We start from the raw sequence: 59642 nt of genomic DNA on the forward strand, positions 1-59642 counted from the left end.
GAGTAACTCCTGAACGTCAAACGGGTGTGGCCCAAAAATCAAAAAAAAGAAAAAGAGAGCGAATTTGCCTTTGGCGCCTCCCAAGAGAATCATGTCCTTTTTTTTTTTTTTTCCTTCGGGCCACACCCGTTTGATGCTCAGGGGTTACTCCTGTCTAAGCGCTCAGAAATCGCCCCTGGCTTGGGGGGACCATATGGGACGCCGGGGGATTGAACCGCTGTCCATCCTACGCTAGCGCTTGCAAGGCAGACACCTTACCTCTAGCACCACCTCACCGGCCCCTATGTCCTTTTAGCTACTTTGAATATAGCATATACTTTACTTTATTGGGAGTGACCAGTGAAAGATCTGGGCAAAAAGAAAGGAAGGAAGGAAGGAAGGAAGGAAGGAAGGAAGGAAGGAAGGAAGGAAGGAAGGAAGGAAGTAAGGAAGGAAGGAAGGAAGGAAGGAAGAGGAAAGGAAGGAAAGGAAAGAAAGGAAAAGGAAAGGAAGGAAAGGAAAGAAAGAAAGAAAAGGAAAGGAAGGAAGGAAGGAAGGAAGGAAGGAAGGAAGGAAGGAAGGAAGGAAAAGGAAAGGAAGGAAAGGAAAGAAAGGAAAAGGAAAGGAAGGAAAGGAAAGAAAGAAAGAAAAGGAAAGGAAGGAAGGAAGGAAGGAAGGAAGGAAGGAAGGAAGGAAGGAAGGAAGGAAGGAAGGAAGGAAGGAAGGTCTGGGCCAGCTCAGCCCCATTTCTGAGATTTTCTGTGATTGGAGTGTTAAGGGAATTCAAGAAAGAAAGAAAGAAAGAAAGAAAGAAAGAAAGAAAGAAAGAAAGAAAGAAAGAAAGAAAGAAAGAAAGAAAGAAAGAAAGAGAAGGGAGGGAGGGAGGGAGGAGGGAGGGAGGGAGGGAGGGAGGGAGGGAGGGAGGGAGGGAGGAAGGAAGGAAGGAAGGAAGGGAAGGCAAGGGAAGGAAGGAAGGAAGGAGGAAAGGAGGAGGAAGGAAGGAAGGAAGGAAGGAAGGAAGGAAGGAAGGAAGGTAGGTCTGGGCCAGCTCAGCCCCATTTCTGAGATTTTCTGTGATTGGAGTGTTAAGGGAATTCACTCCACCCTGGAACTCCTACAAGTTCTACACTGGAACAGTAGAAACTGAGATCCTTCCCGGGGTTGTGAGGAACTGGTGCAGGAAGGAGGGAGTAGTGGGATGATAAAACTGTCTCAGAAGGGATTATAGATCTGTAGTAGCTGCAGGTTTGGAGTGCCTGTGATTCATGTTGCACTGGGATGCTTGGTGCTGCCACACCTGTTCCAGTACCTCCTACACAAAACCCACGAGTCAATGTTTCTTGTCCTGTTCCTTCACACTCTCATCAAACTGGAAGACAAACAAGCGTTGCCTTTTTATCTTTAAAAAATAAAGTAAAATAAAAGGCCTCAATCTCTGCAAAGGAGAAGCCTAGTTCCAGTTTCTTCCCTAGAATGGGACAGGCAGTAGAAGGACAGGCAGAAGAGAGAATTTCAAGGCTATGTTTCAGGCAGAGAACTAGGGTCAGAAGGCTGGAGTGTTTGTTTTTGCATGCAGGAAACCCAGGTTTAATCTCTAGCACCACAAGTTATCCTGAGCACCTCCCTGCATGGTTCCTGGCAATTGATCCAGGAGTAACCTGCCAGTAATAGTTGGTGTAGCCCTGCCACAACCTCTGCAAGAAAAAGCAGGAACCCAACAGCTATGTCCTACCTATTCTGGCACTTAGATGGAAGAAGATTCCATTCTTCTCTCTACACCCACTGATTTGGGCAAGATATTTTAACAGTACTAAGCCACACTTCCAATATGCATTAAGAATTAATGAATTGGGGGGCTGAAGAGATAGCATGGAGGTAAGGCGTTTGTCTTTCATACAAAAGGTCATTGGTTCGAATCCTGGCGTCTCATATGGTCCCCTGAGCATGCCAGGAGCGATTTCTGAGCATGGAGCCTGAGCACTGCCAGGTGTGACCCAAAAACAAACAAAAAAAGAATTAATGATTTGGGTTTTGCCTCTTTGGCCAGCATCTTCCTGTGATGCACACTTTCTTCCTTCAGGGAGTACATATTCTGCATTCAAGAGTCTCAGGTTCGATCACTAGCACTTCATGATTCCCTGAGCACTGTTGAGAGCAAACTGAACAAATACCTAGTCCCTAAACATTGCTGGGTGTTGTCCAAATAAAATATAAAATACAATAGAGGAGTCAGACAGATAGTACAATGAGCAGGATGCTTGCTTTGCATGGGGTCAACCTGGGTTTGGTCCCTGGCACCACATATGGTTCCCCAAAGCCTTGGGTGTGATTTGGGGAAGTGATTCCAGAAGTGATTCCCTGAGCACAGAATTAAGAGTAATCCCTGAGCACAGCTGAGTGTGAATCAAAAAACAAACAAAACAAGAATAGAGGTTCCTGATAGTCTCTTTGATGTTGCTTAGTTCTATGTCTTTAAAACAAGTAAGAAGGTATTGGAATATGTAATGTGAAGAATGTGTAAGTCTCTGAGTTTGATCCCCAGCACCAGATGGCCCCTTATGTACCACTGAAGAGACCCTACTGGCCTCTAACCACAATCAAGTTGGCAAAGGTGGGGCTGGAAAGATAGCCTAGAGGTAAGGCGTCTGCCTTCCAAGCAGAAGGATGGTGGTGGTTCAAATCCCGAATCCCGAATCCCAGCATCCCATGTGGTCCCCCATGCCTGCCAGAAGATGACAAAGGTGACCAGTGAGCATGTCTCAAGGGGGACTTGAGTCAAAATCTAGAACTTGCGTGCTACTGTTAAAGCAGGTATGTCCTCTTAGAACCCACCTACTCTCCCTTAGCTGTGAAGACTGCAGACAAATCCATATAATAGTTTAGGACTACCAAATGGGAATTTCCATCCACATGAATTCATATAAAATACATATGTGTAACTTATATATAGGGGATGGCAACCTATCAATTCTTGGGAGCTATTTCTGGCTCTGTGCTCAGAGATAACTTACTCCTGAGGCCGGAGAGATAGCATGGAGGCAGGGCATTCGCCTTGCATGCAGAAGGTCGGTGGTTCGAATCTCGGCATCCCATAGGGTCTCCTGAGCCTGCCAGAAGCGATTTCTGAGCATAGAGCCAGGAGGAACCCCTGAGCGCTGCTGGGTGTGACCCCCCCCAAAAAAAAAAGAAAGAAAGAAAAGAGATTTCTTACTCCTGGCCTAAACTGAGAACCATAGGTAGCACTCAGGATAGAACCTGGGCCTGTATGTCAGGTATTTGCTCAGCACAGGATCTCTTGAGTACCCCAGGGATGGTTTATTTATAGAGGCCTCAAGAATGGAATATATTTAGTCTCCTGCCTGGACCAATAACTATATAGACAGCAATATTCATCCACAGATAAGTGTTTTTTTCCTCCTAGGCTTCCCCCACTCCAAATAAGTTCACATTAAAATCCTCAATAAGTGGGGCTGGAGAGATAGCACAGTGGTGTTTGCCTTGCAAGCAGCTGATCCAGGACCTAAGGTGGTTGGTTTGAATCCTGGCATCCCACATGGTCCCCTTGTGCCTGCCAGGAGCTATTTCTGAGCAGACAGCCAGGAGAAACCCCTGAACACCGCCGAGTGTGGCCCAAAAAACAAAAAACAAAAAATCCTCAATAAGCACTGGAAAACTTTTTGTAATACTGGGGATTGAACCCAGGTCCTCACACATGTAAGGCATGTGCTCAAGAATCACATCCCTGGAACCCAAGTAACAAAAGTACTACTTTTTTGTTGTTTCTTTTGTTTGTTTGTTTGTTTTTGGCCCATACCCAGTGATGCTCAGGGCTTACTCCTGGCTATGTGCTTGGAAATTGCTCCTGGCTTGGGGAACCATATGGGATGCCAGGGGATCGAATCGCAGTCCATCCTAGGTTAGCGCGTGCAAGGCAGACGCCCTACTGCTTGTGCCACCACTCCGGCCCCAAAAGTACAACTCTTGTAAGATAGCTAGAGCCAACATGTTTTGTCATTAATCCCCTACTTCTTGTTCATTTCTGTCTTTCTGTACAGGCAGCAACCACTCCTGGAAATGCTCAAGGGACCATGCAATGCTGGGAATTAACCAGGATTTATATATATGCCATTGCATGCACTTCAGCTCTTTTTTTTTGGTTTTTGGGCCACACCCGGCGTTGCTCAGAGGTTACTCCTGGCTGTCTGCTCAGAAATAGCTCCTGGCAGGCACAGGGGACCATATGGGACACCGGGATTCGAACCAACCACCTTTGGTCCTGGATCGGCTGCTTGCAAGGCAAACGCTGCTGTGCTATCTCTCTGGGCCTGCACTTCAGCTCTTTGAGTCATTTAGTCAGTCTCTTCCTGCTCACTCTCTCTTCCACTCCTCTGAAATTTCCCTGCAAAGATCACTCACAGGTTGGTGCTGGAAACATAGTACAGCAGGTAGGGTACTTGCCTTGTATATGGCTTTTTATGTGGCTGATCTGGCTTCAATCTCAGCATCCCCTGAGCACCATCAGGAGTAATTTTTTTTTTGGGGGGGGGGGGGGCCATACCTGGCTATCTGCTTAGGAATAGCTCCCGGCAGGCACGGAACTACGGGATTTGAACCAACCACCTTTGGTCCTGGGACAGCTGCCTGCAAGGCAAACGTCACTGTGCTATCTCTCTGGCCCCTAGGAGTAATTCTTGATTGCAGAGCTGAAAACCCCTGAGCATCACCGGGTGTGACCCAAAAACAAATAAAAAGATCACTTACAAGCTTTTGACTGCAGAATCAAACAGATGCTGTTTGATCTGAATCTTTTCCTGGAGTTTGGCACTATTGGCCAATCCTCTTCTATATTCTTGGCTACCATCGTATTATTTTTCTTCCTACAATCCTGACAGCTTCTAAAAGTCATTTTCCCATTCCATCCTTTCTTCTCCATTGCTTTTTTGGGCAAGAAACACATGTTTATGCTTCCCTCCTTTTCCATTTACTTCATATGGTCAATCTACAGCTTGATTTTTTTTTTTTTTTTTTTTTTGGTTTTTGGTTTTTGGGCCACACCCGGTGGTGCTCAGGGGTTACTCCTGGCTGTCTGCTCAGAAATAGCTCCTGGCAGGCACGGGGGACCATATGGGACACCGGGATTCGAACCAACCACCTTTGGTCCTGGATCAGCTGCTTGCAAGGCAAACACCGCTGTGCTATCTCTCCGGGCCCAACTTTATTTTTTTCAAGTTGAAAAAGTCTTATAGTCAAAAACAATTTGAGTTTTCTCTCCTTCCCTCCCTCCCTTTCTTGGGATTTACTAACGAAACATATAAGCAAAATACAGTACAAGTAAACAGTAAAAGTGGGTACAATCACTCAGGAACCAATCACTAGTTTTGGGATCCAGGATTTGTTTTCTTTGGATGGTGGTGGTATTTTGGGTCACATCTCCTAGGATTCAGGGGATACTCCTTTCTCTGTGCTCAGAGAGCACTTCTAATGGTCCTTATAGGACCATAGTGGTGCCAGGCATTAAACATGAATGGACATGTGCAAGGCAAGGGCCTTAACCCCTGTACTATCTCTGATCCTAGAGGAATCAGTATGGGGAAATGAGAAATTAAATCAAGACACCTCTGGGGGTCACAAAGAGGCCAGAGCCAGCCCCCACCTTGCAGAGCCAGGTAGGGAAGGGGGAGAAGATGGAAGCTGGAGGAGGCTGGAATTGGCATCTTAGTGTTTTCCTTTGTTTTGTTTTGGGTATTTGGGAAACACTCAGCAGCACTCAGGGATTATTCCTGGCTCTGTGCTAAGAAATCATTCCTGGCAGGTGAGGGGGACCATATGGGGTGCCGGCATCGAACCTGGGTCAGTCCTGGGTCAGCTGCGTGCAAGGCAAAAGCCCTACTGCTGTGCTATCACTGGCTGGTGTCCTAGTTTTTATTTTATTTTATTTTATTTATTTTTGGTTTTTGGGCCACACCCAATGACGCTCAGGGGTTACTCCTGGCTATGCACTCAGAAATCGCTCCTGGCTGGGGGGACCATATGGGATGTCTGGGGATAGAACCATGGTCTGTCCTAGGCTAGCGCACACAAGGCAAACGCCTTACGCTACCGCTCCGGCTCCATGTCCTAGTTTTTTAAAGAATAAGGGGGAGGAGAATGCATTAGGGATTGGATATGAGTAGCATCATTATTTTTTGAGGGAGGGGGCTTTGGGGTTATACCCGGCAGTGCTCAGGGGTTACTCCTGGCTCTGTACTCAGGGGGTCATTCCTGGCGGTGGTCAAAGGACCACATGGAATGCCTGGGATCAAACCAGGATTGGCCAGGTGCAAGACAAACGTGATAAACCCTGTAACTATTGCTCCGGCCCCCTGAGTGGCATGATTTTGGGGGAGGTGAGGCAGGCCACCCTTCTGAGATGAAGTGCTCAGGGTGTGACTCCTGCAGTATTTGGAGGAATATATGTGATGCCAGGGATTTGGATGGTTCTAAACCAGGCTAAGACTGAATAATAGGGGCCGGGCGGTGGCGCTGGAGGTAAGGTGCCTGCCTTGCCTGCGCTAACCTAGGATGGACCACGGTTCGATCCCCCGGCGTCCCATATGGTCCCCCAAGAAGCCAGGAGCAACTTCTGAGCGCATAGCCAGGAGTAACCCCTGAGCGTCACAGGGTGTGGCTCAAAAACCAAAAAAAAAAAAAAAAAAAAAGACTGAATAATAAGCAGTGGCTTAGAATACTAGATACGGTCATGAGTTCAAGTCCTCAGTCTCATCACATGCACCAAGCATGATTGTGGTGCTCTGTGATTTGCACATGCCAGTTCTGCCGTCCCTAGTGTGCAGCCACAGGTGCATAGAGCATCACCACTAAAAAGATGTGCCTTCTGCCAAGGCCAGGAAGTAGACTCTCTAAGGAGCACTGGTGAACGAGAACCTACTAATGGTGGAGCTCCTTTCTTTTTTTTTTTTTTTTTTTTTGGTTTTTGGGCCACACCTGGTGACGCTCAGGGGTTACTCCTGGCTATGCGCTCAGAAGTCGCTCCTGGCTTGGGGGACCATATGGGACGGCGGGGGATCGAACCGCGGTCCGTCCTAGGCTAGCGCAGGCAAGGCAGGCACCTTACCTCTAGCGCCACCGCCCGGCCCGTGGAGCTCCTTTCTAAAGCAAGTTCCTTCAGACACCTGTAGGCCCATGGTAGTTTATTAGTGTCTGGTAATCATCAGTTAACACCTACCTGTGAACTTCACCAGTCTTGATTCGTTCCTCGAGGGCAGGAACTGATCTTATCCACTGGGACACCGGCTCATGCAGGGAGAGGAGTCAGGGATGGATGTATTTTCGGGGGACTCTCACAGGTTCTTCCACCCAAAGTGTTTTCCAAAGTGCTAGAATCTAGTTGGCTCTCCAAGTCCAGGACGTGGTAGATAGGGGGAACCTGAGGCCTTCCTTTTCAAAGTTGCACATGGGGGGGCTGGAGAAATAGCATGGAGATGGGGCATTTGCCTTGCATGCAGAAGGGCGGTGGTTCGAATCCCATACGACATCCCATAGGGTCCCCTGAGCCTGCCAGAAGCAACCCCTGAGTGCTGCTGGGTGTGACCCCCCCAAAAAAAAAAACAAAACAGAACAAAATCAAAGTTGCACAAACGCAAATGCAGATGCTCATCGCCTCTCCCAGATTCCACCCTGCGCAGCTTTCCATTCTGCAAGGCTGGACTGTCCAGGAAAAATGTTGGATGCTCTCGAGGACTCCTGGGGCCTGCTGGGAGGATGCCCTGAGTGCTTAGATTACTCCCAGAAGAAAAGACACCCTGCCCTCAGGCCTTCTCTGATTTAGGCAAGAGGGGAGAGAGAAGAGAGTGAAGCGAGCCCAGCCCCAAGCAAGGGTTGCTGGAGAAAGCCCAGCCCAGCCACATAGGTCTGGGTTCAGCCCAGACCCCGGAGCAGAGTGCGGCCCTGGAAGCTCAACTCAGGCTCCCCTTAGCCCCGCCCCCTCTTAAGTGAAGCTAAGCCCCACCCACCGAGGGGGCGGGACCTCTCGCTCCGGCCAATCGCGGCTGCCGAGCCCTGGCGGTTTATACTCTTCCTAGCCAATGAGAAAAAAGAGGAAGCCGCTGGGCTGCCAGGAGCCAATGGAAGGAGGCGGCGCCCGGTTGCCGGGCAGATCGGGAAGCGCGCGAGCCAATCAGGAGGGCGCAGACGCCGCTGGCCCCTCGGCGGGCCGCTGTGCTGCGCGCAGGCGGTGGCGAAGCGGAGACGCCGCCGAGCGGGGCCCGAGTGCGGCCGAGCCCGAGCCGGAGCCCGAGCCGGAGCCCGAGCCGGAGCCCGAGCCGGAGCCGGAGCCGGAGGGAGCCGGAGCGGGGACCCGCCGGAGCCGAGCTGGGCCGGGCCGGGGCCGGCCGGACGGGGCCGAGATGCCCTACAAGCTGAAGAAAGAGAAGGTGAGCCTGGCCCCGGGCCCCCCGCGCCTGCACCCGCCTTGAGGCCTGCAGGGAGGCCGGGGAGGGGCCGAGCAGGCCCGGGACAGCCCTGGACTCCCCGCCCCGGGCTGACCCTCCCGCAGGACTCGCCCCAGTTGGCAGCCTGCACCCCGAACCCTGCGCCGCAGCCGGGAGCTCCGAGCCTCCTCCCTTTCTGCCCCCCTCTCGCTTCACCTGCCCCAGGCCCTCCCGGGGTCACCCCTGCCCACTCTGCTGGCCCCCCGCTGCCCCCTGGGGCTCCCCATCGCCCCCAAATCCGTTCGGGATTGCACCTCCCTCCCCAACTGTTCCTCCTCACCGTCTCCCCTTCCCCCTGCACCCCTTGATCGCCCCTTTTCTCTCCCTCCTAGCCCGCCCAGGCCTGGCCCCCCAAAATCCTACCTACCTAGACTGGGGTCTCCCTTCCACAGACCCTTCTGCTGCCCCCCAAGAATTCATTCTCCCTGCTGCTTTCTCCTTCCCTCCTCCAAATCTAGCCTAGGCCCCTCCATCTAGTGCTCCCTTCCACACCAACTTGTGAGCCCTTCCGTGCACGGAACCCCACAGCCCCCGCGGTGCTGGAAGGCACTGGGCTTTTGCACGATCGAGGCTCCCCACCCCGCCAGGGCAAGGGACTTGGCCAAGGTCACACCGTCTGTTGGAGGCCCCGTTGCAAGCTTAGGTGTCCTGACTTGAATCATTCCTCTGGGGCTTCTAGGCTTGGTCCCCTCCCAGCTTTACCCTAAAGCCTCCTGCCTGACTTCATCAGCCAGAGCAGGTGCCTCCCCTTATTCCTAATCCTAGGGTAACCTTTGCAAGTGGTGCCTGGCTCCTGCCTGGCTCCTTCCTCAGGTATGGGAATCTGCCCTCCCTGTCACAGTCCTTTTCCTTCTTAGCCACAGGCCGTCCCTTCCCTGAACACCCTTGCCGGTCTTTGTCCTGGGGAGCTGATAACAGGCTGGGGGGGGGGTGTTCCTTCTGTTCTGTTCACCTGCCTCTTCTCCCTCCACACCGCCTTCCCCTGCTCCCCATTCGTGCCTAGTTCTCTCCTCTGTTTCCTGCTGTTGCTGAGGTCTGAGTCAGAGGTATGGTGCCTTTGAGGTAGATTCACATGGAGGATGCTAGGATGGATGCTAGGATACCGATTCCAGCCTCTCTCTCTCCCATGCCTGGCCTGGGAAGGGGGTGGGTGGGCTGCTCACCCTCTTTGCAGACCTCCCCAGGTATCTTGATCTCATTGCCCGATCCCCCATCCCCCTCCATGGGTTGGGTTTTTTGGGTTGCCCTTTCTGACCTTATCTCTGAAACTCTTTATCCTGGGATTGCTGGAGAGGTGTCTGTCAGCTCTGACAGTGGGATGGGAGTGGGGCAGAGTCACCTCTCAGGACCTGTGTATAAGGTTGGTGACAGGGCACCGGGCACCCAGCAGCTAAGGGGCTGGGCAGGGCAGGGTTGAGGCCTTGAGGTGGGCGAGTGGACATGTCCAGGTAGTTTGGGCAGTTCAGCTATCGATCACACAAACACAGCCAACCTATTCCAGGGGTTCGAAGCGCCTGGAAGCCTGCAGAGGAACCCCATCACCTGTCCCTTGTCATTAACCTGGTAGAACAGCTACAATTCATCCACAGAAAGCCTTTCTCTTATAGATGACTTAGAAGAAAAGAATTAATTCTTTAACTTACATTGATATTCTTTTTGTAAATTTTCTCGGTGCTGGGATTTAAACTAGGATTGCATGCCTAGTTTCAGGCATGGAAGGCAAGAACTTTTACCATTAAATTACATCCCTAGTCAAAGGATGTGTGTGTGTGTAATTTTTTAGGTCACACTGGGCAGTGCTCGGTTCAGTGCTATCAATAGGGTTGTTCTCATAGGTGGTCCAGGGGGCCTTATGGTGGCAGCTATGGAACCCAGGCCTCCTCCATGCAAAGCCTGAGCTCTTTGAGCCACGTCTCTGTTCCAAGAAAAGAAAGTTTCTGATCAGGCTTGCTGAGACCAAAGATGTAAGAGCTGGGCTGGAAGAGAGCATTGGGAGGATCCCGGTACGTGGGTCCGAGCAGCTCTGATTCCTTTGCTGCCTTGGATTTGCAGCTGCATTTGGCCGCCTTCATTGCTTCGCAGATCCTGTGGGGAGGGAAGTGACGATGTGACCTAGGCTGGCCCAGATGGGATTGGGGGCAGAAGGGGGGTGGACGGAGGCTCTTCATTGCTCACGCATCACTTCTCCCCTTTCCCCTGCTGGTCTCAAGCTTGGCCATCCTTCCCAGCCTCCACCCCACAGCCTGCCCCAGCCCTCAGTCAGGAGTTCCCCCCGCCCTGGCATTTGCGGAACACTTGGCAGGCCACTTCTAGCCCTTTTGTGTTCCCTTGGGCTGGAACTAATTGTGGACAAGTCTTTTCTTCCCCCTGGAGAGAGCCACTGAGTTGGATTTGGATTTGGCATCTCCTCTGCACACAGTAGGCACTCAATAGAGGGGTACTGAGTCCATTCCTTAGAAGTGGGGCTTGGGTTTACATCCCTCCCTGTCTCTCACTTCTTATCTGGGACATGCTTCCTTCATGTTCCTGCCCTCCTCCTTCCCTCAGACTCCTGTGGTTCCTAATCATAATAATGTTGGCTGACATTAGAGTTGGCATGCGCCAGCTGCTGAGTCAAGGAGAATTTGGTTCCATGGTAGATGCCACGTAAATGGGGAAACTGAGGCTCAGAGATGCCATCCTGACATAATCCTGCTAGTGAGAGTGGAACATGGAGCTCTGAGTGGGCCCAAGACTGCAATGACACACTCTTCGGTACAGGCCTGCTGGGCCCGAAGCGTGTGCGCTTTACCTGTGCCACAGGCCCTGGAGAGCCTGGGCGGCAGCCTGGTTCCCCCCTACCCCACCTCCCTGCACGCACAGCTACACCCACACCCACATCCACGTACACTCAGGCAGCTGGGATCTGTCTTAGGTGCATTCCCTAGGCGACGTGCCTCTGTGCTGTGGGGCAGGTGGGAGTGTTGCAGAATAGAGGAGCTGGTTTTAGAGCAGGTAGAAAGAGGAGACAGGAGAGGAGAGGTGTCCAAAGAGGGGGTGTCCACTTTGCCCCAGGAGGAGCCCACATCTGGACAGCGGGGGTGTAGGCGAGACAGTCACCTCCACATGCCATCCTGCCTGCTAATCCCTTTCCTCTCCACACCCTGCACTGAGTCTACCCAGGCACCTCCGTGGAGGGACAGTGTGGCCAGCCGGGTCCCCTGGCCACTGGAGCTGGATGAGCCAAAGTAGCCTCTTGTGCTCCGTCCTTGCTGCTTCTCTCTGCTCCACGGAGGGGAGCTGAGCTCCTGCACACCTGGAAAGGCTTCCTCCCCGCCCCCCCTGAGCTCCCCTACTCCAGCCCACACAGAGCTCTCAGGCTCCCTGAAATCCTCTTGCCCTGTAGTCACGATCACTTGTTTTAACACTTGTCACTTGAAGGGGCTCTGTGCTGTGGCGCTGCAGGGCTCACCGCTGGCAAGAGTTTCCAGCACCCCACCCCGCCTGCACACCAATGTGGTCACTTAAGACTTGAGTCCTTTTGGCCACACGCCTGAGGGGAAGTGCCGGGCTGGGGTGCTCCTGCGGTTGGGGAACTTACACCTCAGTTTCTCTGTGGCCACTCTGGAGAACATTCTCCCCTGTTCTGAGCCTTGGCCTGACTGACTGACACGTAAGCCCAATGCAGGACTCTTGGGCTCTGGATTCACCACGAACAAGTTGCATCTTTAGTCCACATGGCAGCACCCCCCCACCCCTTAATTTGTAAAGATCCCTGTTCTCCCCCACCCGTCATGGTTCCTCCCTTCCATTGTGAACTCACCCTGCTTCCTGCAGCTGTCGCCCTCCAGACCTTTAGCATGGCTCATAGTCTGGGTTAGATTTTCCCCAAAAGAAAAACTAGGATCGGTGCTGGGGAAATGGCTCAGAGGGCTGGAGCCCAGGCATTGTGCACCTAGGAACCCGAGTTGCATTTCCTGTCACTGCAGGGTCCTCCAAGCATTGCCAGAGTAGTCCCTGAGCACTGCTGGGTGTGTCCCCAAAACCAAAATGATGAAAAGAAAAATGGGTTGTCATTGACTCCCTCCTTATGAATTCTGATGCTCAGAGATAGAACCAGATCCTTCTAAGTAATGTCCTCAGCTCCAAGAACCAGGGCCAAAGGCTCTGCACAGGTTTATTTATTTATTTTTTTGGTGGAGGGTGGGACACTCAGCGGTACTCAGGGATTGATCCTGACTCAGTGCTCTAGAATTGCTCTTCTTGGTAGTGAGTTGCCAGGGATCCAGCCCAGGGCTCCCACACAAATCATATGCTCAATCCTCTGAACCCCAGGCTCTGTCTACTCTGCCCATGCCCCCTCAGATTTCTTCTTTACTTTTTGGCTTTGGGGCCACACCCATCACACCTGGGCACTATATGTGGGCCGAGGCTTGAACCAGGATTGTTGACACGCAAGGCTGGTGCTTCACCCCTGTGCTTTCTTGCTGCACCATCCCTGAGTTTCCTATCCTGCGCTGCTGCTGCCTCTGCAACTGAGGCTCTCGTCTGATTTGTGTTGAACTTGCAGTCAGTCAGCCAAGGCTTTTTCATGTTTCCCCCAACCTGTCTCTGTGCAGTTGCTTTTTTTGGCCCGGAGCATAGGAAGAGCTGCTGGGCAGGCGAGGGCCTGGAGCCAGACAGCAGGTCCCAGAGGGAGACCACAGACCAGCCCTGCCCATGGGCTTGTCCAATTCTGTGATCCTGAGACAAGCCTGGGGCTCCCTGATCATGCCAGGAGCACCCCTTTAGTTGAGGGTGCCATCACCCCACCCCCAGTGCCTGCAGATCTTTCCAGATGGCCCTTTGGTGGTGGTGGTGGTGGTGGTGGTGGGGCGACACTTCCTTCTCCACCAGTATTGAAAGCCTCAGGCCACCCTCTGTCCTTTTTAGCTCCAGGCCCCAGCCGAGCAGCCTGTTCCTCTGCTTTTCCCTGAAGACGGCCTCACCTTGATTCTTAGATTGAGGCATCCCTGACCCCAGGTCCTCTGCCAGAGGAAAGAACATTGTTTTGCTTCGTGATTATGTGTTAGGGATGACTTGCTAGCCAAATGACAAACTCCTCAAAGAGACAAAAATCCTCCCTTTGTGTATAGTAGCTTCTCCCCAGGCCTAATCCCTCTAGTTCAGGGGTCTCAAACTCTAGGCCAGCCTGCGGGCTGCTTGCGGTGTACAACGTTTTGTGGCCTGCGGCCGGCCATCAAATATCGCAGTATTCGCGATTATTCCCTTACTGAATAATCGCAATAAAAATTGCATTAGTAAGAAAAAATCGCATTAAACATTCGCATACCCCGAGCAGTTCCATTCGGGGTATGCAGATGTTTAATGCGATTTTTTATTGCGAATATTCGGTAAGCGAAATCCGTTATGCGGCCCTGCCTCACCCCGACTTTGCCTCCTGTGTCCCCCAGGTAAATTGAGTTTGAGACCCCTGCTCTAGCCCGAACCCCACACACCTAACCCTAACCCCTCAACCAGGCACAAAGTTGGTGCTCATTGGTTCTCTGTGGTCGAGTCGCTCCTTTGGAGAGAGGATGATCAGCGAGGCGTAGGCAGAGGATGTCTCTCTTCCCCCTGTGCGTCTGCTAACTCCACCTCCTGTCCCCCACAGGAGCCCCCCAAGCTTCCCAAAGGCACAGCCAAACCCAGCAGTTCTGGCAAGGATGGTGGAAGCGAGAGCACCGAGGAGGTAAGGAACGTGGACACAGCCCTGGCTCTGGGGCCAGCTGTTGGATGGTCAGGAGGGCAAGGGAACCCAGGGGCCAGAAGTAATTTGGGCAAAAGGGAAGGAGGCGTTGTCCACTGCCTGGGACAGGCTGGCCAGCCTATTCAGATCCGAGAATCCTCAGGCCAGAAATGAAGCACTCCAGCCCTCAGGCCCTGGCAGTTCCAACTTTAAGTATTGATTGCCCTTTTTCCCCCTTAGGGCAAAAGCCAGGGGTCCCACCTCCTAGAAAGAGGGCAAACAGTACCCAGATGCCTAAAGAGGTGACTAGTGACTCTAGCACGTGTCAGAGTGGGGCATGATTGGAAAGTGGCTCGGGTCCTGGTTCCTATTCAGTTGGTGCTGCTGGGGGCCCAGGCGGCACAGATTCTCCCTGTGCGGATTCCCAAGTCCCATCCCTGGCACCACTCAGCCTCCTGAGTGCTGCTGGGTGTGGCCCCTATAAAATAAACAAGTCTGAGCGAATGGACACGGTGGACAGAGGTCAACGCAGCTGTCTAGGGCTGTAAAACAATAAAGGGCAAGAGGAACTTTCATGGAAGGTGGAAGGGCTGAAGGAAGTGCAGAGTATGCCTGTTAGAGTTTGGGGTGCTCTGAGGGGTGCCTGGCATGGAGGGAGCTAGAGAACCTGCTGGGCAAGTGTGTGTGCTCCCTGGAGGCCAATAGCCTTGGGCTTCTACCTCCCTCTCTTCTTTCCTCAGCTGCTGGGAGAACACTCGTGGCACCTCACTCATGCACATGCACACAAACACACTTTTTTGTTTATTTGTTTTGTTTTTGGGTCACACAGCTAAGCTCCTGGCTTAGCACTCAAGAATCACTTCTGGGCTGGAGACATAGCATGGAGGCAGGGCATTTGCCTTGCATGCAGAAGGACGGTGGTTCGAATCCCGGCATACCATATGGTCCCCCGAGCCTGCCAGGAGCGACTTCTGAGTGTAAAGCCAGGAGTAACCCCTGAGCGCTGCCGGGTGTGACCCAAACAAAACAAAAGAATCACTTCTGGTGGTGCTGGGGGTCCATATGAGATACCAGGGATTGAACCTAGGTTGGCCACATGCAAGGCAAGCGTCTTTCTCTGTACTATCTCTCTGGCCCGGGGTTTCTGTTACTTGGGTAGGTCTGGTTCAGTGTTTCCCGAGAGATACACTTTCTGCCCCCCTGTGACCATTGTCTTAGACTTCATTGAGTGCTGGGAATTGGCAGGTGGGTTTCCCCAGAAAAGGGACTGGGAGGTGGCTACAGAGATAGATCCTGCCTGTCCCCTCCTGCACACCCTCCAGGATAGGCCCCATGGGGTGCTGCTACAGCTCCATGTTTCCCGTGAGTTCAGGGAGGATCTCGGGGCATCTGCATGTGTGTGCTGGCCACAGAGGATAGCAATCAGAATTCTCAGGGAATGGCTGTCTAGTTCCCTCTTAGAAACTGACCTGGGTGGGGGACCTACAAAGGAAAGTGATTGGGGCCTGGCTGCTGGAAAGTGATTGGTGCCTGGCTGCTGATATTCAGAGCAGAGAAACAGAAATTAAAGGGGATGGGAAGGAATTGTTAGGGGGCTCTGGCTGCTTTGGACTTAATTCTCTCCATGGGTTCAATTCCTGGGTATCTCAGATGTCATATGACAGGTGCCTCCCCCCAACCCAATAACACCCGCCTTCACAAGAGGTGGCCTGGTTCCTACTCTGTGCTCCTACTCTATGCTCCTCCCAGCCTGGTACCATTTACCCTGCAACAAAGTGCCCAGAGCCAGAGTGGAAGCTTCCCTCATGGACCCGGTGTTCCTGGATTAGTGCAGGATTGTCGGGAGCAACTGAGTCCTGCTCTAGTGTTGAAATGCATGAGCGAGTGAATGAGTGAGAGAGTGAATAAACCCTCTGCAAATAGGAGCTGGTTCCTGGACCCAGTGACTGGTCTTCCCAGGTGGGAAGCACAGCCTTAAAAAAGTTGAGAAAGTGCCCAAGACCTCCTATTGGACTTTGCCCATGACCTTGTTCTATACCCATTAGGTACTGGTAGGATGGGATGGCAGTCACTTTTGGGAAAGAAGAGTGTGATTGCTGGGAAAGTTGTGGGCTAGGCTGTGGGTCCAGGTCAGCAGAAGGCTGACAGTTTCCCTTGCCCTTTTTGTAGCCTAGAGTTTGGGGTTCTTCCAGTCAGGTTTAGCCAGTGTTAGCTGAGATCCTTGCCCTTTGATGCTGATCAGACAGCAGTCAACCCCTTATGAAGCAGTTACTTGTGTATTCATTTCCAAACAAGGCCATAGCCATGCCAGGAGTCTAACTCAGCTTTGCGATGGCAGATACACCTTCTTTCTCTGTCTGGAGTCCAGAGGTCAGAAACAGTGTCCCTGGGTAAGACCCCAAGGAGGTTTCAGAGAGGAAGCTCTGGTGCCTTTCTGCAGGCTTCTGCGACTATTCAGACATAGTGGACTTCCTGATGTCCAGACATGACCCTCTTATCTCTGTCTCTGCCATCACTCAGTGTTCCCCATCATGGGTCTGCCTGTCTCTAGGTCCAACTTTTCCTCTTTAAAAGGACACCTATCGGGTCCCGGAGAGATAGCACAGCGGTGTTTGCCTTGCAAGCAGCCGATCCAGGACCAAAGGTGGTTGGTTCGAATCCCAGTGTCCCATATGGTCCCCTGTGCCTGCCAGGAACTATTTCTGAGCAGACAGCCAGGATTAACTCCTGAGCATCGGCCGGGTGTGCCCCCCCCCCCCCAAAAAAAAAAGGACACCTATCAGGGCTGGAGAGATAGTACGTGCATTTGCCTTACACGTATCTGACTTGGGTTCCATCCCCAGCGTTCTGTAGGATTCCCTGAACGTGCCAGGAGTAATTCCTGAATACAGAGTCAAGAATAACCTCTGAGCATTGCTGGGTGTGGCCCCAAACAAAACACACACACACACACACACACACACACACACGTAACACACACATGTAACACACACACGCACACGTAACCCCTGAGCATTGCTGGGTGTGGCCCCATCCATCATGGAATTTTGGGCCCACCCTGCTCCAGCGTGTCCTCATCTTTCTTTCTTTCTTGGTTATCTCAGCAAAGACTATTTCACAATAAGGTCATAAAGGGGCTGAGGCTGTCTGTCTCTCAGTATAGCTTCTATGCTTTGCATGTGTGTTGGGAGGTGGGTAGAGACCAAACAAGATTATGTTGAAAACTGCTGGGTTGATTTGAATTTTGGGGAGACCCTTTTCTTCCCAAGACATTCCGGGCTAGGCTTTGAATTCCGCAGCTCTGAGTACTTTGCTCTTTACAGCTCTCTCCTCTGAGGTCATTCTGTTATCATCACCCCTATGTGACAAATGAAACTAAGACTTTGCAATGTCAAGTAGCTTTTAGTGGCACAAATGACAGACAGAACTGAGATTCTGGTCTGTGTGGCCCGGGAGCCCGCTCCCCCTGTGTCCATGATGACCATATGGCCTCTTCGCTCTGGGAAAGAAGCTGATGACAGAAAGGGGTGCTGAAGGCTGAAGCCAGACTCTCTGAGCTGCCCTGAGAGGCAACTTTGTCCTTGCCTATACTTGGAGAGGGCAGCTCGGTGCTGAGGCTGTGCCTTGAAAATGGGGCCGGAGGTTTGCCCCATTTCGTCTTCTCCCTGGAGCTATAACCAGGAAATAATTTGGTCCTGGGAGAGCTTTCCTTAAGAGCCTCTGTGAGCATCTCATTGTGGACAAGTTAAATCCAGATTCCAACTCGGGTCCCTTCTGAGCTGGTTCTCTCGTTCTTCTAGCACTTTCCTGTGCTAGCACTTTTTCCTTCTAGCACTTTCTTGTCCTGTTGATTGTTCCTATCTTCTGGTACAGGCCTTTCTATGTTGTTTGGGGTTGGGGATCATCCTAGCAGTACCCAGGTATCGTGTGGGATCCAGCTTTGACTTCTGGGTTCTCCTTGCCAGGTGTGCACCCCAGGTCTTTGCTCTCTCCTGGCCCAATGTGGGGCCCTTCCTGTTTGAGTCCATTGGCTGAGATTGCCTTGTTGCTGTTCTTCCCTCCACCCCACCCTCCAACTAAAGTCATATTTGTGTGGCTGGAGAGATGCAGATAGAGCACTTGCTTTGCACATTACTGACTTGGGTTCAAGGTTCAATCCCTGGCAACTTACGGTTTCCCGAGCACTTCCATGAATGATCCCTGAAGTTCAAAGCCAGGAATAAACCAAAAAATAAATAAAATAAATTCCGGGGCCGGAGAGATAGCATGAAGGTGAGGAATTTGCCTTGCATGCAGAAGGATGGTGGTTCGAATCCTGGCATCCCATATGGTCCCCCGAGCCTGCCAGGAGTAACCCCTGAGCACTGCCGGGTGTGAACCCCCACCCAAAAAAAAATAAATAAATAAAATAAATTCCATTTGTTCCTTTAAGAGCCCCGTCCAAAGTCCCCTCTTCGGGGACCTCTTCCCTAGTTCTCCTGCCAGGCATGTGCCCAGAACCTCTGTGCCTCTCGGTTTCTGCTTTGCCCTTGTTCCTGTAGCTGTTTTCATGGCTGTCTCACCCACTGCACTCTGAGTTCTTTGAGGGCAAGGGGCATGCATATCTTACTGCCCTGCTCATCTTGAATGCTAGCTAGATGATTTTATTTTATTTTATTTTATTTTTGGGGGGGGCCACACCCATTGGACGCTCAGGGGTTACTCCTGGCTATGTGCTCAGAAATTGCCCCTGGCTTGGGGGGACCATATGGGAAGCCGGGGGATCGAACCATGGTCCGTCCTGTGCTAGCGCTTGCAAGGCAGACACCTTACCTCTAGCGCCACCTTCCCGGCCCCATGATTTTATTTTTTAAACTTTATTTTTATTTATTGATTGATTCATTGATTGGTTGTTGGGCCACACCCATCGTGCTCAGGGGTCACTCCTGGCTCTGTATTCAGAAATTACCCCTGATAGGCAATTTCTGAGCACAGAGCCAGGAGTAACCCCTGAGTGCTGCTGGGTGTGACCCAAAAACCAAAAAAAAAGGGGCCAGGCGGTGGCGCTAAAGGTAAGGTGCCTGCCTTGCCTGCACTAGCCTTGGACGGACCGAGGTTCGATCCCCCGGTGTCCCCGTATGGTCCCCCAAGCCAGGAGCAACTTCTGAGCACATAGCCAGGAGTAACCCCTGAGCGTTACTGGGTGTGGCCCAAAAACCAAAAAAAAAAAGAAAAGAAAAGAAAAGAAAAGAAATCGCCCCTGGCAGGCTGGGGGACCATACGGGTGCTGGGAATGGGTGCTGGGAATTGAACCAGGTCCCTTCCAGGTCGGCTGCATGCCAGACAAACACCCTACCACTGTGCTATCACTTCGGCCCCTAGCTAGATGATATTTAGAATACATTGACCGAGGAAAAGGATTATGTACAGTTCCATAGAATTCCAGTTGTCAGGATAGAAGAGAATGCTTCTATGATTTGACGTGTCTTCAACTAAAATAATCTTTTATTCAGCTAATTAATTCATCGATCAGAAGTGCTTGTATTCATCTTTGCCTTTTTCACTGTTTCAGTTTTCTTTTGCCATATCTTGTAAGATCCTTACGTTACCCAAGTTTCTAAAGTTCCTTTTATTAGTGGTGACCGAGTTAGGTTCAAATTGGACCAAAGTTGGTTGGACTGGAGCTGGCCAGTGACTGCAGGCTCTGGGAACGGAGGAAGATTTTATGCAGCTTGGGTTCATGAAGGTTTAGAAATGGAAGGGGAGGTGCTTTAGGCTAAGGGGAGCCACAGTGAGGGCTGGCCTTGAAGTAACACATGAAAGTGGCCACAACTGGCAGTGCTCAGGAGCTATTCCCCTTCTGTGCTCTGGAGTCACAACTGGAGGTGCTCACAAGACCAAGCAGTGCCAGGGTTTGAACTTGGACCTGCATGCAAAGCCTGTGCTCCACCCACCAAGCTGGCCCCAGAAGCACTCTTTACTTGCCACCAAGCCCCTTACCCTAGTACCATACAATGCCCTTCCCTCTCACTCTGCTCTCCGCTGGACAGTGCTCTGTCCCAAGGGCCCTGAGTTGAGACAGCAGGACCTAGAGGTGGGGCCTGTGCCTGGCCTCCTGTCACCCAGTCCAGCCAATACCCAGTGAGTGCCAGGTAGGTGGCAATATGAGGGGCTGGAGAGGGTACAAGCCAGATCCTGGCTTTCAGGGGACATACCATCCTATGTGTGTGTATGACATGAGAATGACATGAAGAAAGGTCATTGAGCCCGGAGAGATAGCATAGCGGCGTTTGCCTTGCAAGCAGCCAATCCAGGACCAAAGGTGGTTGGTTCGAATCCTGGTGTCCCATATGGTCCCCCGTGCCTGCCAGGAGCCATTTCTGAGCAGATAGCCAGGAGTAACCCCTGAGCACCACCAGGTGTGGCCCAAAAACCAAAAACCAAAAAAAAAAAAGAAAGGTCATTGGATGGGATAATAGAGACAGAAGGACAGACCTAGGAGGTGGCTGGACACCAGGTACTGGAATGATGGGAGGAGGCTTATGGGAAGAAGATGGGACTTGAACTGGATCTTGAGAGATGATTTCTTGAATTTCTTAGGTTCTCCCTCCCCCACTTTTTTCTTCCCCCTCTTTTAGAACAAGGACAACGATGGACCCCCAAGGAACATCTGGGGGTGGGTGCTAGTTTTCAGGAATCAGCATTCCCAGAATGGAGGGAAAGTTGACTGAAGGCAGAGGAGTAACAGACACATCTAATAAAATACTCGCGATGCCACATGTAGGTAGCTCAGACCCTCAGACGTCTGCCACCCTCATGTCCTAGAGGAGGAGACTGGGCACAGAGAGGAGCTGAGACTTGCTGGGCTTGATTTACTGATAGTTGGTAGCAGAGACTGGGGTCAGGTCTGGGCCGTGTGGTTCACTCTACACCCTTGACTGCTAAGGCCACAGATGATGAGGGATGTCCATTGATAAGGGATGTGTTGTTCTGTAGCTAAATGGAGGCCCAGAGCAGATTAGGGTCTGCACCCTGCTGGGACCTCCCACCCCCAGCCTTCTGCTTCTATCCCCCCCCCCCCCAGTGTGCCCCATCTGCTATAGGCAGAAGCACACAGGGTGTGCTCTCACCCTGGCGAGAGAGAGCAGGGTGTCTTGCCCTGGCAGAGTACCAGGCACAGCATGGGGGGAGGTGATGGAGAGTCGCTTTTGCCCTCCTTCCTTCCTGCTCTCCCAGTCCTGGCATCAGGGGCCCTTGTCTCAACCCGAGAGGGCAAGATGGTCCCTTGGACCAACAACCTTGCCCCAGGCTGGAGCCAGCTGCGCCCTGCTCTGATCCCCCTTGGAGCTGGAGTCAGACATGATCCATGAAGCCTGGCAATTCTCTCTGCTGGCCTGGCACCCCAGGAGTCCACATTCTGCCCCTTTCACGGTAGGGAGACAATGGGGTGCAGCCTTTCCCAGGGTGGGGCATGCTGTGAGACAAGGCTTCCTTCCTTCCTTCCTTCCTTCCTTCCTTCCTTCCTTCCTTCCTTCCTTCCTTCCTTCCTTCCTTCCTTCCTTCCTTCCTTCCTTCCTCTTCCCTCCTTCCCTCCCTTCCTTTCCTTCCCTTCCTTTATCCCTCTTTCCTCCATCTCTCCCCCCTCACCTGGTATTGCTTAGGGCTTCCTCCAAGTTCTGTGTTCAGGGATCACTCCTGACAGAGCTGTGGACCATATGTGAATCCCCAACCTGGAGATTTAACCCAGGTTGGCAGTGTGCAAGGCAAGCTTCCTTCCTCCCTACTGTACTATCTCTCCGGCCCCCTCAGTCTTCAGTCCTACTATTTTCCCTAGTTAGGACAAAGACTGACCTATATGGCCCAGTGTCTCTCCTCTTCCAGAGGGGCTACCCGGACAGTTCAGGAATACCTGTGCGTAGTTTTGTGGGGCTCTAACACACTTGGGTCAAGAAGGAAAGAGAGTACACCCACTGGAACTCGGGCTACTCCTGGCTCTGTGCTGGGACTAGGGGGCTGCTCACTGTGGTGCTTGGGCAGGATTAGACCTGGAGTTCCTCGTGCAAAGCATGCCTTCCTATGGAAAACCGTAGTTGTAGCTTTTTGACACTAACAACATTTCTCCCATTACAGAAACAGTGTCAAGACAACCAAACGAAAAATAATGAAAACAGTGTCAGTTTGCAGATAATTTTGTAAAGTCGGGAGAAAAAAAAGGCGTGTATAGTATACTCTACTATCACAGGTGTTCATTCACACGGTGATGGACTTCCTTTTCTTTCTTGGAGGGAGGCACACCCTGGGCTGTGCCCGAGCTGGGGTTCCCACATGTACAGTGTACACTGATGCCCTTTGAGCCATCTCTGTGACACTGAGCTTCCTGTTTAAATTTTTCTTTTTATGAAGGGGTGGGTCACATTTAGTGATGCTCAGAGGTTACTCCTGGCTCTGCACTTAGTAATCACTCCTGGCAGTGTTCAGGGGACCAAATGGATTGCCGGGGATTGAACCCAGATTCATCTGTATGTAAAACTGTATGCAAGGCTGCTGTATTGTCACTCCAGTCCATACTGGTCTCTTTCTAAACCAGGTTTTGGTTTCTGTGCATAGAGCTCATTTTGCATAAACGGTTCTGTAGCGTCCTTACTTAGCTTAGCACAGGAAGCACTTTTTTGGGGGAGCCTTTTTTTTTCTATTTGTTTCCTGAGCCACACCCAATGGTTCTTAGGGCTCGGTCTTGCCTCTGTGCTCAAGGATCGCTTCTGGCGGGGCTCAGGGGACATATGGGATGCTAGGGATGAAACGCAGGTCAGTGACATAGAAGGCAAGCGCTCTACCCACTATTCTTCCTTCCTTCCTTCCTTCCTTCCTTCCTTCCTTCCTTCCTTCCTTCCTTCCTTCCTTCCTTCCTTCCTTCCTTCTTCCTTCCTTCCTTCCTTCCTTCCTTCCTTCCTTCCTTCCTTCCTTCCTTCCTTCTTTCTCTTTCTTTCTTCTTTCTTTCTTTCTTTCTTTCTTTCTTTCTTTCTTTCTTTCTTTCTTTCTTTCTTTCTTTCTTACTTTCTTTCTTTCTTTCTTTCTTTCTTTCTTATTTCTCTTCCTTCCTTCCTTCCTTCCTTCCTTCCTTCCTTCCTTCCTTCCTTCCTTCCTTCCTTCCTTCCTTCCTTCCTTCCTTTTTCTTTTTTTTCTCTTTCTCCCCATCTCCTCTTCCTCTTTCTCGCCTGTCCTGTCCTCCCCTCTCTTCTTTTGTCTCCTCCCCTTCCCTCCCCTCTCCTCTTCTCCACTCCTCTTCTCTCCTTTTCCTCTCTCTCATGCCAGGGTTAGAAGACAGGACACATCCAAGGCAAATGTTCTACTGTTGAGGTATATCCCAGCTAGGAAGCTATTTTCTGTCATTACATTGTTTTAGGCTTTCTATTTTGTTTCTCTTAATTCATTTTATCAGCATGGTGCCAGGTATATAACATGAGGATCATGGGGAAAGTCAGTGCTCTCAGGCTTGCAGTAAAGAGCAGGTACTGCCTGGCGCTCTACCTCCCATTGCCCTTGGCTGCCACTTTCACTTTCTGAACCTCATTTTCACCTCTCCTTGGAGACTGGCTTCCATTATTTTCAACTAAGAATCTGCCTTTGGGGGCCGGAGAGATAGCATGGAGGTAAGGCGTTTGCCTCTCATGCAGGAGGTCATCGGTTCGAATCCCGGCGTCCCATATATGGTCCTCCCGTGCCTGCCAGGAGCAATTTCTGAGCCTGGAGCCAGGAATAACCCCTGAGCACTGCCGGGTGTGACCCAAAAACCACAAAAAAAAAAAAAAAAAAAAAAGAATCTGCCTTTGACTGGAGAGATAGAGCAGGGGGTAGGGCACTTGTCTTGCACAAGGCTGACCTGTGCTCAATCTTCCAAATCCCATGTAGTCCTGATCCTACAGGAATGATTCTTGAGTACAGGAGCACCGCCAGTGTGACCTCAAAACAAACAAATATTTTCCTTTTTTTTTTTTTTTTTTTTTTTTTTTGGTTTTTGGGCCACACCCGGTAACGCTCAGGGGTTACTCCTGGCTATGTGCTCAGAAGTTGCTCCTGGCTTGGGGGACCATATGGGACACCGGGGGATCGAACCGCGGTCCGTCCAAGGCAAGCGTAAGCAAGGCAGGCGCACCTTACCTTTAGCGCCACCGCCCGGCCCTATTTTCCTTTTTTTTTTGGTTTTTGGGCCACACTCGGTGGTGCTCAGGGGTTACTCCTGGCTGTCTGGTCAGAAATAGCTCCTGGCAGGTACGGGGGACCATATGGGACACGGGGATTTGAACCAACCACCTTTGGTCCTGGATCGGCTGCTTGCAAGGCAAACGCCGCTGTGCTATCTCTCCGGGCCCAAAAAAAGAACTTTTTGAGATTTAGATGTCACCTAAATCTGGCATCCTGCTGTAGAAGACTGAGTTATCATTGTTTTATATCTGTACTCAGATATTTCTCTCCTTCCAAATTACTTATCAGCACTTTGGGGTAAATTATTATTCCTATGTAAATATTTTCACAGCTGAACCTAAGTGATTACATTTAGTACATAGTTTTCATGGACATAATTTTAACTGTAATATTTCATCTATTTCCTTTTTTTTTTTTTTTTTGGTTTTTTGGGCCACACCCGGTGACGCTCAGGGGTTACTCCTGGCTATGCACTCAGAAGTCACTCCTGGCTTGGGGGACCATATGGGATGCCGGGGGATCGAACCGCGGTCCGTCCAAGGCTAGTGCAGGCAAGGCAGGCACCTTACCTCTAGCGCCACCACCCGGCCCCACATCATCTATTTCCTTATTATAAATAAAGCTGTAAAAAGTGTTGGTGTATGGGGTCAGAGAGAGAGCATGGAGGTAAGACATTTGCCTTGCATGCGGAAGGACGGTGGTTCGAATCCCGGCACCCATATGGTTTCCTGAGCCTGCCAGGGGCGATTTCTGAGCGTCAAGCCAGGAGAAACCACTGAGTGCTGCCGGGTGTGATCCAAAAACAAACAAAAAAATGTGTTGGTGTACCAAGTCTTTTTTTTTTTTTTTTTTTTTTTTTTGGTTTTTGGGCCACACCCTGTGACGCTCAGGGGTTACTCCTGGCTATGCGCTCAGAAGTTGCTCCTGGCTTCTTGGGGGACCATATGGGACGCCGGGGGATCGAACCGCGGTCCGTCCTAGGCTAGCGCAGGCAAGGCAGGCACCTTACCTCCAGCGCCACCGCCCGGCCCCGATGTACCAAGTCTTTTTAATAATTTTTTTTTAGTTTAGGAGTTAAAATACTGAGACATGCAAATACTTTCTTTGAAGCTTTATTTTATTTTTGTTTGGGGACTCTACCTGGTGGTGCCCAGTGTTTATTCCTGGCCCTGTGCTTAGGTTCACTCCTGGCAGGGCTCAGAGGATCATATGAGGTCCTGGGAACTGAATCTAGGCCAGCCAGGTGCAAGGCAAGTGTACTGTCTCTGTACTACAATTTCTCCAGCCCCTTAAGCTTGGTTTAGCTAAGGGGATGGGTGTTTGAGCCATACCCCTAGGTGCTGCAGGGCTACTCAGAGTTTTCTTTGCTCTGGGATCACTCCCAGCAGTACTTTAGGGACTATGTGGCTACATGTAAGGTATATATGATAACCCTAGTTTTACTATCTCAGGCCTACTTTCTTACAACTTTTTATGGAGAAATGGACACATCCATGGTAAGTTGGGGAGATTGTAACCTGTGGTGTACCATGCACTGAACTGATCAATTCTTATGGACCATTTTCCCATTCCAGCCAAGAGAGAGAAGGCATGAATGGAACAACAACGGGTAGGGTGTTACTTTGCATGGAGCCAACCTGGGTTAGATCTCTGATATCCCATATGGTCCCCTGAGCCTGCCAAGAGTGATTTGTGAGCCAAAAGTAACTCCTGAGTGCCACTGGTTATACCTGAGAGAGAGAGAGAGAGAGAGAGAGAGAGAGAGAGAGAGAGAGAGAGAGAGAGAGAGAGAGAGAGAGAGAGAGAGAGAGAGAGAGAGAGAGAGAGAGAGAGAGAGAGAGAGAGAGAGAGAGAGAGAGAGAGAGAGAGAGAGAGAGAGAGAGAGAGAGAGAGAGAGAAGGAGAAGGAGAAGAGAGAAGAGGGAGAGAGAGAAGAGGAGAGGGAGAGAGAGAGGAGAGGGAGAGAGTTTAGATGCTCTCTTTCTCCATCTGACCACAGTATCACCCTCAGAGAGAGAGAGAGAGAGAGAAGAGTCATTGCCTTTGTTTCAGCTTTTGTGAGTTGGTTTAGAGGCTCTCTTACTTTGGCCACAGTAGTGCTCCCTTGGGGTTTCCACATGGTTGCTGGTGGCAGGATTTCATCTCTTCATAGCTGAATAGTATGGCCTGACTCTCTGGAAGGTTGTTGGTGCACAGATTGTGGGCAGTGCTATGGGAGATGAATTTCTCAGCCACTTCCGGTGGAACCAGGCATTATAGTTCAGGCACCGCAGCAGCTCCTTCAAGGCTGGACACAAGACCCCCAATTTTTTATTTTGTTTTATTTTTTTGGTTTTTGGGCCACACGCAGCAGCACTCAGAAATCGTTCCTGTCAGGCTCGGGGGACCTTATGGGAGGCTGGGAATTGAACCCAGGTCCGTCCCGGGTCAGCCACATGCAAGGCATGTGCCTTACCGCTGTGCTATTTCTCCAGCCCAAGACCCCCATTTCTTTGTTTTTGGTTTTGGGTCACACCCAGCAGCGCTCAGGGGTTACTCCTGGCTCTGCACTCAGAAATCGCTCCTGGCAGGCTCAGGGGACCATATGGGATGCCAGAAATCAAACCTAGGGCCATCCTGGGTCCGCCTTGTGCAAGGCAAATGCCCTACCGCCGTGCTATCTCTCCGGACCCAGAGACCCCCATTTCTGCCTCAGGAACAGTGGCCAGTGTGGAGAGGTGTAGAGTCCTGAGTAGGAAGCATGACTGGACTTTAACTAGTCACTGTCCACCAGGCCCAGCCCCTGCCCCAGCCACAACCGCAGCCTCCGTCTCAGACACCATCATCCAACAAGCGTCCCAGCAACAGCACGCCACCGCCCACGCAGCTCAGCAAAATCAAGTACTCCGGGGGACCCCAGATCGTCAAGAAGGAACGCAGGCAAAGCTCCTCCCGCTTCAACCTCAGCAAGAACCGAGAGTTGCAGAAGCTTCCGGCCCTGAAAGGTCTTTGGAAAGGGTGCGGGGGCAGAGTGGGGCTGCTGTGCCAGGTCTTGGGGCAGTGAGCAGGATGGAGGTTGTGAGGTGTTGGGGGAAGCGGGGGTGAGTTCTAGGGCAGGTTCCTTGGAACTGAAGGCACCATGGAAGCTGCATAGCAGCAGGAGGGGGCAAGGGGAGTCCTGGAAGGTTATGGGCCGTAGCTTTGGGGAGAGCTGGGGGGAGAAGACGCTGACTGTGGAGACCCCCAGACTCGCCCACCCAGGAGCGCGAGGAGCTGTTCATCCAGAAGCTGCGCCAGTGCTGCGTCCTCTTCGACTTCGTGTCGGACCCCCTCAGTGACCTCAAGTTCAAGGAGGTGAAGCGGGCGGGGCTCAACGAGATGGTGGAGTACATCACCCACAGCCGTGATGTAGTCACCGACGCCATCTACCCGGAGGCTGTCACCATGGTGGGCACTGTGGGGCAAGGGGTGGGAGGAAGGGGCAGAGAAGCTCGGCACCAGCCACAGCTCTCACCTGGCCACCCCTGGCTCCCCTCACCCAGTTCTCCGTCAACCTCTTCCGGACGCTGCCTCCTTCCTCCAACCCCACGGGGGCCGAGTTTGACCCAGAGGAGGATGAGCCCACGCTGGAAGCCGCCTGGCCCCATCTCCAGGTAGCGGGTCTGAGCATGCTGAGAGCTGCAGTAGGGGCGTGCAGCCGTGGAGCACTCCCCTTAAGAAGAGGCTCCCTTCTCTCCCTTCCAGCTCGTGTATGAGTTTTTCTTGCGTTTCCTTGAGTCTCCTGATTTCCAGCCAAATATAGCCAAGAAGTACATTGACCAGAAGTTCGTCCTTGCTGTAAGTCTTGGGAGTTCCTCTCATCTTCTGGTCCTGGCCTCTAGCCATGATCCCCTCGCTCTGCTCCCAGTTTCCACCCAATATGAAATGCCCTGGGTTTCCTCTGTGTCCTCTGAAGAGGATCTGTGAAGGTATACAAACCTACTCTTGCTCCTAAAAAGCTTCTAAGGCTGGGTGTGCAGCTCAGCCGAGGAGCATTAGCCTTGCCTTTGTAAGGCCCTGGGTTCACCCCATGGCACCACTCACAAGAAAAAGAAGCCTCTGATTGTCCAGTGAGTAAGATGCTTGCCTTGCATGCAGTCAACTCACGTTCAATCCTTGGCACCGCATCTGATCCCTCAAGCCCTGCCAGGAGTGATAGATTCCTAAGTGCAGAGCCAGGAATAACCCCTGAGCACTGCTGGGTGTAGCTCAAAAGCAAAAATAAAAAGAAGCTTTTGGGGCAGAGGGACAGTCCAGTGGGTTAGTGGGTGTCCAGAATCCTCTTCTGTACACAGCTGATCCCACTTTGATCCTAGTCCCACATATGGTGCTTCCACTGCTGGGTATGGCTCCTAACCAAACTCATCCCAAAACGAAGCTTTTAGGACAGTGGGAGAAAACCAAAAAGCACTAGCCCTGATACACAGATATGCTTTCAGCCCTTGGTCTAGAAGGCCTTTCCCCAGAGAACTCAGGGCTGCCCCCGGACACACCCCTCCCAGGATCCTATGTCACCCCAACCTTCCTGGTACAAGCCTTACTTGCCCCCTCTCCTCCCACCTGCTGCTAGCTCCTCGACCTGTTCGATAGTGAGGACCCTCGCGAGCGGGACTTCCTCAAGACCATCCTGCATCGCATCTATGGCAAGTTCCTGGGGCTCCGGGCTTATATCCGTAGGCAGATCAACCACATCTTCTACAGGTGAGGCCCGGAGCCCAGGCTTAGGAGCAGAGCCAGCCGCTGCCTCTGCTCCGGTGGGGTAGGAAGAGGGGGCAGGACGGCAGGTTCACGAATGTCTTGCCTACCTGTAGGTTTATCTACGAGACAGAACATCATAACGGGATTGCTGAGCTCCTGGAGATCCTGGGCAGGTAAGGAGTGAGAAATTCGGGTGATGGGGAGGATGGGTGGACTGAGCCCAGGACTGGCCTGTCGGTCCTCACAACGCTTCCTTGGCCTCTAGCATCATCAACGGCTTTGCCCTGCCCCTTAAGGAAGAGCATAAGATGTTCCTCATCCGGGTCCTGCTGCCCCTTCACAAGGTCAAGTCCCTGAGTGTCTACCACCCTCAGGTGAGCCACTGACCCAGCTCCGGCAGCAGGGCAGAGGGAAGGAATTCCTCCCTCCATTCCGGGGTCTTGGTCTTCTGGCTGTCTGTAACCTTGGCCTCCCACCTTTCTTCCCCCCCACCTTCCACAGCTGGCCTACTGCGTGGTCCAGTTTCTAGAGAAGGAGAGCAGCCTGACTGAGCCGGTAATTCTCCTGGGGGTCCAAGCCCAGCCCTAGCTCTAGCCAGGCTCCCTGCAGAGGGCACAGTTCAACAGGTCTCTGTCCTCTCGGGAGAAACGGGCTCTGTGCACCCACAAACCCCTCTGAGCCAGCCAAGGCCACTCCAGTGTCCCCCCTCCCCACAGTGGGCCGTAGGACGAGGGCAGGCTCCCATCTGGGCATTTAAGAGCCCCACCATCTTGTCGCAGGTGATTGTGGGACTCCTCAAGTTCTGGCCCAAGACGCACAGCCCCAAAGAAGTGATGTTCCTGAATGAGCTGGAGGAGATTCTGGATGTCATCGAGCCTTCCGAGTTCAGCAAAGTGATGGAGCCGCTCTTCCGCCAGCTGGCCAAGTGTGTCTCCAGCCCCCACTTCCAGGTGAGGCCCAGTCCCACGCCTTCCTTCCGGAAAGCATGGAGGACACACCAACCCGGTCCCCGCTAAATGCCGCCTGTCCCCACCAGGTGGCAGAGCGTGCCCTCTATTACTGGAACAATGAGTACATCATGAGCCTGATCAGCGACAACGCCGCCCGAGTCCTTCCCATCATGTTCCCTGCGCTCTACAGGAACTCCAAGAGCCACTGGAACAAGTAGGGGGCCAGGGGCTCTTGGGAGGATCGCAGCGCCAAGCAGCAGCAAGTAGCTCAGGTGTCCACCAGGTGTGGACGGGGTGTTGACCCCTCTTCAGTGGTCCTTCGACAGCTGAACAGTGGGGCCAACCTGCTTCCTACCTTTGCCTTATTTCCACACTGTGCTGGTGTGACTTTTTGAGAGGAGGGGTGGAATCCATACATGGTCAGAAAGCTGTTTCTGCTAAAAGCCAGTGCTCCCAGTGTAGTCCCGCAGGCTGGGAGCACATAGGTCTCCAAATGAGGGCTGGAGACAGGGACAGCCTGGTGTTTGTGAAGGCCTTGAATGCCTATCAGAAGCAACCGGACTTAGCCAGAGAGCTGAGCTGAAGCTATAGAGATTTCTAACGTGGGAGTAAAGAAAGAGAAAGGGCTTAGCAGACACCACCCTGGGCACACTCTGGGTCCTCCAGCTCCTGCGCCTTCCCGATGCAGGACAATCCATGGACTGATCTACAATGCCCTAAAGCTGTTTATGGAGATGAATCAGAAGCTGTTCGATGACTGTACCCAACAGTATAAGGCCGAGAAGCAGAAGTGAGTGACTACCCCCTCCCAGGGGGCTGTATTTGAGCACCTCTAGCCCCCTCATTCCTTGCCCCCAGCATCCCAACTCCAATCCTGTCCTTGCCAGGGGCCGATTCCGCATGAAGGAAAAGGAAGAGATGTGGCAAAAGATTGAGGAGCTGGCCCGAATGAATCCCCAGGTGAGTGGAACGGCCAGCACCAAGTACGGAGGGGCTGTCCTGTCCTGGGCTGGGTGAGGGCTTGTTCGAGGAGGAAAGAGAAGTGGTCAGGCCAGCCCCCTGCTCAACGGCTCTCCGGCCTGCTTTTCCCCCTCTAGTACCCCATGTTCCGATCCCCTCCACCACTGCCTCCTGTGTACTCCATGGAGACAGAGACCCCCACGGCAGAGGATATCCAGCTTCTCAAGAGGACAGTGGAGACCGAGGCTGTGCAGGTAGGGGAGCAGAACTCAAGAGTCTGGGAGAGAGGGAAGAGGCAGCAGGACCTGTGGGGAGCTGGTCCCCACCCTGACCTCTCTCCCCCTGTGCCCGTAGATGCTGAAGGACATCAAGAAGGAGAAGGTGCTGCTGCGGCGGAAGTCAGAGCTGCCCCAGGATGTGTACACCATCAAGGCGCTGGAGGCACATAAGCGGGCGGAAGAGTTCCTGACTGCCAGCCAGGAGGCGCTCTGACCCCCTCACCGCCCGAGCCTCCCCCCTCCGCTCCCCACTGGCTGGCTCGGGGCAGGGCTGTGCCTCTCTCGCTACTTTGTGGGGGTGCGACACTTGAAGCTGGGACACCCTCCAGTGCAGTCCCACTTCTCCCTCAGTGTGTTCTTGCCTCCCTGTGGCTAGTAGCGACAGGCCGAGCACTGTCACGCTCGGTGCTCAACCACCTGGGGATGCCCGGCCCCCACTCGCTCCGAACCCACAGCTGCCCGCGGCTGCTCCGAGAAATCCACATTGGCCACAAGCGCTCCTCCTCGGGCCTCCCCACCCTCACCAACTCCGGCGAGGGGGGCTCCTCCTCTCCCCGGAGGGGTATCCAGGGAGCAGCAGCAGATGATTCTCACCAAAGTTATGTAATAAGCCCCCCAGTGGCCTCCTGGAGTGGCTAGAGGGGGGGAGCCAACCCCCAACAGCACAAATAGGCCCCCCAAGTCCCAGAAGCCCAGACTGGCAGGGGTCATCCTATTTTCCTCTGGTCTCCCCTGCTTGACTGAGTCAAGGAGGGAGGTCCACAGGAGAAAAATGAATTATGGACAGTAGGTGATGGCCACAGGACCCAGATGTCCTCAAGAGAAGGGGAGGATCAGAATACTCCTCCAGTGACCCCCTCTGGTGAGCAGCAGCCCTGGAAGGGACCACACGGGGTGTCAATTGCTTGCTTGTGCTGTTGGTTCCCAGGAGGAGGAGGGAAGCAGGGCGCAGTGCCCGAGCACGGCTCCCAACGGCACCTGTTTATTCTGTGTGACACTGGGCAGGCCCCGATCGGTCCCTTTCAGACACCACAGAGCAGGGTGGCGAGGGGCACAGGCAGTGCAGCTTCTGGCTGTGTACATAGGGTGCTTTATTCTCCATGGGTTGATACATGCTAAGTGGGCTGGGCTGTCCCCATATGTACAGAACTGAATAAAGTGGGTCTCTAAGAAGTCTGATTTTGCCTTGAATGTGGGAAGGGGGCCCTGGAGGTGGAGAAGAGACGAATGTGATAACCAGAGATGTGTTCAGTCCTGTCCCATGCAGGTTCTGGCCTGGAATGTGGGGAGCAAAGGCAGCTTGGGGGAGTGGGGCTCATTTCCAGGCAGGGGAGGCCTGCCGGGCTTGGAGGGCCTTCTGTACCACATCTTCCCATTGGGCGTCCGATATCTCCCGAGCCCAGGCGGGAACTCCTGGCGCAGGCAGACTTACTCCAGCCATCGTCCTTTTCACCAGCTCTACATGCTCTGAAATCACAGGCAGAGGTGCCTTAGGAAGAAGGACCGAGGGCCCACCCCAGCCTAGGAGTAGCCCAATGATGCCCTGGGGCTACCCAAGCACCAAATCCATCTTTTTAGTCTAGGTTACCCCCACCCCCTGGCAGGATTTCGCCTGGCTTCTCAAATCTGCTATCTTTTTTTTTTTTTTTTTGGTTTTTGGGCCACACCCGGTGACGCTCAGGGGTTACTCCTGGCTATGCGCTCAGAAGTCGCTCCAGGCTTGGGGGACCATAAGGGACGCCGGGGGATCAAACCTCGGCCCTAGCGCTCGCTCGCAAGGCAGACACCTTACCTCTAGCCACCATGCCTGCCCCAAAGCAGTTTCTTTCTCTTTTCTTTTTTCTTTTTTTTTTTTTTTTGGTTTTTGGGCCACACCCGGTGACGCTCAGGGGTTACTCCTGACTATGCGCTCAGAAGTCGCTCCTGGCTTGGGGGACCATATGGGACGCCAGGGGATCGAACCGCGGTCCATCCAAGGCTAGCGCAGGCAAGGCAGGCACCTTACCTCGAGCGCCACCGCTAATCTTAAGGTTTAAGAATTATCATTTCAGAAAAAGGTGTTCCCCTGAGGCCCCTTCCATCATTACCCCTTAGGGATGGGTGGTCGCCTACCTGGGTCCATGGGAATAGAACTGTGGCTGCTCAAAGCTGCAGCGCCCGCCTCCTCCTCATCGTCACTTTCTAACGGTGGGTCCGGCAGATGAAGCCCCAAGGCCTGCGGAGCCACAGAAGACAAGACCATCGCAAGCCAGCCAGCTAGCCCCCCTGCAAGGATCTCTACACTCACCCCACCAGAAACAAGTACCCCCACTACTTACCACCTACCTATATCCTCTTACCCCCCCCCCCCATGCCATACCTGGATGCGATCCTGAATATCAGCAACTACATCTTCTCCATCACCCACGGGGGCCAGCTCCACCTCCTCGGGCTCAGGATCTTGGTTCAGGGGCTGGTACGAGTAGCCGGTGGGGCTGGTCCCGGTGTCCTCCTGCTCTTCCTCGGGCTCCTCGCCGCTCCAATCCCCAGTGCCTTCCGCGGGGCCTTGCTGGGGCCCTAGCTCCTCGGTCTGATTGGGGAAGATGCGCTCAGGGCCCATGGTGTCTCCTCGTAGAACTACTGCTGCCATCCGGGCAGGGGCTGCAAAGCAAGCAAGAACAGGGGGAGATGGCACTGGAGAGATAGCACGGAGATAGGGGGTTTGCCTTGCATGCAGGAGGATGGTGGTTCGAATCCCACATGGCATCCCATAGGGTCCTCCCCTTGAGCCTAAGTGCCAGGACCTATTTCTGAGCGCAGAGCCAGGAGGAACCCCTGAGCAGTGCTGGGTGTGACCCAAAAAACCAAAATAAATAAATAAAAACAAGGATTGGGGGGCCGGAGAGATGACATAGAGGTAGGGTGTTTGCCTTGCATGCAGGACTGTGGTTCGACCCCAAAACAAAACAAAACAAAAAACACAAAACAAAACTATTGGCAGGACTTTTGCCTTGCACCCTGCGTACGGGGATGGACTCAGGTTTGATCCCCGACATCCCATAGGGTCCCCCCCTTGAGCCTTCCCGCCAGGAGCGATTTCTGAGCATAGAGCCAGGGGGAACCCCTGAGCACTGCCGGGTGGGACCCCAAAACCAAGAAAGAACAGGGGGTAGGCCGGGATCTCCCAGCCAAGTCCCCCCATTCTCATCTGATGTGCCTCGAGGCCTAGGCCACTATGCCTGCCAGCCATTCCACCCTCAAGCTGTGGGGTCAGAGACCCACCTGCCCCACTAGGCCGATTCCCCCACCAAGGCCCCATAAAGGGGAGCCCGGGCTAACACCCCGAGTGAGTCTTCCCTCCTCCAAATCCAGGTCCCCCGACACAGGCGGGACCCGCCCCTTTCTTCCCTTCCCTCTCCTGGGTTCCCCTCATACCGCCAGGCAGGCGCCCTTCAGACCCCCCCGCAGCCCTCGTCGAGTGGCCTCAAGGCCGGCGTCCCCCACCCGGCCCCACCGAGCCTCGAACTGGAGTCCCCGCGCGCCGCGCCTCACCCGCCGCGAGCCCGAGCCCGAGGCCCCGCACCTCCGCTTCCGGCCGGGCAGGACGCCCCGCAATTGACTGACAGGCGCGTGGGCGGGCCTCGCGGGAGGACTACATTTCCCAGAGGCCTCCACGGCGGGGACGCTGATCTGCGCGTGCGTAGAAAAGAGACTTTGTAGCTGGTCTCTCCCATTCCACGCCTCCTTTTATTCCCGATCCCAGCGGACTACAACTCCCGGCAGGCTCCGGGCCCTTAGCTCGGACTGCGCGTGCGCAGAAGACTGGCCCCGGAAGGACTGAGCTCTTTGGGCTGTGTTGATCTCGTTGGGACACTGGAGTCGTCGGTTGGCGGGCAACGGGTTCGAGGCTGTAGGGGCGGCGCGAGCAAAACCCGCGGCCCCACCCCGGCCCGGCCTGGCAGGTTAGTTCGAGATGGAGATGGAGGTGAAGGAGGAGGAAAATTGGAGGGTCTTGGGGGGGACACACACACCTTGCCTTGAGTGACGTCGTGGGGGAGGGGGACGAGGGGGAGGGGGTTTTGGGGGACCTGGAAGGATGCTGTGACTTGGGAGCAGGGCTGTAGGCTTTGGGGGGACCTGGAGGGAAGACTCACTGGCTTGGGAGGAGAATGGGGCGGCTGAAGGGTTTACTTGAAGGGAGAAAGCTGGTTTGTTTTGTTTTGTTTTGTTTTGGGGGGTGCTCAGGGATTCCTCCTGGCTCTGCACTCAGACATCGCCCTTGGCAGGCTCAAGCGGGGGTACCCCATGGGATGTCAGGGATCAAACCTGGCAGGCCCATCCCGGTTGACAGGGCGCGAGGCAAAAGCCCGGCCAATTAATAGTCTTTATTTTTATTTATTTTGTTTTTTGGGGTCACACCCAGCGGCGCTCATAGGTTCCTCCTGGCTCTGCACTCAGACATCGCCCCTGGCAGGCTCAAGGGGGAACCCTATGGGATGTCGGGGATCAAACCTGGCAGGTTCATCTCGGTCGGCAGGGTGCAAGGCAAAAGCCCTGCCAATTAATAGTTTTGCTTTTATTTTATTTTCTTGGTGTTTCTGGGGTCCCACCCGACAGTGCTCAGGGGTTCCTCCTGGCTCTACGCTCAGAAATCGCCCCTGGCAGGCTCAAGGGGTGGGGAACCCTATGGGATGCCTTATGGGATTCGAACCCCCGTCCTTCTGCACCATGCAAGGCAAACGCCCTACCTTCATGCTAGCTCTCCCTGAAGGGAGAAAGCTGGGAGGACCTGCCATGGCGGGGAAGAGGAAGATTGGGGGTGATTGGAAGGCCCCATCAGCTGAGCGCCCTGCGCTGCCAGAGGAGGCCCCGCTGGTCGGTGACTCTGCGGGTTTTTGTTTGTTTGCTTGTTTGTTTTTCCCGGCGGGGTGGAGCTCCGAGTGATGGGAGAGGGCCCGACCGCACCCAGCCCACCCCAGCCTTAAGACCAGCCCTGGGGAGGGAGTGAAGAGAAGTAGCTCAGGGACCTGGGAGCGAGGTCGGTACCTGCAGGGAGCAGAGAATGCGGCAGTGATGGAGGAGAGCTCGGTGAGGGAAGAGGGGGAGCCCCAGAGACGAGGCAGGGACGTCTTTTCCCTGCGCTTAAGTCATCTTGAGCCCCCTGTGCACAGCTGGGGTGACGGACGAGCAGGTGGGGTGCAAGGGTAGGAGCCAGGAGGACTGGGGAGGCCTCCTGGACCCGAGCCGGCAGCCAGCTCCAAGCTCTTCTGGAGCGGCTTGGTTTCCTGCTGGGGTGATTTTAGGATTGACAGGATGGCTAGTTAGAGCCTGCTGGCCTGCCCTTTCTTGCAAGAGTTCTTCTTCCCTCCTTAAGCTTTCTCCAAGCCCAAGGTTTCCAACGACTGGCTTTTCCAGATGATTCATTCAGACCCGGCAGGTGTGTGCCTGCGACGGAAGCTACAGTGGCCAGAGATTAATAGACTTACCAGACTCTTGCATCGGACCCTTTCCCAGTCATTTAGGTCTGCCCATTGCCATCCAGTGACCAGAACCTCCCTCCTGGCTCTTTTTGATTTGTCCGTCCAGGCGCATATTTTGCTTCCCTGTGCCTTGCCAGGGCACGGGTTTATCCTGAAGGGCCCAGGTGGGTAGAGTTTCCCAGGAGCTGCCCTGCAGTCGTGGTGTTGGGCAGTTGGCTGGGGCAGAAAGCCCCTCCCGCCGACACATACCTTTCTGGTTAAGTTCCTAGTTTTGGCAGCTACAACTGTCAGAGGAACTCTCCGTACCTTTGAGGGGCCCTGAGTGACCCTGATGTGGCCACCGATCAGCTTGATAAGACCTCTCTCTAAGGGTCTTAACCCTCCCACCCCCCATGGTCCCTAAGGGCCCCTGGCCTAGATGACTTTAACCCTGTGCTGGAAATGGGTGCGACGCGGTCTACTTGGTCCAAGAGCAGAGCCTTGCCGCTTGGAAGTGCCCGTGCCAGCTTTCAATGTACCGTCTGGGGCTAGTTATAAATAGCTGGAGTATTTTGAGATCCCTTTCCTCCCTTTAAAGTGCACAGGGATTCTTCGAGAGGTGGCATGGGCAGAGCTGAGCCGAGCTGGATGTGCAGACGCCTGGGCTTCGGAGGGATTTGAGGGGCTCAGGAACACGATCCAGATCTAGGACAGGGTGGTGCTTCCCAAAGGGTGTGTGTGTGTTGTGGTGGTGGTGGTGGTGGTGGTGGTGGGGAGGCCAACTGTACCGAGTCCTTAATCAGCACTTTCTGAGCTGGCAATCAGGTCAGAGAGGCCCCAGCCCAGGCAGCTGGAGGAGGACAGCCAGCCCTGGCTTCCTGACCTCGGGAGCTCCCTGAGGGCAGGCCAGCCACCTGAGCTGTGGGAGGCGCCCAGGCTAGACACACTGGCTGAGGCAGGCCGGAGTTGACCTCGGCCAGCGCATGCCCTTAGGAGCCCACGGCCCTTCTGTGTGCAGGTAGCAGAGGCAGCAGGCCGTGCCGGGGGGCCATGTTGCTGTGACCAGTGGCCCAGGGAATGTTACGGTGGACGGTGCACCTGGAGGGTGGGCCCCGCAGGGTGAACCATGCTGCCGTGGCCGTGGGACACCGGGTCTACTCCTTCGGGGGTTACTGCTCTGGAGAAGACTATGAGACGCTGCGGCAGATCGACGTGCACATTTTCAATGCAGGTGCGTTCAGGCTGTCTGTCCGGTGCCCATAGGCGGGAGGAGAGAGGGCCGCTGCATGAAGCTTGGCAGTGGCTTCTGTGGCCGGAGAGGTGGGGATGGGGCAGGTGCATGAGGATCTGGCTTGGGAGTAGGGGGAAGGTTTGCCAGGGCTAAGCAGAGCTGTGCCCACAGTGTCCCTGCGTTGGACAAAGCTGCCCCCGGTGAAGCCCGCTATCCGTGGGCAGGCTCCCGTGGTACCCTACATGCGCTACGGACACTCGACCGTCCTCGTCGACGACACAGTCTTCCTGTGGGGCGGGCGAAATGATACTGAAGGCGCCTGCAATGTGCTCTTTGCCTTCGATGTCAGTGAGTATGGGTCTCAGAGCCCCTGGTTGGTGCCTGGTGGGGGTGGGTGGCTGATGGCACTGGGAAAAGGGCGGACAGAGTGGAGGAGGGAGTGTCAGAGGCGCTAATCAGGCCATTCTCTCGTCTTCAGATACTCACAAGTGGTCCACACCCCGAGTGTCAGGCGCAATTCCTGGAGCCCGGGATGGACATTCGGCTTGTGTACTGGGCAAAATCATGTACATTTTCGGGGGCTATGAGCAGCTGGTAAGTCTGGGAAGAAACCAGAGAAGAATGAGAAAGATGTGGGGGGAATTGAGTGTGGTGGAATGGGAGCTCTGATTGGTTGGTGCTTTGGGAGGGAGTGATAGAGAATCCTAAAAGGCGGATGGGGAGTTAACTGACACATCCTTCTGTTCCTTCTTCCTTTCTCCCCCATCCAGGCAGACTGTTTCTCCAATGACATTCACAAGCTGGACACCAGCACCATGACCTGGACCCTCATCTGTACCAAGGTTAGCTTCGTTCTTCCTTCTAAGTACCCACCAGGAACTCAGCAAGCACAGATATGCCCACTACTTACATGCTTACCCCCTCTAACTCATTTGTGTCTCCTGTCCAGGGCAACCCTGCACGCTGGAGGGACTTCCATTCCGCCACAATGCTGGGCAACCACATGTATGTCTTTGGGGGTCGGGCTGACCGCTTTGGGCCATTCCATTCCAACAACGAGATTTACTGTAACCGTATCCGAGTCTTTGATACCAGGACGGAGGCCTGGCTGGACTGTCCACCCACTCTGGTGCTGCCTGAGGGCCGTCGGAGCCACTCAGCCTGTGAGTGTCCATGATACCTCTTCATAGTGTTCCTTCCCCTTCCTTTCCCCCTCTTCACACTCCTTGCATTCTCACATTCCTCTCTCCTTCCAGTTGGCTACAATGGGGAGCTGTACATTTTTGGTGGCTATAATGCAAGGCTGAACCGGCACTTCCATGACCTCTGGAAATTTAATCCCGGTACAGAGGATTGCTTTGGGGGAGTGACGGGAGAGGGGGGAGGAAAAAGAATAGAATAAGCCTGAATAGGTAGGAAGCAGAAAATATGGATATGGATACGCTCAGGATTAGACAGCTGCTAAATCTCCCTATAATCTCTATATTTTCTTTTTAGTATCCTTTACTTGGAAAAAGATTGAACCGAAGGGGAAGGGACCATGCCCCCGTCGGCGCCAATGCTGCTGTATTGTTGGTGACAAGATCGTCCTTTTTGGGGGTACCAGGTTCGGAGGAGAGAGGGGAGGACTCGGGAAGGTTTCAAGACTGGGACTCAGATGGAAGGTATATGAGCAAGGGGGATCCTATAGGTGGTCTTACCTCCTTCATCTCCCATCTCTACAGTCCGTCTCCTGAGGAAGGCCTGGGAGATGAATTTGACCTCATAGATCATTCTGACTTACATATCTTGGACTTTAGTAAGTATGCTTCTTCCCAAAGTCATCTGGGTACTGGGGGCTGAAGCAATAGTACAGAGGATAGGATCTCACCTCGCATGTGGCTGACCTGAGTTTGAGCCTTGGTACCCCCCCATATGGTTCCCTGAGCCCTGCCACAAGAGATCCCTGGGCACCACTAGGTGTGACCCAACCCCCCCAGCCCCCAAACAAAACAATCAAGCTATTGGGTCCCTGTCTTTGAGAGGCATCATTCAGGACTGGACTTTTAACTGATTTCCCTTTTCCCCCACTTCTCCTTCAAAGGCCCTAGTCTGAAGACTCTGTGCAAACTGGCTGTGATTCAGTATAACTTGGACCAGTCCTGTTTGCCCCATGACATCAGGTAGAGTGAGTGGTTGGAAAGGAGGGGTTGGTTGTTCGAAGGTGAGTGGCAGCACAAATCTGACGTGACTAGCTTGGCCTCTGTCTGGAGGAGATAGAAAATTTTGTTCTTCTGAAGATAAGTTAGTGTATGTGTGGAGGACGAGATAAAAGAAGAGAGAAAACTGTTAGTCAAGTAAATTAAATGAAGAAGCAAGCATACTTTTCAAATCAAGTGCACGGATATCACTTCCTGAAACAAGAGCCTGTACAGTTGATTGTGTTAACGTACCGAGAAAATTCGATGGAATTTTAAGTCCTCGCTGCAAGGTAAAACGAGTTTAGGAGTTTCTGGATCACATTAGTTCCAGTATTAAGGGCAGTCCTTTCTTGCTCCTTCCTTTTGAATTCTTCTTAGGCCCAAATGAAACTCTGAAAACTATTTGAAGTATTACTGCCCCCTTCTAGGTCATTCTGTCACGCTACCCTCTACTTAATTCTTAGTTGTTAAAGGGGTAAAGTAACAGAATATATAAGTTGTACTGATGGATCATAAACTGGCCTTGGGCTGACATACATGCAAGTACCTAAAAAAACAAAGTAGGTCAGTGAGGGTCTGGTATAAAGTGGTACTTAAGTCTTTTAGAGTGAAAAAAATGTCAAAAAGAAGAATTTAATTTTAATATGTGATAAGTGGGGAAGGCCCCTGGAGAGTTAAATCACATCCTTCAAAAGGAGGTTCAGAGAGATAGAACAGCAGGTGAGGGTCATGCCTTGCTCATGGCTGTTCATACCTTGGTTCATACCCAGTATCCTATATGGCCCTCTGAGGCTGCCTGGAATGATCTCTGCTTGGAAGCCCTGAGCACAAGTGGGTACAAAGCCAAAAAATAAACCAACAACAACTGAGAATTGAGGGCTCACCACTAGAGCATTTGCCTTGTATGTGGAAGACCTTGTGCTCTGTCTACAGCTTTACAAAAGGAGTGGGGTTCAGAGTGGTCACTGAGAACAAAACCAGGCATTCCTGATAAGCTAAATGAGGAGGTGTGGTGCCTGTTGAAGGCAAGCAGAGGAAAGAAGGTAGATTGGGAAAGTTGACCAAGATGTGTACACAGATGCTTGCCTCCAGGTGTTTGGCACAACAGTGCATACAGGAATAAACAAAAATTCCCCATGAGCTTGTAGACAGGGTTGGAGTAGGTGGTGGGTGAGACTTGACACATTAAAGCTGCTCCTGTCAAGAAGAGGTGGGTGTGGGTGGTTGAGCTTTAGGAAGTTGATGGAACCAGAGTGTTCATAGCAGCAATTGTAGGCTGGAGTGTGGGAGCCCCCAGTTCCCTCCGTTGTACCTGTCGCTGTTGGCTCTTCCAGGTGGGAGCTGAATGCCATGACCACCAACAGCAATATCAGTCGCCCCATCGTTTCCTCCCATGGGTAGGAGATGTGCCGCTTCCCCCTCCTGAGCCTGTTATCTTCACTGCCCCTGCCCATCTCTGACCTGCCTGCCCCCGGACCCTAGACTCGATATACCTCCAAGTGGAGCTGTTGGACTAGAGGTGTTTTCCGTGCTGTGAATTCAGTTGGGGAGATGTCGGGATGGAGGGTGACGTCCTTCCCCCGTGGGCCGAGGGCCCCTTCCCCTTGGTGCTCTGCCCTGTCCACCACCTCCTGCCTGCTCCTGGGTCTCTGCTTGCCCCACGTCAGCGTCAGCCGGGCTCAGCGGGGAAGCGGAGAAAGATCGGGGCGATGGGACAACCCTGCAGGGCCAGAGCTGGAGCTTCCCCACCCGCCCGTCCCCCGCTTGAGCCATAAGCAGCGACTGGGAGCTGGCCCGACCCACCCGACTGGAGGTGACAGCTGTCGGCATGAAACCTTACTCTCCCTGGCGGGAGGAGGACCGGCAGAGGAGGCCGCCGTCCTGGAGCTGCGGCTGTCGACACCCCGAGGCGCTCAGCCAGCTCCGATTTTATAAAAACGAATTGAAAACCCCAACGTGTGGTCCGCCTGTCTTTGTGCAACTGTCATCCGCCCCGCTCTGCGGAGTGACCGGGGCCCGGCGGCCCCGGCGTACAGGGGCGCCCTGGAGAGGGAGTGCGGGGGTTGAGGAAGGCTCTGGCCTTCGCGCATCCCGGGAGGACGGCGCCGTGCGGCCCCGACTCTCCCTCGCGAAGATGTCTTCGGATTCCAAAGCCACGCGCCGCAGGGAGGGAGCCGGCCGCCTCCATGGCGCCGGGGCGGGTGACCGGAAGGGGCGGGGTGAGCGCGCCGGAAGGGGCGGGACATCCGGGAGCCGCCGGGCGGAAGCGGCGCCCATCGCCTTCGAGGGCCGCTCGCGCCGAGGATGCCGCGCGCGGGTTCTCGCTCTCGGCGCGGCGTCCGGGACTGCGGCGGGGACGACGGCGGAGATCCGGGCCTGCGGCAGGGCGAGGGTACGGGGCCGGGCGGCGGGAGCGCGGGCGTGCCGGACGGGGCTGCCCCTACTCGTCCGTGTGGCGAGGGTGGCCGGCCGCGCATGCGCAGTCGTCGCGAGGGCGGGCGGCCGCGCATGCGCAGTCGTGGCGGGGGGGGACGGGCCGCCCCGAGGGGGACCGCGACGTCCGACCGGGCACCGTCCTCCTGCATGACAGGCAGACGCCCTGCCTCCACGCTCTCTCCCCAGACCCTCTCCTTTTTAACGTTTGCTTCGTCTTGCGGCCCATCCTGTAGGGCACTAGCCTTGCAGGCGGCATGCGGCTTTGACTTCCGACTCCCCTCGCCCCCCATCCAGACACTCCAAATCTGCCCGAAGGAATCCTTAAGCCAGAGCCAGGACTATGCCCTCAGAACCACCAGGTGTCGACCCGAAACAAAGGGCAGGTGTGAGCCATAATGCAGCGTTAGGACGCCTGCCTTGCACGCGGTTAACCCGATTTCAGCCCCTGGCTTCCTCTGTGGTCCCCGAGCTGGCGAGGAAAGCTTGGAATTGTATGTTTTCAGAGGGTGAATTATAGCTATTATTCATGTTGGCGTGTGTCACAGTGGCTGTACTTGGTACTTACTCCTACCTCTGTCCCCAGGGATCATTCCTAGCAGTGTCCTCATAGTCATCCTGAGAAGGAAATGGGCTTAGTGTCATGCAAAGCAAGTACCTTATTCACTGTGCTTATCTCTCTGGTACAAATGCTTAATTAGTAGTTTTGTATGATTTGTGTGTGTGTGTGCGCGCTAGGGATTGAACCTGGGCCTTCAGCACTTGGAGCACATGCTCTCTCTCCAGCTCAATTAACTTACTCTTTTTCCCCCTTTTAGATTTTGTTTGTATGTTCTTTAGTTTGTTTTCGGGCTACACTTGATGGTGTTCAGGACTTATTTCTGGCTCTGCACTCGGGAATTATAACTGGCAATGCTCTGAGATGCTGGGGATCAAACCTGGGTTGGCTTCCTACAAGGGAAACACCCTACCCACTGTGCTATTTCTCCAGCTCCTCTTTTTGACCTTTTTAAGGTACTCATTTACAAAGTTGTTCATAATAGTTTTAAGCATACAATGTTCCAAGCCCAATCTCACCACCCTTCCCTTCACCAATCCCCCCCACTTCCTGCCCCGTTGGCAAGCATGTAACAAAATTACAGTACTTTTAGCAAAACTTGTTTCAGGGCTTTGAATTGAATTTTCTGAGCTGTACAGCCTTCCATGAAGTCCTGTATCATCCCTTCAAATCCGACAATCTAGCTGGATAGAATATTCTTTCTTTGTTTTTGTCTTGGTGCCACATCCACATCCATAAGTGCTCAGGAGCTACTCTTAGTGGGCTCAGGAGAGCCATACAGAATGCTGGGGATCAAATCAGTGTTGGCTTGTGTGCAAGGCAAATGCCATACCCACAATACTATCACTCTTGCCCCTACTATTTAGCTGTTTTGTTGTTTTAATATTTAAATATTTAAAACAACTACTTAGTTGTTTTACTATCTCCTACCATCCTCTTAATTTCTGTCATTTCTGATTATAGTAGTTGTTCATTTCTTGTGTTTTGCTGACTACCTCACCATTGTCTCTTTGAATTCATTGAGAAGCTCATCATGGTGTCACCAAAGTTCCTGTCAAAGAGTTAACTGAAAGGCAGGAGAGATAGCACAGTGGTAGGCATTTGCCTTGCATGCAGCCAATTCAGGACTGATGGTGGTTCGAGTCCCGGCATCCCATATGGTCCCCCATGCCTGCCAGGATCGATTTCTGAGCGCAAAGCCAGGAGGCCAGGAGGCCAGGAGTAACCCCTGAGGGACTCTGGGTGTGACCAAAAAAAAAACAAAAAAACAAAGAGTTCACTGAAGAAGCCTCATCCCCCACCCTTTCTCCCTAGGTAACTTGACCTTACCTGCAAGACCCCGCCCATTCCTGGGAGGGGTCTTGGAAAAGGTAGATAAGGTATGGACCCTAGGGAATTAAGGCTTTTGGCTGGCTCTCACGCTTCTGGCCAGCAAGAAGGTGAAAGGGAAGATGGCTGAAAGGAGTTAAGAGGCAGGGCTAGCTAAGAATGGCTGAATGCTTGAAAGGTTATGATATAGGCCACACATGTGGTGGATAGGCATGAATAAAGCTGATGCTTCCTGATGCCTGTCTCTGGATGAGTGATTCCGCAGTTCACCTAAACCTGGGACCCACTAGTTGGATGGGGGTTGTTTAGCCACGTGGCCTGGGATGGCAGAGAAAGATCCCTCCATCCATCTCAATCCATCCATCATTAATTATTTAATGCAACACACTGAGTTGGTAGTTGTTTGTGTCCTTGGTGGTTGTTTTGGCTCACTGAACTTGGTAGTTTTCTGTCCTTTTTGGGGGGAGGTTGGACCACACCCGGTTGAGCTCAGGGATTATTACTCCTGGCACTCAGAAATCACTCCTGGCAGGCTTGGATCACCCTATGAGATACTGGGAATTGAACCCAGGTCCATTTCCGGTCAGCTGCGTGCAAGGCAAACGCTTTACTGCTGTGCTATCACTCTAGCCTCTCTATGTCTTCTGCATTGGTCTTCTGATGTTCTTTTTCTGGGGGGCGGGGAAGACACCCAGTGGCACTCGGATTACTCCTGGCTCTGATCTCAGAAGTTGCTCCTGGCAGACCAAATGGGCTGCTGGGATTGGAATCAGGGTCTGTCCTGTGTTGGCTGCGTGCAAGACAAATGCCTTACCGCTGTGCTTTCACTCTGGCCCTGATTCCAATTTTAATGTTCTTGATATGTTGGGGGTGAGTCTTCGTAGTTAGAGCTCCTGGAAGCTGCTGGGGAATTAAGCTGGAGGTTGCTCTCTGTCTTATCTGCACATCTTCACAGAATGACCAGAAGAATAGCTATGAACAGTCTGTAATTAGTTGGCTAGCTTTGTCATGTGGCCACATAAGTAGCTGTAGGCTACACGAGTAGTGGTGTGGGCTCTTAATATGGTTTGGGTCAGGGGTGGAGGCTGCTGGGACCTAACTGGAAGGGTCCTGCTTCCTGGTACAAGTAGTTCCAGAGATGTCAACCGGAGACAAGCTCGTCTGGAGTGGTGGAGCAAGCAGAGTCCTCTTTGCTGTTTTGTTCGTTTGTTTTTGTTCACACTTGTTCTGCCATCCTCAATGTTTAAAAACAGCTTAGAGCTATGGAGAGAGAACACTGAGGGTAAGGGGCTGTAAGTGGGGCAAGGAGGTGACAGCCAGGTAGGGGGACATACCTGGTGGTGCTCAGGGTTTAATTCTTGTAAGCTTATTCAGGGCTTCCTGTTCTTCCCAGGGAACCATATGGGGTACTGGGAATTAAACCTGGGTCAGCTGTGTGTCAGGCCAGCACTTTCCCCACTGTACTGTCACTCTGACTCAGGAGCATGAAAGGTGACCTCACTGGATCTGTGACATTTGAGCAATGCCTTAGAAGTAGGCAAGAGAGCAAGGAATACAAATTTGGAGGGCATGTTCCAAAGGCAACATCCAGTGCAAAGGAACTGAGGCGGGAACATCCCGGCAGGGCAGCCAACTGGGGAGGAGTGAGATTATTATGTGGAACTAGATAGTGGGGCATTGGTCACCTGGTGTTCTCAATCCCTTGGAGGACCTTCAGCTTTTTTTTTTTTTTTTTTTTTTTTTATTTCTTTTTTGACTGAGCCAGATAGAAGTCATTGGGTAATTCAGAGTTTGGGAGCAACTTGAAGTGCAAACCAGGTTTGGACTAGATCATTCTTAGGCTAAGTTGGACAATTCATTTTGAGATCAGTAGTGAACTGGAGATTGGAAGATAAGTTAGGAGATGAGGTGCTGAGGTCATGAAGCAGAAAGCTGGTGGTGAAAAAATGAGGGGTGAGGGGCAGAGTCTTGGGAAAGCTGTGAATGAATCTTTTTGTTTGTTTTTTTGTTTTTTGTTTTTTTTTGGTTTTGGTTTTGGTTTTGGTTTTTGGGCCACATCCGGCAGTGTTCAGCGGTCACTCCTGGCTGTCTGCTCAGAAATAGCTCCTGGCAGGCACGGGGGACCATATGGGACACTGGGATTTGAACCAACCACCTTTGGTCCTGGATCGGCTGCTTGCAAGGCAAACGCCGCTTCCGGCCGGTGAATGAATCATTTAAAATTTACTCGGGGCCAAAGTGATAACATAGCAAGTAATGCACTGACCTGGCACATGGCCAACTGGGTTTGATCCCTGAGCACAGCCAGGAGTAAGCCCTGAGCACCAATGGGTGTCGACTTCCACCCCATACTCCACACACACACACACACACACACACACACACACACACACACACACACAGGTATTTATAGAGATTTACCAATAAAGATGATGGATTGGTACAGGAGCAATAGTCCAGTGGGTAGGGTGCTTACCTTGCATGTGGCTGACCCAGGTTCAATTCCCAGTATCCCAAATGGTCCTGAGCCCTACCAGACGTGATTCCTGAGTGCAGAGCGAGCCTGGAGTTATCCTATGGATACCATAGGGTGTGACCTCAAAAATAAAAAGGAGTGGAAAACAAAGGGCTTAACTTAGCTTGTTCCACCACCGACCTCGAGAATTGGAGCTGGAATGGTGGGGAAGTTAGTTGGCACTCTGCTGGGGAGACTGGCTTGATTGATCTGATAAAGCGATTGGAAATGGTCAGTTACCCGAGAGAGGAGGGTCTGATGCCTCGCTACTTTGGGAGTGCTGAGTGGTGTGTCCTGACTCCACCCCCACTATGCAGACTCATCACACACGTCATTTGAGGAGCTGTTGGAGTTGCAGAAGCAAGTGGGCACAAAGACGCATCAGCATGAGCTAGCTGGAAGCAGCACGAAGAAGCAAGGGGCCAGACCACCCGCACAGGCTGCGTGCGTGGCAGACAAGCACAGGTGAGGCGCAGCAGGCCCGCTTGCTCAGGCTTCAGGCCTTGAGCGCGATGAGCATCTCGGCCTCACCCTTACTGTCTCTCCGCAGGCCTCTGGAGATGTCAGCCAAGGTGCGGGTACCATTTTTGCGTCAAGTTGTGCCTGTCAGTAAAAAGGTAAGGAAGGGGCAAGGCGTGCTTTCTCAGCGAACGATGACTCAACTTTCCTTTGGTGTGAAGCATGACTGAGCACTTCTTTGTTCTCTCCAAAGATAGCCCGAGACCCCCGTTTCGACGATCTCTCTGGGGAGTATAATCCTGAGGTGTTTGATAAAACATACCAATTCCTTGATGACATCCGTGCCAAAGAGAAACAGGTGTGCCACCTGCTGCTTGGCTCTTGGGGGTGTCTGGAAGGGTGGAGACCTACAGATGTAGGTTACAATGTTGGGCTGAGGGAAGGGAATGGTAGGCAGCATTCATTCTCCCCAATTTAGTCTATGCTTTTTGGTTTGATGTGTGTATGAACATTAACTCAGAGTTAAGACTTGGCGCACAGTTTCATTCTTTGGCGCTTACACAAAGTTAACCATCTATTTGTTTTCCAATGTGGAGCTTGTGAAAAAGCAGCTGAAGAAGCACCGCTCAGGGGAGGAACATGACAAACTGCAGCAGCTGCTCCAGCGAATGGTGAGGGGCTCAGCCACGTGTGGGCATGATTCCAAGTGGGAGATGAGTCTCAGGCCCTACACCTCACTCCTTGCAACCCTTCTCATCCCACTTCTCAGGAGCAGCAAGAACTGGCACAGCAGGAACGCAAGCGGCAGCAGGAGTTGCGCTTGCAACTGAAGCAGGAGCGGCGGGCTCAGGCCCAGCTGGGCCATCGGCCATATTTCTTGAAGAAATGTGAGTAAGAAACATTCACTCCAGGCTGGTGACAGGACCTGAGTTCTGTTTTGGGGGCTCTTGAGCTCCTTTAGGGAGATGTGAGCGTGAGGAAGGTAGAAATAAACAGGAGGGGCCATCTACGTCTGACTAATCTTGAGTCCCTGGTGCGCTGAGTTGGCCTTTATTTGTCCCACCATCCCCTGACCTGGGCCAGGCCCCTGAAGGTCGTGAGCAGAGTGGAATCAGAAAGGTCAGCTTGCTCACTGGAGCACCCCACACAGGGCAAAATGACTGGCCTGGGGAGATGGGACAAGGCTTGACTTCCTTTGCTTACCAGATCATTTCTCCTGCAGCGGAGCAGCGCCAGTTGGTCCTAGCTGAGAAATTCAAGGAGCTGAAACGCAGCAAGAAGCTGGAGAGTTTCTTGAGTAGAAAGAGGCGGCGGAATGCAGGCAAGGACAGGCGACATCTCCCTTTCAGCAAAGAGCGCTAAGATCTGCCTCCAGCTCTGCCGCTGCCCCAGACTGGCACACTTGGGCGTGGCCCGACCTTTCCTGTGAACTAGATTGCCTGAGAGAAGACCAAGGGCACCTGGACAGAACTAGGAGTGTGCCACTCAGGAAGTGGCGCTCTGTTCTTGAATTTGGTTCATCATGTCCTTCTGTCATCCTCTGTCCTCACTTTAAAATGATGCTGATACAGAAAGGGGCCCCGGCCTGGCCTTCAGGTGGAGTACGGCCTAGAGTCTGCCAGTGGCTCCCATGGCTGGGACCTAATGTAGGGACCAGTTCCTAAACCAGTACATTCATCTTGTTCTGTTTTTCAGGGATTGGGGCAGAGGGTACAGAACTGCTCAGTTTAGCCAGCCACCCGTGTGGTTGTAGGAGTCTCCTACCCAGGGCAGAGACTCCTTCTACTTAAAACAAAAGACACCAACAACCCTTCAAAGGGTGAGTCAGTGCGTGGGGACATGACTCAAAGGGCTAAAACACTTGCTTGGCATTCAGGAGCCCAGGATTGAGCCCTAAATCCACGTTCCCCTGAGCATTGCTGGGAGTGCCCTCCCTCCCGCCCCAGCACTACCAGGTGTCCCAGAAACCAAAAAGCAGAAAATAAAGAGTGACTCAACGTTAGAACTGCCTGCATTTATTTATTTATTTATTTATTTATTTTGGTTTTTGGGCCACACCCTGTGATGCTCAGGGGTTACTCCTGGCTATGCGCTCAGAAGTTGCTCCTGGCTTCTTGGGGGACCATATGGGACGCCGGGGGATCGAACCGTGGTCCGTCCTAGGCTAGTGCAGGCACCTTACCTCCAGCGCCACCGCCCGGCCCCATGCCTGCATTTATTTTTAATGGATCCTTTTGAGATACAGACTTACAAACTTATTGATGGTCGAGTTTCAGTCATACAATGTTCCTATGCTTGTCTCTTCACCAGCATCCACTTCCTGCCACCTTATTCTCCAGCCTGCCTTTTTGGCAGAGACTTTTCTTCTCTTTCTTTTTTCTCTTTTCTCCTTTCAGGCACTATTGTTTGCAATATGATTACTGGGTATCATGCATATACTTTTTACCTCCTTTCAGCCCTGGTTCTGGACCTTTCCAACTATTATCATCATAATGGTCCTTTTGTGTTTTTGTTGGGGGTGGTGCTCAAAAATCGTCTGCACTCCTGGCAGCCTTGGGGGACCATATGGATGGCCAGTGATGGAACCTGGGTCCTGCCAGGATTAGCCACGTGCAAGGCAAATGCCCCACTGCTGTGCTATCTCTTCGGCCTGGGTCCCTTTGTCTTAATTGCATTCTCCCACCCACATCTTTGTGGCAAGCTTCCTACCATGGACTTGTCTCTCCTTTTTTTTGGGGGGGTCACACCCGGCAGCGCTCAGGGGGTTCCTCCTGGCTCTACGCTCAGAAATCGCTCCTGGCAGGCTCGGGGGACCATATGGGATGCAGGGATTCGAACCACCATCCTTCTGCATGCAAGGCAAACACTCTGCCTCCATGCTATCTCTTCAGCCCCTTCTCTCTCTTTTTTTTTTTTTCATTCATTAGTTTTCCATCTAGAACATTCACTTTTTTTTGTTTGTTTGTTTTGTTTTGTTTTTTTTGGGTCACACCCGGCGGTGCTCAGGGGTTACTCCTGGCTGTCTGCTCAGAAATAGCTCCTGGCAGGCACGGGGGACCATATGGGACACGGGGATTCGAACCAACCACCTTTGATCCTGGATTGGCTGCTTGCAAGGCAAACGCCACTGTACTATCTCTCCGGGCCCTAGAACATTCACTTTTTTTAAAATTTTTTATCTTTAATTATGAGAACAATGATGCAAAGAAAGAGGACAAGGTAAAGTTACAGTGGAAGGACAATCATCCATAAACAGAGTTCTCAGAAGAAATCCCCTTGCTGACGCCTAAATTTTGAACTTACAAAGAACATTAAGAAAAATAAAACAGAAACCATGTACAATTACTTTGTCCACAAGTCCCCAGATTGTAGTACATTATAACTTTTCTTAGCAGTACACAAAGCAATATAAGGCCATGACTCCTTAAACATTGAAGGCATAGTATTTTTTTTTTACATTTTCATGCGCATGCATATTAGTTTAAGTTAACATCAAAAGTTTAAGTGTTTTTTTTTTTTTAGGTTTAGAGTCAAAGGAGCACAGTAAAAATGGTGTTAGAGTAGCAAATATTGTTTGCATAGGCCCACCAAAATATGGGGGACATGGAAAGAAAAAGCCTTGGCCTAAATACAAGGAGACCCTACCCCTGAAGTTTCCTGGCAAAAGACCAACTCTAGGCTCCAGGCAAACTAGTTTATTCAATCCAAGTCATTGTCTGTAGTGCCAATACAGTTTTATTTTTCATGCAGTCTCTATTGTTGGCATCAGGTTTCTGTATTAATGATCCTGGATTCTGCATATCCTACATTAAAGTCAGGCTGATGTGGAGCATCCTTTCATTTCACCTCACAAAGGGAAGACCTGTCCAGTAAGCAGGTCGTTGTTGTTAAGTCTTCTCAGTGTTAAGGGAAGACTCTTTTGAGTAGGTCTATATCAGAGCAGTGGTAGGGTCTTCCCTGGTAGTGGATTGCTTCCAGGTGATGTTATAGACAACCTTGGATGTTTTGTACGTAGATGGCTTTGCTAGATAGGGGTGAATGGAGAATGCCCATTCTTCTGAGGCCTGTGCCAGATCATTATGTCAATGTTCAGGGTGTAAGGTCCCATTGCACCACAAGATTTGTATGTTCCCATCTCTATTAAATAAGAACTTATTTATATGTATTTTCCCGTTTTAATGTGCCTATGCAAACAAGAAATAAAGCCACGTGACATTATCGATGTACATAGGGGTGTAAGAACATGTCCAAAAATACCCGTGACTTGGTTCATACATAAGAATTAAACAGGGCCCGGAGAGATAGCACAGCAGCGTTTGCCTTGCAAGCAGCCAATCCAGGACCAAAGGTGGTTGGTTCGAATCCCGGTGTCCCATATGGTCCCCTTTGCCTGCCAGGAGCTATTTCTGAGCAGACAGCCAGGAGTAACCCCTGAGCATCGCCGGGTGTGGCCCAAAAACAAGAATTAAACGGAGGGACTCTTTCACCAAATTCCCTATTGAACAGTTCACAAAGAAAAAAAATAAATGGGGAAAATCATCACTGTATAAGAAAATATTCAGGGCCGGGCGGTGGCGCTAGAGGTAAGGTGCCTGCCTTGCCTGCGCTAGCCTTGGACGGACCACGGTTCGATCCCCCGGCATCCCATATGGTCCCCCAAGCCAGGAGTGACTTCTGAACTCATAGCCAGGAGTAACCCCTGAGCGTCACCGGGTGTGGCCCAAAAACCAAAAAAAAAAAAAAAAAAAGAAAAGAAAATATTCAGCAAGAGCTATAGCTGTCAAAACACATAAAATGTTGAAAAGACATACGTGTCCATTTAATGCCTTTTGAAATAGTTGGGGGGTGTTAACTCCAGTGCACCACTTTGGTCTGTGACTTAGAACTTTGCAGTACTGAAGTTAAAAAGGGTAAATGTGGGGCCCGGAGAGATAGCACAGCGGTGTTTGCCTTGCAAGCAGCCGATCCAGAACCAAAGGTGGTTGGTTCAAATCCCGGTGTCCCATATGGTCCCCCGTGCCTGCCAGGAGCTATTTCTGAGCAGACAGCTAGGAGTAACCCTTGAGCACCACCAGGTGTGGCCCCCCCCCCCAAAAAAAAAAAAAGGGTAAATGTGGAGTAATGATGGTAGGGGGTGAGAGAGTTTAAGAGAAAATTGAGCTTTTGTAGGGGTGTGTGAAAGGGCAGAGTACAAAATGGACACTGTGCATATACAAAAACAAAATTTATTGTATCTTGAGTGCAGAGGGCGCTGGTAAGAAATTACCATTGACTGCTTTAGTGCAACCGAGCAACTCTCAGCACCCACAAGTTAAGCCTCGGGTAACCTTCAGGCTCCTCCTGGGACCCACCTTGCTGGCTTGCCCAGGCTTGTGGCCCAGGGAGATCCGGATTAAGGCGGTAGAGGGGTGCTGGGGCCTTCTCCTTTTTATGGTCTTATTCTCATCCTTTTTTTGTTTTGTTTTGTTTTGTTTTTGGGCCCCACTCAGCAATGCTCAGGAGTTATTTCTGGCTCTGTGTTCAGAAATTGCTTCTGGAAGGCATGGGGAATTATATGGAATGCTGGGATTAAACCCCTACCACTGCTATTGATCCAGTCCACATTTATTTTTAATATCCCACATCATTTTGAATTTTTTTCGTTGCTTTTTTTTTGGCTTTTGGGCCACACTCAATGGCATTCAGGGGTTATTTTTGGCTCTGCTCAGAAGGTGCTCCTGACAGGCTGGGGGGACCATATGGGATGCTGGTGATTGAACCTGGGTCTATTCCAGGTCAGCAGCATGCAAGGCAAATGCCCTACCACTGTATTGTCACTCCAACCTCATCATTTTGGTTTTGAATGAGAGCTAAGTGTGAAGTCTTCAAAGACAAAAAGGATGTGTGTATGTATGTGTTAGAGAGTGTGTGAGGTGTGAGTTCAGTGCTGTCAGTTCTGTTTGGGTCTAGAGTTCATACTTGCTGCAACTGGAAAGTTCCCAGGTCACAGTGAGGGATGTGGGTGGTGCCTCCAGGCACCAGGCAGATCTGTCTGACACTGTGTTCATGAGGTATAAAGTCTGAGGTAAAGAGCATCCCTAGCACTTTCTCCTGAACACTGTTCCGAGGAACCCCCAAACCAAAAAGCAACATAGGCTGTATAGGCCTGACAGATCAATTTTCCAACCTGATCACAACTACCAGGGCCACACCCAGAGGGTTCGGGAATCCTGCACTGCTGGGTATCAAACTTGGCTCCACTGTTTATAGGTATGTTCTCCAATCCTTCCTGTCCTGGAGACTTAAAGAGAAAGAGAATTTTCTTGAACTGATTCAAATGCATCAACTCTAAAGGTTGGAAAATCCATTTAATCCCAAACAGAATTTAAAAATGGAACTTGGCTGGAGCAATAGCACAGCAGTAGGGCATTTGCCTTGCATGCGGCTGACCCAGGTTGAACCCGGGTTTGATCCCCAGCATCCCATATGGTCCCCTGAGCCTGCCAGGAGTGATTTCATAGCTCAGAGCCATGAATAACACCTGAGCGGTGCTGGGTGTGACCCAAAAACACACCAAAAAAAAAAAAAAAGGAAACTACTTAATTCAATCCTGGGTCCTGTGAGGTGGTGCTAGAGGTAAGGTGTCTGCCTTGCAAGCGCTAACCAAGAAAGGACCTCGGTTTGATCCCCCGGCGTCCCATATGGTCCCCCCAAGCCAGGGGCGATTTCTGAGAGCTTAGCCAGGAGTAACCCCTCAGCACCAAATGAATGTGGCCCAAAAAAACAAAAAACAAAAACATGTTTATTAAAATAAACTAGGACTTGGGGCCAGAGAGATAGTATGGAGGTAGCGTTTGCCTTGCGTGCAGAAGTGTGGTAGTTCGAATCCCGGCATCCCATAAGGTCCCCTGAGCCTGCCGGGGGCGATTTCTGTGTGTAGAGCCAGGAGTAGCCCCTGAGTGCTACTGGGTGTGACCCCCCCCCAAATAAAAAGAAAAAAAAAGAAAAAAGAATACCCCAAAAATTAGATGATTAATGTTCTAGAATAAGGTTTTTTTTTGGGGGGGGAGGGGAAGAGGGCACACCCAGCAGTGCTCATAGGTTACTCCTGGTTCTGCCCTCAAAAGTTGCTCCTGGCAGGCTCCTGGGACCACATGGGATGCCGAGAATTGAACCCAGGTCTGTCCTGGGTCAGCCACCTGCAAGGCAATGCCCTACCACTGTGCTACCACTCCGGCCCCTGGAATAAGTTCTAAAACATTAAAAGGCTGTCATTTCTGCAAGGATGTAACTGGCAGATACCTCAGACACACTAGGAAGAAAGAGGTAGAATGGAAAGCAAAGGCATGTATTGCTGTTTCTGGAATAGGAGGGGAAAATGCATTTCTGAAGAGAGAATGAGGTGAATGTGAGGTGAATGGTAGAGGTGCACTTCTCAGGTTGGGGGGCAGCACAGGGGTCCTGCTGTAGAGATTAACATGGGTGGGACTGGTGTTCATTTCCAGCATCACTGGGCACAGTCCTGAGTGTTGCAAGTTAGCCCCTGAAGAGGTTGACTGGTGGAGGGATGGAGGATGAGGTCTTTCCCCTCCAACTCGGAGCACGCGTCTGCCACCCTGTTTAGCCAGCGGTTCTGAGGTGAAACGGTGGGTAAACAGCTCGCAGACAGTCAGGCTTGTGGAAATATTAGCTTTATAGGTGGACAAGACTGAAGTCCAAAGCCTCAGCCTCAGTTGCAGCCAACCACCCCTCGCCTTCCACAGACCCTTGTTTTTATCCCCCAGAATCAGGTACCACCCAATGGTGGAAGCAGAATCAGGTACCACCCTAGGGTAGGGCACAATCACCGATCAGGGTAGGGTCAGTAACATAATAATCCCATAAAATGTTTACATACACAACACTGAGCACCAGCACCACAGGCCCAAGCAACTCCACTCCTTGGGCTTCTCTATTGAACAGTCTGGCCTCTGAGTTCCCCCCAACACACACAGCTCTTCTCACAGTGATTGTAATTTTGGGACTGTAGCTATAGAAAGCAGTTTGCAGGTTTCTTCGTTATAGGTCAATTCAACATTTTTTCCCCTTTTGGGCCACACTGGGTGATGCTCAGTGGTACTATCTGCAGGGACGCGGAGAGAGTTACTTCTGGCAGTGGTTGGGGGGCCAGGTGGTGCCAGAGATTCAACTGTATTTATTGCACTCAAGACAAGGACCTTGGGAGAGATAGTTCAGGGATTAAGACACTTGTTTTGGGCCGGGTAGGTGGCGCTGGAGGTAAGGTGTCTGCCTTGCAAGCGCTAGCCAAGGAAGGACCGCGGTTCGATCCCCCCCCCCCCCGGTGTCCCATATAGTCCCCCCAAGCCAGGGGCGATTTCTGAGCACATAGCCAGGAGTAACCCCTGAGCGTCAAACGGGTGTGGCCCAAAAAACAAAACAAAACAAAAAAAAAAAAAAAAAGACACTTGTTTTGGGGCCGGCGTGGTGGCACTAGAGGTAAGGTGCCTACCTTGCCTGCGCTAGCCTATGATGGACCGAGGTTCGATTCCCCGGTGTCCCATATGATCCCCCAAGCCAGGAGTACCCCTGAGCGTCACCGGGTGTGACCCAAAAACAAAACACAAAAAAAGACACTTGTTTTTCTGACCCTGGTTCAAATTCTAGGCACCACCCACAGATGGTCTCCGGGTTACCACCCGGGGGCACTCCTGAGCACCTCAAGGTATGCCAGCCCCACTTAAAACAAAATGGGGACTCATTAAGGCAGGCGCCTTAACCCTTGTGCATCTGCTCCAGTCCTGATCTGTATCTCTGGCCATTCAATCCTAGTTTAAAGCCAAGCAAGGGGCTCTGGCTAGCACAGCAGTAGGGCATTTGCCCTGCAAGCGGCCAACCCAAGACCAACGGTGGTTCAAATCCCGGCATCCCATATGGTCCCCCAAGCCTGCCGGGCCAGGAGTAGGCCCTGAGCACTGCCGGGTGTGACCCAAAAAAAAAAAAAAATGTGAGGTGAGGTGGCGAATCTTCAAGCATGGGTTTAGCTTATGGGTGTGGCCAGAAGCCACCTATGTCCCATTGACTGAACTGTACTGGAAGATTGAGGCCCTTCCATTTCGTGAAGACCCAGACAGGAGACCGTGGAAATAGCTGCTGGTATAGGCTTGATGGGCTAAGTATGTTTGTAGTCCTACGTATGTCTAAGACCCAGTTATTGCTGATAAGTAGGAAGAGACTGTCTGGGGGTAGGGTCAATGAGTAAGGACAAAGGAGCAAATATAATGGATAAGACAGTAGCAGCTCCCATGCAAGGAGATCCAGAGGCTGTAATGGCATGAAGGAGCCCAGGCTAGGAGAGACAGTAGAACATAATGGATAGGGCAATTGTCTTCCACAGGACTGGCCCAGGGTTAGATTCCAGCATCCTTGATGGCCCCTGAGCATCACCAGGAGTGAGCCCTGAGCACAGAGCCAGTAGTAAACTCAGAGCTGAGCAGAGCTGGGTATGAGACTTCCCTCCTCCCCTCAAAAGAAGTCCCATCCAGTCCCCTACAGTTTGACTTGATAATAGACTTTCTTTTGGGGTCACACCCAGTAGGACTAGGAGTTGCTCCATCAGAGCTGGGGGCCATGTGGTGTGGGGCCAGGCATTGCAACCCAACCCCCACTCCCACATGCAAAGCCTATGCTCAGCTCGAGCTGTCGTGGACCCTGGCTTTTGCTGTGGTGGTTTTAAATTTTATCTCCGTTCCCTTTGTTGTGATGGCAGGGCTGGGAGAGGTGTCATACACTAGGTGGCAGTTTTTAGAAGATGGCACTGCCATGATACAGGGGTCACAGTGCACAACGCTACTGAAACTGCACTCAGCATATGGGGTGGGGCGGGGAGTTGATAGGGTTTTGAGGGCCAGGGAGGTGGCTTAGCTGTGGAGCACTTTCCTGGTTTGGATCTGTCACCACAGAAAACAGAAAGTGAAAGAGCCAGGGACTGAAATTGCCCCCTCTTCCCTCCAAGGTGGACCCTCTACTACCCAGTGTCCCAGGGTCTGATGATGAGATCTTGTAGTTGGCACTCCTTGAGGGTTTCTGACGGGAATGGACATACTCAGAAAAATTAGGAGAATCCAAAGGCAGCAAAGAAAGCAGAGGCTCTGGAGAGCTGGTCTTATAGTAGGAGCCTGGCATGACCTAGGGAATATGCCATGGATTATTTTGTTTTCAGATTACACCTGGCAGTATTTAGGGATCACTCTTGGCAGGGCTCAAGGAACCATATGTGCTTCCAGCTGAATGCAATGCAGTCACCTTGCCCAATCTGTACTCCAGGTGTCCACTGGGGCCCCTCTGCTGTCTGCTTTGTCACCTCCTCTAGGGAATACTGAATTTTCTCTTCAGAATCTTATTTCCTTGACATACATGGGATTTTGTGCTGGTACACCCATCTTTTTTATTTTGGTTTTTGGGCCACACTCGGTGGCACTGAGGACTTACTCCTGGCTCCTGCACTCAGGAATTACTCCTGGCAGGCTCAGGGAACCATTTGGGGTGCTGGAGATCAAACCCGGGCCACTCTATGCAAGGTAAATGTCCTCCTCGGTGAACTATTGCTCTGGCCCCCCACCCATCGTTTTTTGTGTTTGTGGAGCAGGGTCTATCCCAGCAGTGCAGGGAACCATACATTGCTGGGGATAAAACCAGGGTTGGCTATGTGCAAAGCAAGGATTCAAGAACCTTAACATCTGTACTATCTATTGCTCTGGCTCCGATATACCCATTGGACATCAAAGCTAACAAACCTAGCCTGCCTTAAATAGGCTCAGCACACCTTTGTCAGCTTGTAAGTGCAGCAAGATTATGTAACACAGCCATCTGTGGTGGGGGAAATGAATATTTTGGAACCACTCCTGGCAGGGGTTAGAGGTCTCTCCCAGCAATGTTCAAAAGACATACCATGAAGGAGACTGAAACTGGGGAGACTCCTGGATACATGTGCTCAACTTCAGCCTCCTCCCCAGATCCACAAAGGCTCAATTATGATGGTTTTGCAGCTCAGGCCCTTGGGTAGCTACTGTACTGGACATGAAAGAGGAGTCAACTGTTTCCCTCATCACATAACTAAGGGATCCGAAGTTCTTTGGCCCGGCCTAGCATCATGGGAGTGAATCAGACACACGCCAGGGGAAAGAACAAGTCCCAGAAAGGATTCCTAGAGGTGCCTGACACTTTCCCACTGTAATAAAGTTGACAAACTCTAGCAGGGCTGAGGAGACGGCACAAAAGCTGGAAGCACATGCAAAGCACAAAGGGGCCCTGGGTTTGGCCATTGGCATTACATGCTCCTCCAAGAGCTGCTGGGAGTGTTTCCCCCCCCCCCCCAAAAAAAAAATAGAAAAGCAAAATAAAATCATCTTAATTTTTTGTGTTTGTTTTAGGATTCTCAAGACTGATTCTTGGCTCGGTCTAGGCAAGACTCCAGGGACCATGTGGGGTGTCAGAAATCAAACTGGGATCGGCCGTGTGCAAGGCAACCACACTATTATCACTCTCGCCCAAAAACCATCATATATTTGGGAAATATCTATATTCCAAGTCTCAGTACTGGGGCCACAGAGACAGTTCAATAGGGCTAACTCACATGTTTAATGGCCAGATTTGATCCCTTACACTAAATCCCAAATCCTCCCAGGAAGGACCTCTGAGCAGAACCCAGGGTAACCCTGAGCACCTCCGAACATTCCCAATCTACCTTAGGTGGAACCCAGTTCCCTGTTAACTGCAGGAACACTGGACTCAGTGGTTGGGAGTGTCCTCGAGTAGTCCCTGCTGCCATCTCAACACCTCAGCATGGAGGGCACTGGGGGAAGCCCGTCATGGCAGCCCAGGACTGAATAGGGTAGGGTGCCAGGAGCTCATGGAACTGTTGGTCAAAACTGCAATCTGGAAGTTTCCAGAGAAAGCTCCCCTGCTCCCCTGAAGCCTGACTACCCGGAGAGGCAGCACCTTGTATCCTTGCTGGGCTATGGATAAAAGGAGACTCCCTGGCCCAGCCTCCCACCCCCAGCTTCTTAGAGGGCCATGGACTTAAACGCAGTTCCACAAGGGCAAGGGGCATCAGCTGTCCACCCGTGGTGAGCTTGGGGCTTCTTTTTTGTTTGTTACGGGTCAGACCTGACAGTGCTCAGGGATAACTCCTGCCTCTGCACTCAGGAATTACTCCTTGCAATGCTCCGAGGACTTTATGGGATGCCAGGAATTGAACCCA

General features: G+C 52.2%; 3 protein-coding genes across 5 annotated transcripts; 2 read left to right on the forward strand and 1 right to left on the reverse strand.

Annotated features, from left to right (window-relative positions):
• Positions 1-8325: 8325 nt before the first annotated feature.
• On the forward strand, positions 8326-32433 carry PPP2R5D (protein phosphatase 2 regulatory subunit B'delta). The gene is made up of 16 exons (XM_049764916.1): positions 8326-8411; positions 14101-14178; positions 27130-27340; positions 27583-27782; positions 27878-27988; positions 28080-28172; positions 28945-29075; positions 29186-29245; positions 29338-29446; positions 29574-29627; positions 29852-30022; positions 30109-30236; positions 30711-30812; positions 30910-30982; positions 31120-31236; positions 31337-32433. Exons 1-16 carry the CDS (start codon positions 8385-8387, stop codon positions 31472-31474), a joined length of 1803 nt encoding a protein of 600 aa, XP_049620873.1. The 5' UTR covers positions 8326-8384; the 3' UTR covers positions 31475-32433.
• MEA1 (male-enhanced antigen 1) lies at positions 32328-34858 on the reverse strand. Of its 2 annotated transcripts, none has more exons than XM_049764935.1 (4): positions 34792-34858; positions 33620-33900; positions 33373-33475; positions 32328-32727 (listed from the first exon to the last, which is right to left on the reverse strand). In XM_049764935.1, exons 2-4 carry the CDS (start codon positions 33887-33889, stop codon positions 32576-32578), a joined length of 525 nt encoding a protein of 174 aa, XP_049620892.1. In that variant the 5' UTR covers positions 33890-33900; positions 34792-34858; the 3' UTR covers positions 32328-32575. The 2 variants fall into 2 exon arrangements, with proteins under 2 accessions (XP_049620892.1, XP_049620893.1); XM_049764936.1 differs by having other exon boundaries at positions 34675-34792.
• A 213-nt stretch (positions 34859-35071) lies between these two features.
• On the forward strand, positions 35072-49409 carry LOC125995974 (kelch domain-containing protein 3). Of its 2 annotated transcripts, XM_049764923.1 has the most exons (15): positions 35072-35201; positions 37717-37929; positions 38101-38277; positions 38408-38523; positions 38700-38771; positions 38879-39092; positions 39186-39272; positions 39427-39535; positions 39654-39727; positions 47263-47410; positions 47496-47562; positions 47658-47762; positions 48001-48075; positions 48174-48291; positions 48627-49409. In XM_049764923.1, the coding sequence occupies exons 2-15, from the start codon at positions 37776-37778 to the stop codon at positions 48764-48766; spliced, it is 1656 nt and encodes a 551-aa protein (XP_049620880.1). In that variant the 5' UTR covers positions 35072-35201; positions 37717-37775; the 3' UTR covers positions 48767-49409. The 2 variants fall into 2 exon arrangements, with proteins under 2 accessions (XP_049620880.1, XP_049620879.1); XM_049764922.1 differs by lacking the exons at positions 47263-47410; positions 47496-47562; positions 47658-47762; ... (1 more) ...; positions 48174-48291; positions 48627-49409 and adding exons at positions 40013-40091; positions 41444-41858.
• Positions 49410-59642: the final 10233 nt, after the last annotated feature.

This window comes from Suncus etruscus, chromosome 18, assembly GCF_024139225.1.
Source record: "Suncus etruscus isolate mSunEtr1 chromosome 18, mSunEtr1.pri.cur, whole genome shotgun sequence".
Lineage (NCBI taxonomy): Eukaryota > Metazoa > Chordata > Mammalia > Eulipotyphla > Soricidae > Suncus > Suncus etruscus.

Excerpts from the sequence above, each read along its gene's own strand:
- PPP2R5D (XM_049764916.1), top strand. The coding sequence starts at position 8,385 with ATGCCCTACAAGCTGAAGAAAGAGAAG. Across the intron at positions 27,989-28,079 it reads CCGCCTGGCCCCATCTCCAG|CTCGTGTATGAGTTTTTCTT; the intron begins GTAGCGGGTCTG and ends TCTCCCTTCCAG. Across the intron at positions 31,237-31,336 it reads TGGAGACCGAGGCTGTGCAG|ATGCTGAAGGACATCAAGAA; the intron begins GTAGGGGAGCAG and ends CTGTGCCCGTAG.
- LOC125995974 (XM_049764923.1), top strand. The coding sequence starts at position 37,776 with ATGTTACGGTGGACGGTGCACCTGGAGGGTGGGCCCCGCAGGGTGAAC. Across the intron at positions 38,772-38,878 it reads GGACCCTCATCTGTACCAAG|GGCAACCCTGCACGCTGGAG; the intron begins GTTAGCTTCGTT and ends TCTCCTGTCCAG. Across the intron at positions 47,763-48,000 it reads TCCGTGCCAAAGAGAAACAG|CTTGTGAAAAAGCAGCTGAA; the intron begins GTGTGCCACCTG and ends TCCAATGTGGAG.
- MEA1 (XM_049764935.1), bottom strand. The coding sequence starts at position 33,889 with ATGGCAGCAGTAGTTCTACGAGGAGACACCATGGGCCCTGAGCGCATC. Across the intron at positions 33,476-33,619 it reads ATATTCAGGATCGCATCCAG|GCCTTGGGGCTTCATCTGCC; the intron begins GTATGGCATGGG and ends GTGGCTCCGCAG. Across the intron at positions 32,728-33,372 it reads TTCTATTCCCATGGACCCAG|AGCATGTAGAGCTGGTGAAA; the intron begins GTAGGCGACCAC and ends CTGTGATTTCAG.